The 54,041-nt window shown below is 42.4% G+C and overlaps 5 protein-coding genes across 10 annotated transcripts; 1 reads left to right on the top strand and 4 right to left on the bottom strand.

The window, feature by feature from the left end:
- Positions 1–2,252: 2,252 nt before the first annotated feature.
- Positions 2,253–15,548, bottom strand: ehd1a (EH-domain containing 1a). The gene is made up of 6 exons (XM_084549982.1): positions 14,759–15,548; positions 10,288–10,385; positions 6,014–6,255; positions 5,102–5,272; positions 3,607–3,771; positions 2,253–3,339 (listed from the first exon to the last, which is right to left on the bottom strand). Exons 1-6 carry the CDS (start codon positions 15,145–15,147, stop codon positions 2,806–2,808), a joined length of 1,599 nt encoding a protein of 532 aa, XP_084406108.1. The 5' UTR covers positions 15,148–15,548; the 3' UTR covers positions 2,253–2,805.
- Positions 15,549–20,027: 4,479 nt separating this feature from the next.
- On the top strand, positions 20,028–24,723 carry ubxn1 (UBX domain protein 1). 2 transcript variants are annotated; one of them, XM_084549499.1, is made up of 10 exons: positions 20,028–20,066; positions 20,584–20,648; positions 20,745–20,798; positions 21,708–21,835; positions 22,234–22,327; positions 22,437–22,628; positions 23,235–23,286; positions 23,387–23,509; positions 23,695–23,878; positions 24,151–24,723. In XM_084549499.1, exons 2-10 carry the CDS (start codon positions 20,590–20,592, stop codon positions 24,189–24,191), a joined length of 927 nt encoding a protein of 308 aa, XP_084405625.1. In that variant the 5' UTR covers positions 20,028–20,066; positions 20,584–20,589; the 3' UTR covers positions 24,192–24,723. The 2 variants fall into 2 exon arrangements, with proteins under 2 accessions (XP_084405625.1, XP_084405626.1); XM_084549500.1 differs by having other exon boundaries at positions 20,029–20,066; positions 22,234–22,321.
- Positions 24,724–26,471: 1,748 nt separating this feature from the next.
- Positions 26,472–35,011, bottom strand: LOC311491560 (pre-mRNA-processing factor 39). Its single transcript, XM_084549498.1, has 15 exons — positions 34,946–35,011; positions 33,021–33,271; positions 32,644–32,769; positions 32,434–32,552; positions 31,919–32,086; positions 31,525–31,705; positions 30,194–30,298; positions 29,169–29,376; positions 28,922–29,079; positions 28,709–28,835; positions 28,209–28,480; positions 27,920–28,104; positions 27,738–27,812; positions 27,064–27,232; positions 26,472–26,932 (listed from the first exon to the last, which is right to left on the bottom strand). Exons 1-15 carry the CDS (start codon positions 35,001–35,003, stop codon positions 26,861–26,863), a joined length of 2,274 nt encoding a protein of 757 aa, XP_084405624.1. The 5' UTR covers positions 35,004–35,011; the 3' UTR covers positions 26,472–26,860.
- Positions 35,012–35,131: 120 nt separating this feature from the next.
- On the bottom strand, positions 35,132–46,278 carry ganabb (glucosidase II alpha subunit b). Of its 5 annotated transcripts, none has more exons than XM_084550474.1 (25): positions 46,237–46,278; positions 45,328–45,429; positions 45,134–45,242; positions 44,718–44,845; positions 44,095–44,274; positions 43,864–43,929; positions 42,646–42,706; positions 42,461–42,542; positions 42,262–42,358; positions 41,967–42,147; positions 41,679–41,832; positions 41,270–41,505; positions 41,045–41,171; positions 40,842–40,921; positions 40,500–40,640; positions 40,076–40,172; positions 39,733–39,834; positions 38,605–38,848; positions 38,226–38,290; positions 37,748–37,824; positions 37,595–37,669; positions 37,360–37,473; positions 37,132–37,241; positions 36,811–36,911; positions 35,132–36,617 (listed from the first exon to the last, which is right to left on the bottom strand). In XM_084550474.1, the coding sequence occupies exons 1-25, from the start codon at positions 46,254–46,256 to the stop codon at positions 36,508–36,510; spliced, it is 2,859 nt and encodes a 952-aa protein (XP_084406600.1). In that variant the 5' UTR covers positions 46,257–46,278; the 3' UTR covers positions 35,132–36,507. The 5 variants fall into 5 exon arrangements, with proteins under 5 accessions (XP_084406600.1, XP_084406596.1, XP_084406597.1 ...); XM_084550470.1 differs by lacking the exon at positions 46,237–46,278 and adding an exon at positions 45,942–45,999; XM_084550471.1 differs by lacking the exon at positions 46,237–46,278 and adding an exon at positions 45,942–45,999 and having other exon boundaries at positions 41,679–41,799.
- A 1,093-nt stretch (positions 46,279–47,371) lies between these two features.
- Positions 47,372–52,732, bottom strand: ints5 (integrator complex subunit 5). Its single transcript, XM_084550041.1, has 4 exons — positions 52,497–52,732; positions 50,863–51,115; positions 48,747–50,723; positions 47,372–48,634 (listed from the first exon to the last, which is right to left on the bottom strand). Exons 1-4 carry the CDS (start codon positions 52,589–52,591, stop codon positions 47,927–47,929), a joined length of 3,033 nt encoding a protein of 1,010 aa, XP_084406167.1. The 5' UTR covers positions 52,592–52,732; the 3' UTR covers positions 47,372–47,926.
- Between the last annotated feature and the right edge of the window lie 1,309 nt (positions 52,733–54,041).

Below are 54,041 nucleotides of genomic sequence, written 5' to 3'. Positions count from 1 at the left end.
ACCTGCGTCTCAGAGGAGGCACTCCCTCCTCATGAATGTGTTATATAAGCCCCGACCCAGTCAACTCTCTGCAGGGGTCAGTGTGTCAGAGGGGCAGAGGAGGGAGTATTTTTAGACACGGACGGGACGAACGTGACCCAAAACCCCGAGAAGGGACGAGGTGAAGGAACAGGGGAGCCGGGGGAGTGGCAGGAATACAGACGTGAAAAACAAAGAAAGCCCCAAGCAAGGCAGCAGAGGCAGCTCTCCGTAAACACTGGAAGAAAGGGAAGGAAGAGGGGAAGAAGAGACGAGGGGGGAAGATGGTGACGTCCTAGCAGATGAAGACAGGAAAAAGGAAACAATGTAAAGGGGAGATATACAGTGGTGGAGGAGGCAGGCAGCTATCCAAACACACAGCGTACAGAAACAGGGATGAATTCACACCAGTGTGGGCATTCCAGCAGCTCTCTGTCAGCCCTGCAGCTACTGTCGGCCGTAAATTAAGTTTTCAGTCTTATTAAAAGATTTTAATAAATAAAAACATAAAGTTACTGTATACTGAATTACAGCATTGTAACATCAGTGCATTTGTTGGCGAATATTTATTGTTGTTTTGTCAGTTTAACTTTATCCGTCTAAGCATATCTGTTTTTCGGTGTCTTAATATTATATTATCTAACACCAGGTCTCAGCTAGAATTAGTGTAGAAGTCTTTCCAGACTAAAGTCTTTCTTGCCACCCTCCTCCAACACAGACTGTTCACACTACTGCCCTCAGGCTGGAGGTACAGGAGTATGAAATGCAGGACTTCCAGACTAAAGGACTCTTTCTTCAGGCACCTCGACAGCTGACAGGACTTTATACCCACGAACTACCTCATGTGACTGCACTTCACTGTGTACATTTGTATATTTGCATTGCTGACTGATGCACAAACATTTGACATCGAGTTAAGATTTCTGTTGTATTGTATTGTGTTGAAAGTTCTCTGCTTTTAACCCATGCATCACCCAGGAAAAAGTTAAAGGGGTTGGGTTACTTGCTCAAAGGCACTGCTGCCACGGATGCAGAAAGGGATAAATTAAAGATTTATCTTATCTTAAAGTCCCAAGGCTACTTCCCTAACCACTAATCTATAAGCTTCAACCTTATGTTGTGGCAACGCCTGTGTTTGTTTCTCTTCTGGTTTCTGGCAATTGGTATCAATAATGTTTTTCCAGAAAAGATTAACTGCTCAAAAATTCTAAATAAGTAACAATAAACAAAATGCAACAACCCCGTAATAACTTGCCCAGACACAAGAGAGCGCCTGGACCTGATCACAGATGGGAGTGTCAACATGATAATCTGGTGAGTGAGTGTGCACAATCTGAATGAATCTTTTGTGCAGAGGCCCGATGAGACTGAAGTGCATGACTGTGAGACATGAAAATGAAACATAGCGCTGCGTTCCGAGGAGGTGAACTTGATTCAGTGTGTACACAATCAGATAGTTTCCATGTCGAGGCAGATAGAAGGGGTAGAGTGTAAATATGTAAACAAACATGAGCCGACATGAAGTCAAAGATACTGTATATGTGGATCTGTTTTAGCAATTATTGGCCTTGCGTCGATCATGTGACTTCTTTTCCCATAACAAACATGGTTCACACGGGAAAACACCTGCTACATACACTATCAACCGCTGAGGATGATTTATATTTCAATTTCTTAAATCTGCATCCTAATTTGAATCATGCAAACTGTCTCCAGATTCAGACTTCTTCAGGTTAAATAAGAAGACAGGTTTATAAGGGGAACATAAAAAGTTATATACACTCAGACTCTCTTATTAGAGCGCTTCCTGTCGCTCTGTTTAAGATTTACGCTCGTCTTCCTGAGCCTGGACTGAATTTTTGTAAATTGTCTCCATGTGTCCTCAGGGAGCTCCAGGGAACGTCACAAGTGTCTGCCTTCACCACTGTTTTCAATTTGCCCTCAAAGATATGTAGTCATAAGCGACTCGTTTCATGGGTGGATTACCTTATAAGTCCTCTTGAGGATTCTGGTCTGACTCTTTGTAGCCTACAGGGGGCAGTAGATGACACGGAAACTAAATGAGTGCATTTCAAAGAAAATGCCTCTGCTGCCCTCTGGGTAACACAGTCCTTGAGATGACCCTCAATGACAAAATGAAAAGAAAATCATGAAAGTTATACGAGCACGTTTAGTGATGGTAACTTCACTGTTGTGATGCGTCACACATACAAATCCACACAACCACATTTTGGATGGTAGAGTATTCCTTTTTATTTATTCTCTGTTAAAATAATAAAAAGGGGAAGCATTTGGAAAGAGTCAAAGTTAACAGTCAGGAAATACAAAAATATAGATAAAGTAATTCAACAGCTGTTTCGATTTCCTTTTTCTCTGTCCAAATGAAAAAAAAAAAAAAACTATATTTCTTTGGATCAACATAAAATAATATGGACTGTTTAGTTATAAGACATCTTTTACACGGGTGCATAAATCTTAAGTTCGGCCCCATCATCACCCTCCAGCTACTCATCAGTTCGTGATCCAGTAATGTCCTTTCACGTACCCCCGCCCCAGTTTATTTCAAATAGATGCCTGAACATTACACCCTAATGCACAAAGATGGACCCTCCCTCCTTCCCTCCTCTCCTCCCCCAAAAACCCTCCAGTCTCTCTCTGGTGGAAAAGATCACAGCAATATGTCCCCCTGGTGTGTCGGGAAGTCTAGAGGCTCACAGCTTGATGGAGGATGAAGCAGAGCGATGACGGTACTCGTTGCCAGGCTGCTCCCTGTCTTTTCTGGATCGTCTAATCCTCCAGTGCTGTCCCACGCTTGGACGGGGGCACCAGGTGTTCGGGCAGCGTAGGCGGCAGCTCGTGGCCCTCCAGCTTCACCTTGATCAGGTGGTTGGCCAGGGCAAACTCCTCGTCGTCAAGGAGGCCGTCTTTATCCACGTCTGCCAATTTCCAGATCTTTCCCAGGACTGTGTTGGGCAGCTTGGACTTCAGCATCTCCTTCTTGGCTGCAGCGCCCGACACTTTGCCGTTGATGGGAGAGAGGGTGTAGAAGATCTCATCGTACGTAGGCTTGTCACGACCCACCACCCACTCCAGCTCGTCGATGCCTTCACTGGCGCCCTCGCCATAGCCGTGGCCAAAGGGACCCGTCATGGTACCCTCAAAGGCTCCGCCCTTGACGGTCTGGCTGGGCATGGCAGCCTCCTCCTGGCGCACCATGGCCATGAGACGGGCGATGTCGTTGGCGAGCATGTCCTCCACTGCCTCCAGCAGTTTGGGCTTCAGAGCGGCAAACTTTGTGAAGTCCTGGCCATTCAGCAGCTCCTGAAGGGATGGGGGTGAGAGAAAACAGGAATTGGAGATAGAAATAGATCAGTCTTCAATGACTACCAATGGGAGTAGCATACAAGAAGCAGGATTTCCTGACAAACCAGGAAAAATAAATCTCATCCACGTCCTGGCCCATCCTGGACGGTAAGAGCAGGAAAGAAAGGCAAAGACGTGAAGAGTAAAGGCTGGAACTTAGTAAGGTCATTGTACTCTGAACTATAAAAACTGAGTTGGTCATCAAATCTTTTTTTTAAGTCTCACCTGCATCTTGGCAAGATTAGGGAAATCTCCAGGTGAGATCTGGTGCTCCTTCTCTATCTTGAGGTAGATCTCTCCCAGGTTGGCAATCAGCTCCTTCTTCTTGGAGTCCTTTCCAAAGACACTCGGCATCTCCTTTTTCAGAGAGCTTATAATGTAGGCTTGCACCTGGAAGTCATAAAAGAAATAGGATCAGCTCCTTCAGTAATTATTAAACTTTGTGGTTACTATTTAAAAAACACATTTAAAAAAGTAAAATAGGCAAAACTGTGTTTTTCATTTAGAAAAAAGGCGAAGCAGCAATTTTAAATACTAGTTAATGAAATGAATCACATCAGGCACAAATGATCATTAAAACACACAATTTGTATGTCTTCAAACCAGCCTGGAGGGGATTTCTGAAGTTAGGAAATATAAATATAAAAAGCAGAAACAGCAAATCTTCCCTCTACAATTCTTGGCATTACGTTAATGAGACACATTAATGAAACAGAGACACCATCACATTACTGGTTTATGGTCAGGATCTAAAGGAGGACATATAATACTTACACACTGTGAGTGACTGTGTTATTTCAGAGCTGACTTGTTTTAGTTTATTAGAACTCAGTCAAAATCAAAATACGTTAATGATATTGGTTTCAAAACTGACATCATTTTCAGATATACTGTGGTGCTTACTTCACTAACAAAAGTTGCATAAACTAGGGTGTTTTTGTGTAACCCTGCTGTGTTGGGTGGAGGACAGAGGGCAGTGGTGAGAGGTTGGGTAAAAAGAAAAAAAAAAAGAATGAAAATGAGATAATGAGGCTAAAAATAAGGCGTTTTTTATAAACTCAAGCAGCGCGGCTTTAGGAGTGGTAGCATGGATCTGTCCACTACTTTGGTTTTGATGGAAACATTGCAGTCCTCATAGAGATAGTCATGGTTCACCGAGGATGAATCCAACAGACATTTATGATCTCTTAACTTCAAGATCAACCTCGAGGCGAATATTTGTGGCTCTGAATGACATATATCAAAACTTTGAAATGTGGTTCACATATCGGCGGCGGCTGTGGCTCAGTAGGTAGAGCGGGTTGTCCACGAACCAGAGGGTTTGCGGTTCGATCCCCGGAATGTGCCACATGCCGAAGTGTCCTTGAGCATGACACTGAAACCCCAGATGCGTGTGTGTGCTTGTGTGAGTGAATGGGTAGATGTGTCTGTGACTGTAAAGCGCTTTGAGTACCAACAGGTAGAAAAGCGTTATATAAAAGCAAGGCCATTTACATATTGATGTTTCCCTTACTTTGTTTTTGATAAAACACCACCTTCCAAACTAATGTCACTGGTATCAACCTCAGCTGGAATTTGTTTCTTATTAATTTAGCAAACATTAGCATGCTAACGAATCAAATAATACATTTATAATGTCATTGCTGTGATCACATTATGCATACTGATGCATTGAAGCGGCTGCCATGGCCGTGGCCTCTCAAGTCTTGTTAATACTGACCTTGGCGAGGCGCGCTCGTTTGATGAGGTCGTTGAGTTTGCGTAGAGCTGCGTTACGGGGCAGTGACTGGATGTCCACGAACAGGTCCTGCTCCTCTGCTTCAAACAACTTCCTGTTGTCTGGCACCAAGAGGGGCTGCGCCCAGAACGACCCAATGTACACGCGCACCACCTGGAATAAAGTTCTTACAAGTTAATCTCTATTAAAAACTTTATTGGCAACACCCACACAAGAGGAAACTCTTTCACAGGTCACATACATGACACTGCAATCCGATTGTTGTATAAACAAGAACATTTATACACTCAAAAGACAAAAGGGATGTTTGACAATGCTGTATGAGACTGTCAGAGACTGTCAGTGAAGCAGAAATAACCTTTTAAAATGCACCTTTTGTCCTGTTTAAAGGCTTCACAATACAATTCAGTGTCAAAGTCAATGAATAATTATCTAGATAATCCAAAGGTCTCTCTGGGATCAGTTTATGAATATGGCTCCAATCAAACATTAACTAGAAAGTCAGGGAAAAATCATGAGACAAACTGTGTCACGTGATACTGGGTAGGACATGGGATTTGAAATAGACAGAGATATAAATGTGTTTCACTTTCATTACAATCACACATTAAAGAGTTGTCTTCTTCCAACTTTTCATACAAGCTGGGAATATTGACCTATTTGGAAAGGTCATTTGATCTCTGCCCAGAACTTTCTAAGGCCTGAAGGCTCCAGGTTTGTCAAAGAGTTAAACGAAAAGCTAAAACGGCAAGTTCTTGTGTGTTCAGCGCGAATAAACGAAGACTTGAGTTTAGTTGGAGTGACAGTGTTTCAGATCTTCAACCTAATACGATTAGTTGAAACATCATCTGTTTAAACATATTGTATTATACACAAAAGCACCAACGTTCTTACCTCAGGGGTGTTGATGATTTTTCCCAAAGACCACATCAGCGCTCCGTAGACCCTCATCAGCTGCTGAGTGCTGATCTGGTCGGCCTTGTTCAGGACAACGCGCATTTTGTCCTCGTGGTTCTTGAGAGCGCGGATCACCTCGGAGAACTCGTCAGAGATGTCCAGCTTGTGGGCATCGAACAGGAGGATGATGCGGTCCACGCGTTCAGCAAACCACTCGAGCACAGCGGCAAAGTCGTACCCTGAAGGGAGAGAAACGGAGGCTGTTTAAACATCAGCAAAGACACTATTATCACATTACTGGTTTTGATTATTGTTTATGGTCAGGATCTCGTATTTATTTAAGGTGGAAACAAATGGTCTGAAAGCAGTTTTACTAAAGGGGGGACATATAATACTGTGAGTGACTGTGTTATTTCAGAGCTGACTTGTTTTAGTTTATTAGAACCCAGTCAATATCAAAATCAATAAGTTTTTATTGATTTTTTGAAATTCCTCATTGTTAGCACATGGGGGGCAACGAACTTGTGTTATGATCTGATGAAAATCACCAGTAATGCACAAATCTGGGACGAGGCAACCTACTGTTAGCATGAAAACATATATCCCACTTGACGCTAGTATCGTGCTTACAAACAGCACAATAGATCAACAATACTGGTGTAGAGAAATATGTCGTTTAACCTGACATAGAGCTCAATTATTCAATATAGAGTGTGTTCGATGACGTTTAAGTGTTAGTTCTACATTTATATTCCACGTCAAGTTGATCCAGTCATGTTTAGACAAGTGTTTTTCCAAGAGGCAGAGTTTTGCCCCTGGTTATTGATTAACTAGCTTTACTGAGACAGCAGAAAGAGGTGTATAAAGGTAAAGGCAGTTTCAACCCTCTGGACAATCGGATTTACTCAATCTGCGGCATGCATTGAATGAGAGACAGGTTACAGTAATGTTCCACACAAAAAGCAAACTTGCCAGTAATGAAAGACAAAAAAAGGAAGAAGGAAGGCTGACACACAAGGTATTAAAAATGGTGTGTACTGTCAGCAGGGACAATAATGTTAAAAGGTTGTCCAACCAGGCTGTAAACGCAGAACGATCACAGAAACTTGATGCACCGTTCACTTCCTTTCCAATAAAGAACTTACTCAAGTTACATAGACGAGGCCTTTGTCTGCATTTTTATTTGGCCAGAGGACTTGCGGAGGGAGACGAGGAGAGGGAGAGTTTTGAGTTTTGGTTTTGATTAGTGTCTCCGTGTCATCTGATCAGAAAAGAATGCAGCTGCTGCAAAAGCTCATCTCGGCTGCTGTACAATCAACGCCAGATCCGCTGCGCATGCATTCCAACATGGCTGGCTTTTGTCTGTGTCCGAACACACGCACACAAACGAAAGTCCAAGAGACACAGTTGATAGAAAGAATGGCACCGTGACATGGACAGATAAAGAGGGAGACAAGGGGGAAGGGAAGATAAAAAGACGACGGAGAGGGAGAAAAGACGGGGTGAGTAAAAGTGAAAGTGAGAGAAAAGCCTGCGTGTTAATAAGAGATGGACACTGGAGACGCAGGAAAACACCCTCAGCCAAAAGGAGTCTGTGCCTCTTTGCGCACGTGATGTAAAAGCAGAGGGGTAAAAAGGGGAAATATTTTAAGTCTAAGAGCCCAGTGGGAACCAGCAGAGGACATTTGTTCATTCTCTCTTGAGTCTGTTTTTAACACACGTGTCAGAGACTCAGACGAGAGACAGCTGCTCAAACCCAGACTTACTTATAGCACATAGCATCAACAACTGCTGTGTATGAACCATAGCACGAGAATGCAAGGACAGAGACACACACTCTTGATCAATCTGGCCAGGCATCATAATCATGTGGCAGTCACAGACGCAGAGAGGAGGAGGGAGAAGACCAGTAATGCAACTTTCATGCAGCTCTACTGAGATAATCAAAGGAATAGTTTGGCATTTCAGGAAACAAGCTTATTTACCATTCTTGCTAAGAGTGGCAGCACTGAGTTACAGTTAGATCAGATTAGCATAAAGCCTGGAGATAGGTGTAGCAGCTAGTAACAAAGTCTTATTTGTGTAATGTTCACACAAAAAGTACCAAATTAAGTTAGGTCTTATATTCTCAACCAAACGCCTGTTCTGGAAAAACGTCAAAATTTAACAATATTCATTTCACAATAATGCAATGAGAAGTAAGATATTCTGCCACAAGAGCGCTGTCAGTCTAATTATCTGTAAGGAAACACATTCTTAAAAAAAGAAGTGCCACAGCGTTACGTTTTCAGGCCTCAAGTTCAAACAGTTTCAGCTCTGACTCTGAGAACTCTCTTTCTTCAATCTGCTAAATTTGCTAAATGGAATTAACGTTCACTGTCAAGTCATCAGAAGCGACTTTAGAAAGACACCTACCAGTTCTGCAAAATTGTGCACAGTTCTGTGATACTTACTGTCACTTCATAGTTGACTAAGGAACAAGCCCTGAGCTGTACATGCTGACCTAATCAAAAATGAACACATGGTCTAAGTGTTATGCAACGAAAAAGCTTAATCTTCATGAATGGACTTCACAATCTCATTGTTCAAACTGAACGTTTCTAACAGCTTTTAAATCGCACCATGCTGCTCTAAATTAAATATATGGCGACGCTGGACTACATCTGACAAGTCACACGCCCTTTAGCTGATGAGCACTGAGAGGAAGTCTAAAATATTACTACAGCTTCCCGTGACCTGGTGTAAACCTAATATCTGCCAGTATTCAGAGTACAGACACACACATGCCCGTCACACTTGAGCTAAACAGTCGAATTGGGTTGTTTGTATATGACATAGTCTGTAGTACAGTACTGTGCTGTTTATACAGAAACAGAGCATAAGATTATATGTGCAACACAGTGTACATGTGTGCTTAAGAAAGGGAGGATGAATAAGTATGTATCTATAGAAACAAATCTGAGGCATCAGACTTAAGTCTGCTCCTCCTCTCTTTAGACAGGGTCACCTTATTCATACGTAGTTATTTTCAGATGGCACTAATCTGTATGTTTACAGTCGCTTCTTTGACCTTTTCACATTTTTTTCTGTCAGAAAATGCCATTCACAATTCTCTGACATCCAAAATAATGACAAAATAATCATTTTAAATAATTTGCCGTGTGTCCCAAACTCATATTCACTGTACAGTGAAATAAAACAGTCTAAAAAAACGCTCGTGTGAAAAAGCCACTGCACAACTGACTAATTTGTCTAATTGCTACCAAAAACGATTAATCAAATTAGCTGTATTTTAATCTTCTGCCTCGTAATATTTTCCTCTCTTCCTTTCTGCTGTGTCTCATGGGACTTGATAATAAAGAGCAGATTGTCTAGAAGCTTTCAGGGCAGCTCAGGCAATGGTGGTGGAGGCTGTGGGTGGGGGCAGTCTTGGGAAACTCTCCACTATGTTTGCCATTTTACTCCACTTCCTTTCCCTAGAGTACACAAAAAGTCATAAGAGAGCTTCCTCTTAAACGGGCTCACATCAGGTAGAAAAAGCAGAAGCTACGCTCAGCTGCACTGTTATCTTACGCCTGTGTTCTGTAAGATCATCAAAAGTGAAGAGAAATCTGCATATGTGGCAATTCTGAAATGACCCTCGAGGTCACAGTATTGTTGGAGTGTGTAGATAAACGTATGATTGATTTATTTCCACAGAGCAAAGGGAAATGACTCAGACATTTAATAGTGAAGGTGCACAAAATAAAAAAACATAGCAACGTACAGGGCATACTTTCTATTTCAGTCAGACTTTTTTCTAACCCAAAACCAAAAAAAAACCCACCGAAACAGTCGAATTGGGTTGTTTGAACATGACCACCGAAAACAAGAGGAACAGGGACAGGAAATGAATTTGTCAGTGAGGTGCCTGGTGAAGGTGTCCTCCAGATATACATGACCTATTTGCTCTGGTATCAACCTGAGGGTGTTAAACACAGGTTTGAAAGCACCGTGAGCAACACCGCTACAACTGACTTTATAGGACACTTGCCAAACAGAAGTACCAGAGAGAAAAGAACGAATGTATGTCAGTTGCAGAAGTATGTTTCCTTTACATATCTGAACATGTCACTTCCTGTGAGTGCATTTTGTCCGTGCGCAACGGTTTCTGATTACAGCACTGCACAGTTTAGAGTAGAGGGCGCAGCAGGGTGTTAAAAACTATTAGCACTGTTGTGTACTTGGAGGACAAGGCGGGTAAAGCATGGGTGTACGTGTGTGAAGCAGACCTCTGCTTATTCTCTGTTTCTCCCCCGACAGGATTCCAGGGGTGTCGATGATACTGATGCTCTCCAGGACGGGGTTCGGCATCTGGGCACACATGAACCTGACGGGAAGACACAGAGATGAGAGACGTCGAAGCACAGAGCAGAGAAAATGAAAGTAAAAAAAGGGAGCGTAACGAGATCGAGAGAGAAGACAGAGAGAACGAGTGGATAGGGGTAAAAAGAGGGAGGGAGACAAACCAGTTGGGTGAGAGTGTTTATACATAAGCTTGGCATAAACAGACATAACTCACCTCCAAGGTTTCAGGCACTAACATTAATGGAATAAGGCCGCAAGAGGAAATACGCAGCTATAAAACTGAGTAGCAGTGGGTGAAATGGAAAAAAATGGGTTCAGGGTGAATCCTGTCTTAAAATTAAATTCACACTTAATTAGTAAATGCAAAAATAATGTCAAATGGAGCTTTTCTACACTAAACATCAACACCAGAACTGTAACTAACAATTATTTCCATTATAGATTAATCTATCTAATGACTTACTGTTGCTTTTGGGATACTTAATTTACTATCATGTATTTACATGCGTTATGATTGAAACAATAAATGGAACTAGCCAATTTATTTCTGTCTGTTGACTGAGTGAGTAATTGTTTCCGCTCTTGTTGACACTTAAAATCTAATTTTGAAGTTATGATACAGTCACATTTTCCAAACATCACAGCTGTCTTACTTGTAGGAGGCGACCGCCGATGTTAGACCATCCAAGAAGGGAAGCACTGGAACAATACATTATAAACTGTGGGCCTGACTCGCACCCAGCAAAACTTAATTTACTAAACAATGGTCTCCTTGAGACAGAAACACTGGGTGTTTAAACTTTAAATGAAAGGGTCTCTCTCCAACAGAAACCAAGCCAGGACACATGCACGTGAGAGGAGACTACTGGTTTTGCATATACCACACTGTCCCACTCAGGACAAAGAAGGGGATTGTTAAGACATCCTCCAGCTCAGAGTACTACTTCTCACTCTGCTGCCCGCTCAGCCAAACTGAACCGATACTCTCAACATGAGCTCAGAGGCACCAGGTCATAAGACTGGGGAAAAACTGTGCTTTTACATTCCTGGTGCAACCGCACTCACACCACAAACCTCAACAGAGATCCTGTGTCACGCACACAGGGGGTAAGAGGAAAAATCCACAAAGACCGAGTCAAAGAAATAAGAGGAAGGGTGTCTTGCGTAGAGATCCTATGTGCATGGCCTTACGTTACAACAATAGACAGCCAAAGATAACAAACGCAGGTTTTTCCTGTCCCTCTCATATCTGATAGTGTGTGACACGCAGTTGGAGTTTCAGCTCAGGTTTTCCACTTAACTATCTATCCAAACATTTTTCCACACACAGCTTGTAGGAAAAAATGTTCTGATGAGATCGAGCTGGAATTCATAGAAACAGAAGATCGTAACAGACACGGGGGCCTAACTGAGGTCCTTCACTATTTGTTTGTTCAGAACGTGGGAAACACATCCTCTCGGCAACGACGGGTTAGATTGAAGGCGAGGGTTAATATTCCACGTCAGACCTGCCCTGTGATTGGAAATCTGGCTCTTACTCCTGACAGAAGGTCTTCTAATCCACCTCTTGACCTATAGCCTACCCGTGCATAGTGACCTCAACTTCCCACAGATAAGCGGAAAGGGGTGCGGCACGCACGGGAGATGTGAGGTTACAGCCGTGTCATTTTCCCACATTTACGTCCTGTAAAGTCTTGGCTTGTGCAGGTTATTAAATCATCTACTATGTGTATGTCTGTGTGTATAGTCGTTATGTAAGACTGTACATGTGTCATGACCTATCTCAGCAAAGTGCTGCATCAGCGCCCTGGAGTAACAGGCCTTCAACAGGACAGGACGGATCTGGGCAGTGTCGGGCCAGGGTGGGCCACTGCGGAACTTAAACTTTGCTGACTCCAGTTTTACTGACTAATGGCTTAAAGACAGCACAGAAACATACTGGAGCCTTCTGACTGAAATACCCTTCAACATAAAAAGGAACAAGCGCTAATAAGTATTAAGTTACTTATGCGGAAACATTCGGTACAAAATCACTTCAAAACTAACGAGAGGCAATCACAAACCAGTACGGTGAAAAAATTAAAAGCTGAAAAAGTTGGCACGCTAGGTGAGTACACCATCCAGCTTGAGAGCAAGCTGTAGGTGTGAGGATCACTTTACTGATTTCTGTTTAGTCTTTTTTATAAATAACTGGTTATACTGAGGGCATGTCCCACTGAGCCTGGTAGTTAAAGGCTAATCTGCATGCTGAATGACTATGGTTAAGAGCTGCACAGAAGAGCTGCCGTCCAAGTCTCCTCAAATCAGTCAATTAACAATCTGACCCTCTATACCAGCCGTCTACATTTACGAGTAAAAAAACACAATAAACCATGTAACAGTTGAAGGTCAGTCCAAACAGTTTTACCCTCCTGACAGGAAAATGGAAAATGGGTCTGGTCCAAACTTAAACGTCTCTCTGGGTCCGGTCCCAGACAGAAAGTTTCACCAACTGTAAACCTGTTCTTGGTTACGAACCCTCTGAGCTGTTCAAACAGGTCATGCACCTGCCGTTGTTATATTCACATATCCTGTTAGGCGTGATCATGTGACCTCTAAGTTAACATATGACCGCTAAAGCCCTGCATTCGCCTCCGTGACAGAGATGCAGAATGCAAGAGATCCGCGAAATCCCATGACACCACAGGTCTGTTTCCAGCGTCCAGCAGTTTGACAAATTAAGCTACAAAGTACAATAGCCTTTGTTTATGCGCAGTCTTATCTGGGGGGCCCCCCGACCTGGACTGTAATAAACCCGGAGTAGTGAATCTTGGCCTGTGAAGTCAAACACCCACCTAATCTTTTAAAGCATTACTTTACTTGTCTGAGTCTGACTGATGTTACTTGGCAGACGTTTCCACTCATTCCAGATAAGACAAACACTTCTTTATAATTGAAGGAAGGGATGTCAGTGGATAATGGGAAATAGGCTGATCTCGGGAAATGTTCACTTGGGACTGTTTGTATTACTACAGCATGTGGCAAAACAACCCACGTGATAATCTGAAGCTAATAAGAGATGTTGGATGTTTGTTTGTGTATTATTTGCTCATCTGTTTGGCGAGGCTATTCATGTGAAGGGTGACACGAGCTGACAGGAAGAGAAGGGGATATACCCACACCCTCTCTGCAAGAAGTGACGTCATCAACAATCTGATGTCGTCACCGTGCATCTTCCTACAGTACCCAGGATTCAGACCCTTTTAGCTTTCTCAAAACCTGCCAGCTCTGACTCATGGCACCGTACACACTGTGAGCTGGACTGGGAGGAGCTACTTTCATTTTATGAAAAACTGAGAGGCTTTCCACAAGTGTCCTTGGCATTCCCTTTCTTTAAACGCAAACCACATTCTTCGTCTTCTTTCTCTAATTTGTTTGTTTTACTTTCACTTCTGCTTTTAGTTTGCCGTTTTCTATAATAATTTCCACGTTGTGATTTCCATTGTTGTTGCGTTAACTTGTAAAAGCCCCACCTGTACCAACAGTAAAACTTCAGCTCTGGGAGTTTCTCGCTAATCCTCGCATCTCTGGATGATCAATCGCGTGGCTCAAACTCCAGTGAGCTAAAATGACTCAACCACCTTCGGCGACACATCTACTGACTCAACGACAACCACTGTAGTGCCACAAACATGTTACAATACCGCAATTAGACAGACATTTAAAAAACCTTTAACCCTTTGTGATAAGCCTTCATCGGGCCTACTCATAGGCAGAGAACAAGGGGGTTGACTCATACCTCGCACTGATGTGGTAACTCTTATATGGCCAAGATGATACGAAGCTCACGGCACGGGGAGGACTGAACAAGGTCAAGGTGTTGCCTGGCAACCGTTTCTATGAGACACTGGGAAAAAAATCTGTCAAGAGTGACTCTGCCAGCTGCTTTTAGGCGGCTTAACTAAAGGATCTGGTTTAAAGCGAAAGAGAAACCACTTTTTTGTTGATTTGTTTAAGATGTTGGAAAGTACCATCCTGCCCTTTGCTTTTCTGTACACAAGCTGGATCTTCCACCTGTCTATTGACACCAACACCCACATTCTCTCTAGATGATGGAGGAGGGAACACACACTTGGCTCTGCTGGAAAGATTGTGCAACAGCACACCGTGAAGGTACCATGAATAAGTTTGGTACAAGTAAGGACTTGTGGGAAGGCCATTTAAATCACAAGATATCATTGTTATGTCACGTTTCTTTGCACACAACTGCGTCAACTAATGACGGATTGTATGTACGAGGCGGACATGACATATTCATTTCATTCACAAATAATTAGAGAATAACTCCAGTGCTTTATGTCCTATACTTTTCACATTTCTCACTGTAAGCTTTTTTTTAACAAGGTCTGGCTTTACCTGTTGAGAAACGCGTTGCCAAAAGCGTTGAGTTTGCGGAAGGGCTTCTTGGGATCGACAACCAAGGCATTACCCGGTATCACACCGTCTTGTTCGCCGTGCATCACTGCGATGAAAGAGTCTGTGGTCGGCTCGGGGCCAATCCGCATACCGGGGAAGTCCTGCTCCATTAGGTGCCGGATGAAGGTGGTCTTTCCGGTGGAGTACTGACCCACCAGGAGGACCATGGGCTTGTTGTCGAAATCGGCATCTTCGAGGGCTGGGGAGTGGAAGTCGTGGAATCGATACGTGTCCTCCAGAGGGAACAGTTTGGTCCGGTAAAGCCGCCGCAGACCCTCCGACACATTCTGAAACAGCTCCGGGTCCTTCTTCAAGTTTTTCCTGAACATGGCTGCTCGTTCTTTATTTTTATTTTTTTTATTTTTTGCCCTTCGTTGACACAAGTGTGTCAGTATCCCCTTGAATAATTATCTAGTTTTACTGGCGTGGGTCTCTCACACCGCCGAGAGAGTAGCTGCCTGCTGGAATGAAGCAACGACTGGGCGAGGTCTTCGAAGTTTTTGTCCCCACCCTCCTTTACGTTAGCTAGCCAGTGGCCACGCAGTACGAGTCTGTCATTCAGGGAAGACTCCCTCTTGAACGTATGTTAGCTAATGTAACACGGCCAGTGCTACTCCACCATAAACAACGAGCTATATTCAGATATATATACCCTCTAATGTTACGCGAAAGTGACAGTAAAACAGTTACAACCTCGCAGCTATTGGCTACTCGCTTAGCAACCGGCTGTCAGTTGATCTGGGCTGACTCACAGATACCGGAAATGTCACACATTTTTTCACAATAAAAGCCTAATTGTTGCCAAAAAAAAAAAAAAAAAAAAAAGCAGTGTCTCATTTTGGGTAGTTGTGTGTGTTCCTAACTTTCAATTCATTAATGATTATATTTACCCAGGCCACAATACTAATACTAATTGCAATTTAAACTAATAATTGCCAAAATATTAGTGTAGTAGTGGAGATGAATGCATTATCATATAACACTATATCGTGGCTGTTATAATGTTCCGTTTATGCAGAAACAGAGTCAGAAGGGTAGTTATTCAAATGTATGATAATTCTGGAGAATGTAGTTTTGGGAGCTGTTAAACCCACTTACTAAAATGGGATTGTCAAAATAATAGAAACGTGTAGGTATAGGTAACACAATACAATTCAATAGTTCTACAAACCACAACCTCCGAACTGAAACCACAGTTGAATCAAGGGCTCTTTTTCAGTTATTTTAAAGGAAAGCTGAATACCGTAACCTTCACGAAGCTAAGATTTAGAGCAGGACTGTTTAAGTGTGCTGTGTGTACTCGAATGCATTAGTTTTCACCTGTGTATGAACTGATAAGTGGGTGTATGAATTAGTTTTTTAGTCTGAATTCAAATATCTTCTCAAATAATACACGTTTATGCTGTTATTATGCTATTATTAATGTCTGGTAGGGTTGATTCATGCATTCATTAATTCAGTCATGTGTCATACTGGGGGGAAAGTCCAGTGACATTTCATTCATGTGTGGTTTTACTTTTAATTTCAAATGGCCATATTGAATTTCACCCAGGAAAGGTCACAGTGACTCCTGCTTTTATTTTCAGTTTTGCTTTTGCTTTGCATGATAATAAAAGTGTCAGTATTTTCCTGTAAACATATGTGATTTGGGAACGTCTGGGGCTGTGAGTTTATTTATTTATTTATGTTAAGGGAAACTCACAGTCGCTTCTTCCAATTTACTAGAAAATTAGGCTTTTATATTCTCTCATAACTTTGGTTTCTAATATTTAAAAGCGGCATAAAACCATCCTATTTATCACACGCACAAAATGATAAGCAAGGTGTCCTTAAATGTAATCTTTGTGTTTTGAAGAAACAGACAGGCAAATAAACTGGATTCACAAGGTTAGTTTTATTTAGTTTTATTTTATTGCAATGAACAACCTTTAGAGAAATAAGCACAAAAATGAAACCAAATGGAAACATCTCAAATAGAAAGTGTACACAAGCTCAAGTCAATTCCCAGCAGTGTTTCGATGACAAGAGGTGTCCCTCCACAGATAACAGCAGCTCCACTGGAAGCCAGAGATTTTCCATATGGAGATGCTGTTACAGCTGGTGAGACCCGCAGCAACAACACAGCTGGTAGTGTCTAGCAAGACTGTGTGCATGTACAGAATAATGAGGCAAAAAATAAAGATAATTAGTATAAGTATATAATTAGTAAAGTATAATTTAGAGTTTAATTTGAAGAACTGGTCTCACAGTGTATCCATAAACTAGCAGCTAAACATTTTATAATATTACATTGCATCATGGCTGCAGTGTGGAGGAAGTTTCAATTATGTGAAATAATGCTGCCCTCTTTTGGTCAGCTGTTGGTGAGCTTGCTACATGAGTCCAGATCATTTTATTGCATTTTTATATGTCAGCACTCATGACACACTACCACCCACACCTAATAAAGGGTTAGTGAAGTATCATTCACTATCATGTCTCCTGATCTTGTTTTTTATTGCTGCAAAGATTACATATTACTCTTACAACACCAATAAAAATCAGGGTCATTCTCTCAGTGAACATGCACTAGGAGTCAAGAGTGAGTACTGTCTCAGCAAATGAATCTCTAGACTGTTAAAATTAATCTTTTACATTTTGATATTGCTTTGAACATGAGCATGCATCATTTCCTTGGGCACACCTCATCTGCACAGTTTCCCATAATCTCTTCCAACGTATCCTGATTGAACTTTGACCCTTAACCCTGTTGTTTTGTAAAAACAGAGCCATAAAGCAATATAAGGCTTGACTAAAGAGACCTTCACCCGTATCGTCTCCTACGACTTTGCTCGCACTGCTATTTTTTTTTTTTTTTTTTTTTTTACACCGTACATTTCCACTGTGAAGAGTTATTAGTGTTTTCTGATACTCACACACTGATATGAAGTCTGTATGCAGAGGATGATCTGGTCAGGAAGATTTTTGTGATGCTGCTTTGGCTCAATACTAGAATACATCTTCAATTTTACCCTTTTGACAGACGTTAAATTGACATAAGAGTCAGAACATACAGAAATGTACTGAATTTCTTAAGCTTTTTGAGGCAGATGTAATAAGACTCTGAAAAGCTGATTTTTTCGTCCCTTTAACAGAGGTGAAAATGAATCACAATCAACCAACAACCTGTTACAGATGAAATTATGTTTGTTGCTTAGCAACTAATAATTAATTCAGGAAACAGTTGACTCTTCATTCACTATCCATTCAGTTTCCAAAATTTTCCTCAATGACCATTTTTCTATTTATAACCATTCAGTTCACTCCTAATTAAATGGCAAAAAAAGGTGAACTTTGATTTACTTTTTATTAATTAATTAAAGAACACGAATGCACTTCCACTGACTAGTTGCTCAAGACTGAGTGCAGTGTTAATATTTAATCAATGCAATTTACTGAACACATTACAGGATGATCATGTGTAAATGCGAACAGGATCTGTCCTCTCGTCTATTAATGCAAAACTGATGAAATAAACATAATTACTAATCTGTTCGTTGGCCTTATTGAAATGTATATGAAAAGTTAATACTCACCGAGTAAATACTGCAAATAGAGTTCATTTCGGTCATTAATTCTACAAGAGAAAAGTCAGAAAATACCAAATGAAAGTGTGAGGAACTGAAAGACAAACAGATAAATGGTAAGAAGGGGAGAAAAGCTGCTCAACAGGAAAGCTTTTAAGAGAGAGGAGCCAGAAGTGAGCAGAAAGACACAGAGGTCTGTCCCTGAGTAATGGCAGACTTGTGACTGAGAGCTGCTTAAGACTGTGTGGGGGAGAGAAAAATTAATCATTACACTTACTGTAAATATGTAACAGACCCAACCTGCGCATAAAAGTCAGCATATTACAATGTGTTTGAACACCCACAGACACATGAGGATGGGATAAAACCATCCAATAAGAAACGCTATCTAGACTAAAAGCCCTTCAGATCAGCCTCCTCACACTTAGCTCTCTTCGCTCAGCATGTCAGTGCTTCCTCTGCTGTCACATTATGAATCAATTCAACTTGTGCTGGTATCAATAGCTAGATAATACCAGTTTTAGAATAAGAAAAGAATAAAAGAAAATACATAGAAAATAGAAGAATAGAAGTAAAAATAATTAACCAAGCATCTTGAACTTCTTTTACATTGCTTACAGTATGTTCAGTTTAGATTATGGGCTTAAATAACTTCAACATACTGGTTACCTTTATGGGGTTGTACAACACATATAGTATGGATACAGATTAAACTTAATATTTAGTCATACGTCTGGAGCCTAGTATGTACTTATGCAATTGTGCACGGTGTCTGTAGATCATGATTTCCTTTAAAAAACACTGATAAAGACCAAAGACAGCTACTGCCTGTTTTAGTGAGTCAGTAGAAACACAACAGTAGTTAGATATAAAGAAACCAAAAGTGTGTCCCAGTCTGTTCTGATAATTTACTGTTCTATTCCAGCGTTCACTCACTCAAACACACATTAAAGACATGACTGATTTACTGACTGCATATTTGATTTAAGTCAATATAGTAAATTGATTTCATTTAAAAGATTCATGTGTTGTCTCTATATGTTTTCCTTCCCATGAGCAGGGTTGTGACAGTTTGCTGAGTAGAAATAATACGTACGGAGGCCGTGAATGGAGCAAAGCAAAAACTACTGTAGTTTAATTTCATTATTTATTTTATTTTATTTTGTGCTGCTTTATATGTATTTTAATACTTCTACACTTTTTTCATTTCAGAGGCAACTTTTGTCATTTATACACTTCATCCTTTATATTACTGGACATTTTTACAGGCCTACAGACATACATAATTAAAATGGTGCTTACAAATTCCTGCTCAGAAGAAATAGTAAATCCAAGAAACCGGAGTTTATCCAGTTTAGAATAGCCCTATGTTGTACTGCACATGCATTATTTAATACTTTCCATTAGTGAGTTGGTGACCCAGCAGACTGTCTTAGGCTAGCATGGCACACTAATTCAGAATTAGGAGGTATATGAATGTGAAAGTGATGACACAGAGCCAGCAGTGACATTGGATTCTGTATTTGTAGTTGCTGAAAGGGTTTTGGGTATATTAAAATAGACACTGCAATACTGTTTTCGGTTTTTAAGTTTATTTTTTTTTTTTTTATAAATCGCTTTTTTCCTCAGTTCAGTTAGACCCATGTGGGCTTCCTTACTGTTGAAGCGGCGTTGACTGATGTGTGAGTAGCTAACTAGCGCTATTTCCATGATTATATCTGCTTATAGTACCTCTGTTAAATAAGAAATTCCACTTTTGGGTGTCTTTACATGTGACACTCAAACAATCATTAATAGTTACGGTAACAGGAAGTGTATCAGAGCGACAGTTTGTTTTAAATTGTGCTAGCCAGCGAGGCTTACCAGCTAGCTTTCGCAATTTGAACGTTAGCCATATTAATGCTAATTTTAGCTGCCAGCACAGTAATAGTTGTGTTATTAAATAACTAGCGGGCAGGAATAAATAAGTATTTTGTCAAGCCACTAGTAAAGGAAATAATAATGTTTAGTGTTATATTCTGACTACAATGTTAATGTAGCTGCTTTAGACATGATTAATCTGAATGCTATTCATTAAATGTTGTATTTAGTTTTAGAGGCTTTTATTGTGACTTCTATCGGCAGCAAACGGTTTTAATTTAACGGCATGTCTAAATGAAAGCTGGTGAGTGGTTTGGTAACGCAGCTGTATTGTTTCAGGTCAAAATGGCAGAGCTAACAACACTAGAGAGCCTTTTGGAGATGGGCTTCGACAGAAACAGAGCGTGAGTGACACCAAATCCACAAATTTATCCTGGTTAATATAGTTTACAGATTAGAGACTTTGTTTAACTTTGTGTCTTTTATGCCATGCTTTCCAGGGAGAGGGCAGTGGCCAACACAGGAAACCAGGGAATAGAGCAAGCAATGGATTGGTGAGTCTGACACAAACAAACTATTGTTGAACTGACTATGATAAAGAGATAGTTAAGGTGCTTATCAGTAGTCAGTTCATTACTTACAGAAGGTGGTGGTTGGTACGACCCCAGTTTGGAGAAACGGAGGAGCACCGAAGCCTGATTGTGGACGGGATTGGTGTAAAAACATATTTAAGCCACCTAAAACACAGCTAATATTAAAAAAAATATGTATTGTAAATATGTATATTATCTATCTATCTATCTTGAAGTCAGACCCACTTCTCTGATGGGAAATTGAAACTGTTCTTTGTGAATTCAGTAGTTGCTTGTCTACAGATTTGTGAATTGTGTTTAACCTCCAAAAGTCACTTAATTCATTCATTCATTCAATCTTTATTTATTCTCGGAGGTTCATTGAGGGTAGTCCTCATTTTCAGTGAAGCCGAGATTACACAGTAACAATGGGATAACAATAGATATAGTATAATAATTGTGGAAAATAAAACAAAATAAAACAAATAAGAAACTAACTGATGACAAAATAAAATGACGATAATATTCAGGTTCGTGTGAACACCTAAATCAGTACTGATTGTTTTAGCAGGCAATTCCTCATGAAGCTAAAATACAATTTTAGCTTCCACAACTTAATTTGTTGGCATCTGTGGCCATACTCCTGTTTGATTCTCCAAACTGGAGCAACCAACCACCATCTGCTGTTGGTAGATACAGACTGGATAAGTACACACAACCCCACTTCAAAGATAGTCCTCTCTTAACCCTGTACTCAGTGTCACAGTCCTGCTCCTTATTCCTTTTTCCCGCTCGTAAAAGCAGCTTGTTCTTCTCATTATCAGACATCTCTCTGATTTTGGTGATCAAGTAATCAGCCCTAATCTTCCCTCTGTGATGGGCTTTCTTCAGGTTAATGGAACACGAGAATGACCCAGACATTGACGAGCCCTATGTGCCGCCTGTGAGGGACGTCCTGGGAGGGGCGGATGAAAGCCAGTCCAGCGCAGAACAGCCGACACTTGAAGACACCGCTGAAGGTCAGGGCGTGTTGTTATTTGGGGACAGGAGGCGGCATAACAGTGTGATGGCAAGACACCACTGTAAAAGCCTAGCTAAGGATGTGCAATGTAGCCACCTACAATATGAGGAACTATGAATTTGTTTGAGGTTAACTATTTTTTTTTACAATGTTGCTACCATGGTAGCGTATTCATTTGACGTGTCTGAGGGTTTAGTTTTTATATTTTTGCTCTTTCTCTTCTCGGCAACGCCAGCATCTTTTTTTTGTTTGCTTGTCACATTTACTGTGTCCATACTGAGGTTTTATGGTTTGTTTTGTTGTGGTGTGATGGTGTGTATGTTAAATGAGCGTCTTGTGTCAGTATTGCTATTTCTTTGTTGTTCACTTTCTTATGTGTATTTGATTTGACTGCAGGCATAGCAGGCGGTGACAACTACATTGAGGATGAGCAGGGTGTAAGGCGGCCAATGACAGAAGAGGAGAAACTGGCGCAAGTGAAAAGGTCTGAGTGCGTACATGGTTTATACGGATGGTATAGAATATATGAGATGCCAGATATAGCATCATAGACTCTTTGTTAGAGACATTTATCTAAATCTTGTGTGTCTGTTTTCCAGGCTAGAGGAGCTGATGCGGGTGAAGCAAGCAGAGAGAAGAGAGCGAGAGCGGGCAGAAGAGGTGGAGAGGGAGAAGATGAGAAGGAGGCAGGGCCAAGAGCTGCAGCAGATCCGCCAGAAACTGCAGGATGATGACATGAAAAAACTTGCCGATCAGCGCAGGAAAGAAAAGATGGAGGACAAACTGGCAAGGTAAGGTCTTTATAATGCACATCTTAGAGCAATGAAAAGTAGGTTTGGGTCTTGATCACTGGCTATGTTTATTGGGATTCGAACCAATTGTTGAAATAGTCCAAAAATGCGTCTCCATCATCCACAAAGGCATTTCCTTGATCTAACTGATTAAATCCAAGGAGGAGGAGGATTGTTTATTACAGCAGCAACAGCAGTTCAGAAGTCTGGAATTGGGCTCAGGTTTCATCAAATGAACAACAAGCAAGTTGTGATTTGTAACATGAGATAATCTTCTCTGATGTCAATGTAGAGACTTTTATGAAAAGAAACACCAGACTTGCAAACCCTTGTATGATCCTGACAGATTATTGTAAAACATGCACTCTGTGTGTGAGTAGACCGGCCCAAGGATAGTGAATCACACACTTACACACCACGAGGAGTAGTTGACTTGATTTTTGTGTATCTTGCTGCACAGATTTGCACGTTAATAACATATTGTTTAACTTCTACTAACATTATTTATAACTAACTACCAGCGATGTGAGCATAATTTAGTTTTTTTGTGTTCACAGAGAGTCTGACATGATGCCTCATTGTGTTGCTTATTTTTATTCCTGTCAGGGAAAGGGTTAAAGAGAAGATAGCACGAGACAGAGAGGAGAGAGCACAAAAGGTACCCCAGTCAGTTTTCTCCTCTTCTAAGCATTTCTCTCCGTTACCACTTGTTTGAACCAGTAACCGTTTAAATGATTGTGGTCTTTTTTCCTGTTTAGTTTGGAGGTGGTGCACCCCCTAGTACAGCTGCATCGTCCCAGCCTACCCTGCCCAGCCCCTCGTCACCCACCGGTCAGGGCCCTCCACCCACTAAAAAGGAGTATGATGAGTCCAGGATACAGGTGCGGGCCTCAGCCCTTTGTGTCTTTTATTTTCTGTCTAACCTGTAGTCAGTGGATAGACCTGCAAGTGATGTTTGTATTTCTGTCCAATCAAGTTTATATTTTTCCCTGCTTCATCTTTACTCTCTCCCCTTGCCCACATTGTCTCTTTACCTGCTGCTCCCTGACTCTATCACTTTTCACAGGTCCGTCTGCTGGACGGCTCGACCATCACAGCAGTCTTCAAGGCCCAGGAGCCGCTGGCGGCAGTGCGCGTCTATGTGCAGGTGAACGGCAACACACCCGAGGGTCAGGACTTCACACTGCTGTCACCCTACCCCCGTCACGTCTACACTGAACTGGACATGGAGAAGCCCCTCAAAGAGCTGGGTGAGCAGGAAACGGGATTTGAGATTTAGAGCGCACGCGGCGGTTTTGGTTTAGAACTAGATCAGGATTCATCACACAACATTAAAATGGCAGAACATTGAATTAAAAATGATTTAAAAATCAGGTGAATACACACAGAATATGTTACAAACAGATGATGTTAACCAGACAGCAAATTAGATACAGATCATATATGAATACGATGTGTAAAAGGAGCTGATCTGGCAAATAGATAACACTGAATCCATCCTTTTTCCTCCCTGTCGTTTCAGGTTTGGTGCCTTCAGCTGTGCTGGTTGTTGCCAAAAAGTAAGAACAGGAAGATCTGCTCAGTGAGCCTACCTCACCACTTCCACTACACCAGAGACAGAGCTGCCATCTTTCAGTATCACTCTGTAAGCCAGCTAACTGAACCAAAGCAGAGCTGTAGCACGAGGCTGCATTCAGACAATATCTAGGAACTCTTAAAATGGAGATAGGAGGAAAATTATTCTTCGAGACTGACTGAATGCAGCCTGTCGCCATCTCTGAAGGCTGGTGGTTGCAGTGAGTTTGACCTTTACCGATCAAATGAAGAAAGCTGGCTTCTTACTGATACTGAGTTAAGGAGCACTGCTCATGAGTCGAACAACACATTAATAAGAAAAAAACAACAACATAATCATTCACTTTTAACCTGATACATAGCAAAGTACTACACAAGTGGTTCTGAAAGGGCCTTCAATTCCCACGATCTTCCTGATTTTGTGCAGTGCTACTTTGCCAGTTTTTTATAAGTTAAAATATTGTTATGTCTGCATAGTCACCAAAAATCTACTTACAATAAAGCTGACTTGGAGAAGAGATGAGATGGTGGGCTGAATTTTCTGTCACCCGTGACATTCACTTCAATGATGATACTCTATATTTTTTATTATTAAAAGGTTTCATTAAAAAAAAGACCAAAACCAACGACTAACTTATCCTGCACATGTTTCTCTGTTTAATTAAAGCTTGGTATGGCTCCAACACAGCCAGATTTGATCCAACATACACCATCAGCCAGAAATAAATTAAAGGTTGAAAATAGTTCCCAGTCACAATTTAGGCCTGTTTGATTAATGTTTACAACAAACTACAGTGCTCAACTTACACTCGCTCACTTGCCGATTCATTAGGTACACTAGTGAACGTGCATTCATTCAAATATAACAGTCCTGCACCAACTCTTCGCTCCATGACTGTTATGGTGAATTGTTAAAACCCTATAAAGGTGGCAATTCAACTTCATGATCATTTTCAAGGACATAGACTGTTACTAGTGTACCTGATGAACTGTCTAGTGAGTGTATTTGTGATGGCTTCTCATGTTTGTTTTGGTCTTTTCATGCAATCCGTTGTAATAAAACTGCAGAATTCGATCAGCGTTATCCTTTAAATTAACACGTTATCACACACAAATACAGAGAATTAAAATACACACTTTTCAAAGTTGTGATATTTTGCAGCATGGCAGCTCCTTGCGGTGCGATTGCCCCGCTGTAGGCAGGTCATTTCACTGCTTTCGTTATCTCAGTGTTGGGACAGGTGAAACTCAGAGAAGAAAAAAGCAAGATTAATAAAAACTTACAAAACTTTTATCATACTTGACTTCTCCCAATCTTATGCAACATGGTTATTTCCGGGCCTTTTATTGAAAGACCAACAAAGATGTACTGTACACTTACTTAAGATCAGTTTATACCTGGGAGTTATTGTTCATGTAATTAGCAACATTTTCCTTTCTATCACAATTCAAAATGTCTTCAGTAAAAGTAAACGTTAGCTCCTGAAACCTGCTGGCTGAATAAAGCATTGATTTCCTCATCAAACCAAAAAACAAAAATGAGCAAACTCTGTTTATTTTTATTGCTTTACGACTACAGTAAACCTCTTGAAAGTCCTTGTAAGGCGCTACCAGCCAGGAGCAAAAGTCCAATAAGTTTGCCCTAAGCAGCGCAAGCACTCCCAAGATTTCTTGGCACAGAGGGCTGAGGAAGACGGAAAACACCTTTATATGACTATGACTCTGTAGGTTTGACTGAATATTACGCTAGCTGACGATACTCACGGGCTGATGTTAAGCAGATATAATGAATACCATGTTCACCATCCTAGCAAAGCTTGTCCCAATTCTCTTAAACACAAAGTGAACCTGTAGAGAATGTCATTAGTTTTGCAGGTAATCAACCAAAGCACTAGACAGCTTTGAATTCAGACCTGATGACTGTGCAAGATGGAAAGAAACACAAAACCAAAGGGTGGTGCTAAAGTAACAGGCACTAGGTTACAGTAGGATACATTGTCAGGTGTGGTCTATCAGCCCTAGAGCCATGCTGCTAGCTTGGCTAAAAAGAGAAATTCAAGAAGAAGATGTGAGTGCTTGCCCTACTTCAACGCGCCACATATCTGATTCTTTTCTGTTCTTCCTGACATGTAAAAACAAACAGTACACAATCCTTTTTTCCCCCCGGAACAGCTTTAGTTTCACAGTGAGTGACTGTCACGGCTGATTTTTCAACCTCATTGTGAAGCACAAGCACACAGACACACGACACAAAAGAGCTCCGTGACACACTATAAAACACCTTTATATACACATTAGAAAAAACAACATAGCCTACTCAGTGGAATGGTATAAAATGTCAATTATACATCACCTGTAAAGCTGGACAAACTGGATGACATCAAAACATGAGCAAAAAGGGGATCGGCTTGCCAACAAATACAAAAATAGTTCTGATTAAAATGAGCGTCAATGTTTCATCGTCCTATCGTTGCCCCTCAGAATCAACACTGAAATGTCAGGACGTGTTAAATGAGCCCAACGTCTCATTTTCACAAATCCAGGACAGTGAGGTAACTCAAGAGGAAGGACGGAGAGGAAAGGAGGATGCTGGGATACATTTTAGCAGGTGGACCTGCGGGGGCAGTTTGTTGTCCAGCTGCTTCCAAATGTTCTCTTTAGCTGGGTGGATAGTAGCCCTGGTTGTAGTTCCAGGTGTTCTGGTAGCCGTAGGTGCCGTATTGTGGTTGCTGGGGAAAAAAAAACAACAAACAGAACATCTTTAAGTAAACCTTGCCACATTAAACCCTGCTCTAAAAGCATAAAAACAACCACCATCTACATTTAAAATGTCCCCATTCCAGTTCATATCTGATCCCACCTGGTACCAGCTGCTGTATCCTCCATAGCCGGCCTGCGAGGTCATGTCGGCGCCCATCATGGGGGGAGGCGGCGTAGTGATGGGGACGTGCGGCATGGTGGGAGGGACTGCAGACACGGCAACTGCTGAGCCGTCTTCACTTTTGCTCAGCTTCTCTGAATCCTCATCCCTTAAAAGTCAAAATATAATAAAAGGTCTCTCTAAAATTAAATAGGCAGAAATAAACAAAAAAGATACTTTATGCAGACTTCAAATCTAATTTGACTTTAAAAGCGTCATCAAGAACAGAAAAAGGGAAGTGTGTTAAAAATGGTAGTATTTTCAATTTGGATGTGAATGACCTTAAATTAATAAATTATCCATAATTATAATAATTATAAATTATAACATACATCCAGTATGTTTTAGTACATAGCTAAAATAACAGTCCAAACATATATGGACTTAATTGTTTGTAAATCACACATGTACAGTATGTATGTATCTGGGAATTGTTTATTTAAATAGAACAGCACGTAGCCGCAACATTTAAATGACTACCAACAGAACGTAGAGTAGTAGAATTTGGCTAAAATAATTATGTTTAATGAAGTGACTCATTCATGGCATCCAACCCAGAGTTCCCAGAGAAATGCGTCTTTGGATCCATTCAAGTTTAGTTATTCCTTCCTCACCCGTTCTCTGCTCCTCTCTTTGTTCCACCCAGCTCCTTCAGCAGCTTCTGGTGTCCCTCATAGACGGACACCACACTGCAGAGGACAGACAGTGAAGAATAACATTCACATTAAGATGACAGATGGGTTTATATACCTAAGTTGATTAATAAATAGTTGCCATTCGGCAGACTGGCGCTGACCTCTGGATAGAGTTGCTATAGTCCTCTGTGAACTGTAGGCCTCTCTGTGAGAGGAGGATCTTAGTGTGAGGGGCGAGCGGAGCTGCCAGAGCTCGTGTCACACACTCCTGCACCGCCTCAGCTGAGGCCCAGGGGTCTCCCGACACCTCCAGCTCCAAAAGGTTCAAATGCAGTTTATCATTATCCTGTGAGAGACACACACGTATGCAAACAATCAATGAAGATTGATCAAGAACGTGACAGTAAGACTGATTTCTTTGTCTGTGTTACTGTGGATTTATTAGCTCACCGGACTAATCTCCAGTGCCTCCTGTAAAACTATGCGGGCTCTGCTGGGGTTCCTGCTCAGTTTCAGCAGCAGGCGAGCTAACTTGATGGAGTAGAAAGCGTGTAACGGGGGTTTCTCTTTGGATTCGGCCACCGCCTCCCTCAGCAAGGCCTCTGACTGCTCCAGCTGGCCCGCTCGCCTCTCTAGAGCGGCCCTTCGGAGACGGACGACTGCCAGACCCGGCACAATCTTCTCCAGGGCCTCCAGAACTCGCCGAGCCTCCGTTAAGTCACCTGACAAAGACGGACACCTTGTTAGTATGGTGTCGAATATAAGGCTCTATACTGGTGTGAATAACACTTTCGCATACTACACAAAATCAGATAAACTATGTTGTGTCTTTACATTTCTGTTGTTTGCATCCCAAAGCTGTATACTGGACAACGTAAGACCATCAACATTTTAAAGAAATGATTAAAGGTGCTTTGTATGGTGTGTGTTTGTGTGTTGTTTCGTCGTACCGTGCCTTTCCTCGAACGTAGCCCACTGCATGTGGATGTTGGGTTTGTAAGCCAGGTGAATCTCGCAGGCTCTTTTGTAAACCGCCCGGGCCTCGTCCACGCTGTGCGGCTCCAGGTACTGAACGTACTGAACAACACAGACGCAAGAGCTCGTTAGACACAACATAAGATGAAGTTTCTTACGAATGCTTCCTCTAAAGGCTTTTTTCTTACCCTGGTCCAGAACTCCTCATACAGCGCACAGGCAATCAAGCAGCGCTCAAAGAGGATGCGTACTCTGTGGTCGTCACGGGCAACGGCAGCACCATGCTCTGACTCTACCTGAGGCTGGGATGTGACCTCTGACCCCTCTGTGGCTGCCTGGTTTGGTTCTATGGGAAAACGACAGCGTTAAAACTTCAAGTCTTTCATGGCAACACAGACAGTGTGTAACACGTGTGACAACTGATGGCATCTTCACCTTGCGTGTGTTCTCCTTGCGTGTGTTCTCCTTGCGTGTGTTCTCCTTGCGTGTGTTCTCCTTGCATGTGTTCTCCTTGCGTGTTTTCATCTTGGCCGGCGTCTGCGGTGTCGCTGTTGAGCTGAGCGATCTCCCAGTCCAGGTAAGAGTGCCAGGCGCGGAGCTGGATGCGGTCGAGGGGCTTGACGTGGAAGTACGGCCGCTTGATCTGAGGGGAGAGGAAGGTGGAGTTGCAGAGTGCAACTTGATTACAGACAACTATGAAATGAAAAAGGAGCTTGGGGAATCCTGCTGCTCAGTTCAAATTGGATTTTTAACACCTCTTAAAGGTCAAACTGACATTAAATATTTGCTTTTCTTAATGTTCTGATCACTTAGATCCCAGTTCAGATCCTGATTTTAGCCCCATTCACACTGGACTTCTAGTAATTTGTAATCACCGTGGAGGTTGGCCATGTCCATGAATGTAAATGGGGCTTTTTTTTTGACATTTTTTGACTAAGCTGAATTTTAAGTAACATTTAATAGTTTGGTTCTTTTGCAGCGAAAGTGCTGACACTCCTCAAATTAAGGTATCAGACAGCTTGTGCTTGGTTTAATGCATGATGTTCTGCAAACTGGTTTGTTTTTCCATCATCACTGTTACCAGATGGAGGGAACACAGGCACCAAGCAAAACACAAACAATGGCAGTGTGTGTTGTCTCTGTGTACACTGACATACACACAGCTTGTCTGATCAAACATTTCAGTTGGTCATAATAAACCCACCCTTAGCCCCAGGCGTAGGTGGATTTTGGTTTTAGACCAGCAAACCCTTTGTGCAACTTTCAAACTACTTCTCTTGACTAAGAGCCGGTTCCCTGGCTGTCAAAACGAGAAGAACTGGTTTAAGACTAGAACTATCCCTCATATTTCCATGGTTTGAAGAGGGGTAAGAAAGCAGTTTTTCCACCAGCGCCCAACACCCGCTTCACATCTAATTGCTGCATTGTCAAACAGAAAAAAGAAAACAGCAGAAACTTACGGCGTCTTCAAAGTTCCATCTCTTCCGCACTTCTCCCTCGTTGTCCTGGTAAACTTTGTCCCTGCGAGCCAACACTTGCTCCCTAATCTTCTGCATCAGCTCCTCCTAAACACACAGGAGGAGAATCTATTTACGCATGCCTTCAATGTACAGGTACAGCTGAAAATATTAGAATATCCTGAAAAAGTTCAATATTTTTTGTCAATGGCTTCAGAAAGGGGAAACTCATATATATTATCTAGATTCATTACACATGGAGTGAAATATTTCAAGCCTTAATTTCTTGTAATTTTGATGATTGTGGCTTACAGATAATGAAACCCAAAACTCAGTCTCAAAAAATTAGAATATTGTGAAAAAGTTCAATATTGGAAACTCATGGTGTCACACCCAAATCAGCGAATTAACTCCAAACTCCTGCAAAGGTTTCCAGAGCCTTTAAATGGTCTCTCAGTCTGGGTCAGTAGGCTACACAATCATGGGGAAGACTGCTGACTTGACAGATGTCCAGAAGACAGTCATTGACGCCCTCCATAAGGAGGGAAAGCCACAAAAGGTCATTGCTAAAGAAGCTGTTCTAAATTGCTAAAGTGCTGTATCCAAGCATATTAAAAAAAAAAAAGCTGCACCAGCAACAGCGATAACCGCAGCTTTGAGAGGATTGTCAAGCAAAATCCATTCGAGAAGGCTGGAGTCAGCGCATCAAGAGCATCTACGCGCAGACGAATCCTAGACACGGGCTACAAATGTCGCATTCCTCAAGTCAAGCCACTCCTGAACCAGAGACAATGTCAGAAGCGTCTCGACTGGGCTGAGGAGAAGAAGAAGTGGACTGTTGCTCAGTGGTCCAATGTCCTCTTTTCAGATGAAAGTAAATTTTGCATGTCATATGGGAGTCTGGAGGAAGAGTGGAGAGGCACAGAATCCACGCTGCTTGAGGTCCAGTGTGAAGTTTGTGCCATGTCATCTGCTGCTGTTGGTCCACTGTGTTTTCTGAAGTCCACAGTCAACGCAGCTTCTTTCTGCTGACAAGCTTTATGGAGATGCTGATTTCATTTTCCACTTTGCACCTGCTCACATTGCCAAAGGCACCAAAAGCTGGCGCAATGACCATGGTGTTACTGTGCTTGACTGGCCAGCAAACTCGCCTGACCTGAACCCCAGAGAGAATCTATGGGCTACTGTCAAGAGGAAGGTGAGAGACACCAGACCCTCACTTTCTGAAGTGATTGACAAAAAATATTCAACTTTTACCTCTTTTTTACCTCACAAGTAAATGCATACGTGTTTGAAAGCTTCTCATTCGTGTGAAGCAGGTGGATGTCACTCACCGAGTCTGTGCCCTCTGGTGTGGCGGGCTCTTCCTCGCCCGGCGGCCTCTCCTCGTCCTTCTCCTGGGCCTGTTCAGCGCGCTCTGCCTTCTGGCTCTGACGGCAGAACGTCCTCAGCTCCTCATACTCCTCCGCGGACAGCACCTCCTTAGGCTCATGGTTGTTCAGGTGTTCTCTGAGCCTGAGGCAGGGCAGGAGGACGGGAGGGGAAAGATGCAAAGTGAGATTAACAGTAAAAGAAATTGTGGATTGCACCGTGGTGCAAAAGCAAACTGCGCAGTGAAACACAAACGTTAGATTGTGATTTTCATGTCGACGAACAAACAAACAACTACACACATTAAGTCTGTGTTTTCCACAATTTCACAAAGTGAAGACTGGGTGGTGGTCTTACTTGTCGTAGTGGGTGTTGTATAGCTGGGTGGGGACTCGAAGGGCTCTGTCTAGGACGGCTGTTGCGTTCTTCATGTTCCCCTGCTCCTTCTCCCACTCAACATACAGATCCCATAGCCGGTCCGAGTGGAAGTCCAGACCTGCTGCCGTAATCGCATTCTCAAACACGCTGAGGGTGGAGGTTGGAAAGCGAATTAAAACAGAAAAGCTACTTCTTGTTGTTCAGTGTCAGATCTCATTGGAAGTGCTTTAGCTCAAGAAATATACAAGCAACAGCGAGACTACGTTCACTCAGTGACAGAGTCTTAATAAAAATAACATATAGGAGTTAACAGTTCTTATAACTAACTTATATCATCTTCATTGTGATTCGAGCGTTACAGTGAAGATTGCTAAACCAATTTACAGCACGAAACACTTTGAATGTAGGGGACTCAAATCTGTCTGACAGCAGTTTAAATCAATCTGTTCATTTAACACTTAGTCTTAAATGCGTATGTGAGTGTGTCTGTTCACCTGCGAATCTTCTGTGGCGACTCAGGCAGGTTCATGTTGAGTGTCCCGAGGAGCAGATTGATGTAGTGGATCCACAGATCTACACTCAAAGGGATTGCCTGGAGACCCTGGATACACACCTGACAGAACGCACCACCACCAAAAACGTTAACAGATTGAAAAGCGGTGAAAAACACTTAATAAATAATTGTAAACGTTCTTCTGTTTTACCTCCTCTGCTTTGTCGTTAAAACCCGCACGACGCTCCAGGTCTGCATATTTCTTCCAGTAGCCGTAGCAGAGCGGGTAGCGAATAAGGAAGGCCTCTAACGATCTGCGTGAAGCTGTGATGTGACTCTAGACAGATGAGAGAAACATTCTAACTATGGCTGCAGGTGATAATGTGTCCTTACTGTGGGACAATATGGTTTTTTTTTTTAATCCAAGCAACACTGGCTCTTCTCACCAGCACGCACACGCACACACACGCACACACACACGCACACACACACACACACACACACACACACACACACACACACACACACACACACACACACACACACACACACACACACAAACACACACACACACACACACACACACACCTCTTGTTCGCAGTATTGCAGCAGATCTGTCCAGCTGGTGAAGTCTTGGGGATTATCATGAGCAGCTTTCCACAGACGCTCAAAGTCCGCAGGTATCTCCCCCTCCTCGTCCTCTGCAGATGGGGGCATGGGGAAGGACGTAGGCTCGGGGTCTATTGGAGCCTCAGGGGGCGCGGCGGCACTGCCATTCTCTTCTGACACCTCAGCCATCTCGGTCGGAGGCGGCGCAGGGATCTCAGAAGCTTCCATGTCTAAAGAGAAGAAGGTCAATAGCAAATCCCCATTAATATAAGTGAAGGTCACCATTAGCTCCTTTCATGTTAAACATGCTTCGTTAACTTGTGACCTCTATGTACCTAAAGACAAGGTCAAAATGAGTCAGTGTGACAGTCTCTAGCAACCACGAGATCCTTGATACTTAAATGTATCATACGTTATCTGGATAAAATATTCAGCAGTGAATGATTTGTTTTCTTTTGACAAATGTGTTTATTCATTCAACAGGCGCAATGAAATACAATAAAGGTTCACATTCAGGACTCATCTTATACATGTTTTGAAGTCTGCACCCACACGCACTGATCCCAGGTGTGGAGAAAACACAAATACCCACACACATAGAATGAATGCAGAATTATAAAATAAAGGAGCTAGATAAACAGCACTGTACTGGCAGAGGCTGCATCATCTTTAAGCACCTATTTATCTATGTAGTCTATCATAGGGCCCCAAACAGATTCTCATTTTCCAAGTGATCACCTAGATTTAACAACATCATGAGGTCTTTAAGTCATGCTTTGAGTATAAAAGATGATTTTCACTCCAGCAGTATTATTCTATTATTTTATTAAGGACGTTTTGTTGTTGTTTTTTTAAGTTGACCAAATGAATACAGTGAGTAATTGTCCTCACTAGTTGCCAGTGTGACGTTTCCATTTGGTTCAATTTACCACAACACAGAAAAAATGTGTGATGTTTTTCTTGACATCATCATTCATTCTGAAACTCACTGATTTATCACTTCAACAGCTGATAGTGGTTGTCAACCAGTGAATCACAACACAGACAGGCTGAGTAGTTTCAGGTAATAGTTCAACTTTCAGTCATTTATTATTGTATTGAAAAGGCTGCTCTGTGAGAGAGCAGCCTTTCTTCAGACCCTCTCTCACAGAGCAGCCTTTTCAATACAATAATAAATGACTGAAAGTTGAACTATTACCTGAAACTACTCAGCCTGTCTGTGTTGTTGTCTTTGTATTTCTCAGCATGCTATAAAAACATCTTTGCACATCAGTTGCAACACTGGATATTCAGCGGCTGTTTGCTTTGAATGCTTTTTGCTTTTCTTATGAAGGAGACTTCAGACCCTTTTCTCATGTAATTCATCAACTTTCTAGTTCTGCTGCTTCTTGGACAGTGCCATGGCAACAGCAACCATGCAGAATACTTTTATAATTTATAATTGAGTATGGTCTTTAGCTGGTTAATAAACGCGACCAAAAGATCCAAAACACAAATAAAAACCAGTACATGTGCTTTAATTCTCACAAAAACCTTCCTGCTACAGGTATGTTTGATTCATTTACAAATAGCAGTGCAGAGTTTAGACGCCGTTTGAAGGACCACTGGGTTCAAGTGGACATAAATCAAATGAGTTTGTGACAGAAGCGAAGCAGCAGATGCCAGCCACCTCGAGTAAGCCTGGGAAGTAAATTAGATAAAGTTAGTTAGAAGGACACTGTCTCTTTTCGTGCTGTGTGGAGCTGGATTCAGGTTAGCTTAGCCTAGCTTGTCATGCTTGCCCTGACAATGCGTCCGACCGGAGGGTTTATTTAAAACGCCTGCAGATGAAACCAAAGCTCTGCAGCGGCCGTGAAACGACGCCGAACTGTGATTTATACATTCATTAAGGTCAATCAAACTACCTGGAGACTCTCCGAGTTCCCCGTTGCCGCTCATCTCCTCACAGCCCTCGGCCGCCATGATGGAAAAAAAAAAAAACACCTCTTGATGACGTCACTCATGCGCGACAGGAGTTATATTTAACTGAACTTTACATAAAACACTAATTTAATAGAATCCAATGAAAACAAGTCGGTTTTTTTTTTTTTTTTTTTTTTTACATTTGGTCAACTTTATTTTCACTTGGTCTCATCTTTTAGAGTACATCTGACAAATTTGATTGACAGCTTTAGTCCAGTTCTTCACTTCCATTTCCACCAGTCCAAGCCAACAAAAATGCAGCAACATGTACACTTATGATCATTAAAACAATCAAGGAGACAAACTCACAGAACAAAACCCCTTAAAAAAAAAAAAAGGTCAGATGATTTGACTAGACAGGACATGAACCAGTCTCCAGAATATCATTTGAGTCTTTAAGTGCTCAGCGTACATCAGCTTTAAACTACTGAAACTTTTCCGTTCATTAAGATCCAAACAACATAATGGAAATTCTGGACTGTCCCAATACCTAGGAACACATGATAATCTATACAACTTTTAACTCTTCCTCAAGTGCATTAAAAATAATCTAGTAAACAATGTTGGGGAAATAACTTGATAAAACAAAGAAAGCACATCAACAGGATGATCCACAAACCGTCAGTGGTTCAGCCCCCTGACATGTTTCTCATTGCTAAGTCTGTTCAAAACAACAGCTGAAAATCCCCCCCTTTGGCGCAGCAGGTGAACGACCCGATCACTTCCAATTTGATGACTGTGATTCATCTCCATGCACACAAATTCAAGGACAGGATAGACAAGAATGAATTGGTTGGGAGAAGAAGATTTGTGGCATTGCAGAAATCAAGAAACACTGGATGATTTCTGGCGAGTTCATCCCAGATGTGAAATGTGGCACGAGTAAAGGAGGTCGAGCTCTTAGCTGATTTAAGTGCTTGGCTTAAGAGATGGATGGAATGAATTTTTGAGGAGTCATAAACAGACAGAGGGGATCAACAGCTGGTGGATCATATGCTTTGAATGTGAACCTTCATTTTAAATGGCTAACAACTCCCCATTAATTGTGATCTTTCTTCTCGGGCAAACCGGATGGACCTCCGAGTGGACAATTAAAAAAGAAAAAAAAAAAGTCATAACAATTGTGAACAATGATTTAAACTGTTCAGTTGTTACCTATCTGAAAGACGTGACAAACATAATTTCTATCTAGCAGTAACCCTGAACTCTTTTTGTTAAGTATTACAGTGTGACTGAACAAAGGAGGGAAATGGCAGAGAAGTTAAATGGCTCAGGTCGACTAACAGGTATTCATGGGTTTGTGTATGTGTGTATGTGTGTGTTTGAAAACTGTGTAGTTAATGTGTTCTGTGTCTTTTATTCCCCACGGTGGCCTTCCTGTCATCATGCTTTAGTTACTCTCGGGTATTAGCACCTCGTGTCTGCTCCCTCCTCTCCCCCTGTTCGGCCCAGTTCAGTAATTTTCTCCCCCTGCTCCACTTCCCCCCCCCGTCCGTCTCCGTGGTTACTGAAGCATCACGTTCCAGTCTGCCCCTGCGTTCATGCCGGGCTTGCGCAGCGTCAAAACAGACATAGAGGCGTCAAAATCGAACTCTATCTGGCTCTCTTGTCCATCTGTAAAACAGAAATAGAACTTGATTTTGACATCTTCTTTTGAATACAACACTTTGATCAGAACTTCGTTCTCAAAAGCTGAATGTTATGGAGCGTTTTCATGACTTTATAAAGCAGATTAGATGAAGTCATCTGAAGCTCATAACTGTTATGAATTCCACTGCATTTCCTAAGAGAAATACCAAGCACTCACCAGCAGTCTTAAGGGTAACCTTGCTGGGTTTACTGGCTCCCAGCATGATGATGCGTTCAATCCAGGAGCTTGTCGTAAACTGGGCGTCGGGGGCAAGGTTCCTGTGGAGCAGGCAGAGACAACAATACAGACAGCATTAGTTTATAGCTCCTATAATTTAAATCATAAAAAGGTTCCTGCACAGATCAACATAACATCCGTTGCTGCTTTTGTTGACACGTTTAACATCTTCATTGTGTGTGTTTGAAATTAAATTGTCCTTTTGAAGGTGCGTTTGTACACAAAGTGATGTTGGCAACCGAGATAATATTTGGAACTTACACAGAAGAGAGCAAATTGTTGGCAAAGGACAGCCTCCTGTGGATGAACTCCTTCTTTTCATAGTTGAAGGTGTGGCCGTCGTCTATGTAGAGCTCACCCTCTGCAGTTCTCTGCAAAAGTCAAAAGTCCAAACTGTGACAATCCCACTTGGCATGCAACATAACACAAAAAGCAGTGGATCAGAGCTACGTCTTGCAGTTGTCAGAAGAAAATGTGCAGTTAAGTTACCTGGGGATTCAGAGCCACATAAAGAGTATAGGGGTCGTTCTCCATGCAGGAGGAGGACCTACGAACTCTGAGCTTCCTGGGAATGATGGAGCCACCACGCTGGAAAACAGGGATCTGACACAAAACACAAGGCCCCGTGTTAAAATAAAAAAAATGGTGACGAAAAATATGGAGGAGGTTCAAACAGCGTGTGTTTTAACATTTTAAGATGGCACCCTCATCATTTTTGTCTTACAGAGCTCATGGTGACAGGGATGTAAAGGTTCTGGGCCCCGTTGTGCTTCTGGAAGGTGTGGACATCAAACCAGACCTGAGGACAAAAACACAGGTTAAGACAACGCAAAGACGTCAGAGATGACTGTAACACGTGTTAAAGACTTCCTCTTACCTCATCTTTACCAGGCAGGTAGGCAGTGACGCCCCGAGCTCCCTCCTCAGTAACAGGGTGAACCAGCAGATCTCGCCCTGAAGCAAAGTTAAGTAAAGTCAAGTAAAACCAGTTTTAATTTTAGTTCGTCCTCTTATACATTAGGTGATGTCAAACAGTACAGGGCCACACCCAACATGCACAATCACTACTCACAATACAAACTGTTTAGACAACTGAGAATCATTTAATTTGATTCGTAAATATGAATTGGAATTGGTTTTCTAACCAGCAACAACTATGTTTGGCCACTTGGTGGCAGCAGAAACAACTACAGATATTATAATTATTGATTATAGTTCAACCACTGTAATGTTTTCTCATCTTTTTGATGCATTGCAATTTTTTATTATAGACTCTTTGAGGACTTTTAGTAACTACAAACTTCTGTTCACATCAGGTAGAGGAAATCATTAAACTTCAGATGTTTGTGACTCACCGATCAAGAACTCATCATCCACGGCAAAAGTAGCCGGATCCTGAGGATACTCCACCCACAGTGGTCTGCAAGAAAGGCACATTTCACAATACTTCTGTCAGCATCAGACCACATATTACTTAATGGAATCTGTAGCAAATTTTAACCAAAAACACAATCCTATATAATATTATATAATTATAATGCAGATTAATGTTTTAAATCTCCATTTCTCTGCATTATGAAACAAATACACACCTCTTTCTTGTAATATGATAAAAATGAATGTCTATTTATGGCATTAATACACTGACATTCTTGCTTTGGATTACTGTTGAACTATTTTTTTTCATATTATTTGTGCCAAAGACAAAAACACTGCCTCTTTCCTTGTCCTCACCTCATGATTGGCTGTCCAGTGCGGTGTGCGTCATAGAAGAGTTGGTACCAGTAAGGCAGGAGCGTGTAGCGCTGGCGCACAACCTCACGGATCAGTTCCGTGTTTTCTGGGCCGAACAGCCAAGGCTCACGGCGGGGTGTGTCCAGGTGGGCATGGGCCCTAAAGAATGGCTGGTAAGCCCCCGTCTGGTACCAACGCACCAGCAGTTCAGAGCTTGGAGTCTTGAAGAAGCCACCGACATCGGCTATGAGACAGAGGGTGTAAACATTAGTGAAGTCTGGGCTGCACATCTAGTGTAGCCTCACACTCAGCCAGACAAAACATTCCTTCTCAGATCTTCCATTTTAATTCCAGCTTAAATTAAATTAAAACTTTAGTCTTAAATTAATTCTAAATGATACTAAATCAGTGTTATTTAATCACAAACATGAATGTGCTCCCCTGAACAGTACGTGAGACAACATGACTGTTAAATATAGCTGCAGTTAGTTCACCCAGGGAACCTGAGCTGTCACCATGGTAACCCCTCATGCACATTTCCATCACAACATTAGCCTGACACTCCTGGGAGATCTGCAGCCTACTCAAATTATTCTCAGAATAGTGATTTTAACACACAGTCCTGACGCGTTATGTGTGACTCTGTAATTATAACTCAACATGTTAATGTATTATACTGTAACGGCACTCGCTTCCCAATTCATTAGGTGCACTAGTGAAAACGAATGCATCCTAATATAACAGTCCTGCACTAAATCTGATCTTCATAGATAGATAGATAATGTTTTGGCAAGTGAGTGTATGTCACTACATATAAAAGTCAAAAGGGAATCAAAACGTATTTATAAATTCTTAAACAACGTGTAATACTTTTGAACATTTCATTCATATAGGCCACATTTCTGAAAAGGAGAAATGTATAAAGTAACGGTTCAAATAATGGGTCCTTCAGTTTCAACCCATATGACCATGTGGTTCATCAGTTGTTATACTAAATTCAGAGCTGCATTAGGGTAAAAGTAAAATAGTATTGAAACTAAAAAATATAGACACTGACCAGTCACTAAATATTTTACGCAGTTCTCTGAGAGTAGCTTAAAACTGCCAATCTAAGATGGTCATACTCACCACCACAGAAGGAGATTCCAACCAGACCCAGACTCAGACACATGGGGATAGAGATCTTCAGATGGTCCCACTCAGCTGCGTTATCACCGGTCCACACCGCACCTAGAAAAACAGAAACACACTTTAATACCCAGGATACGGCACTTAAAACCTTCACCGACACATGTGTGGCTATAATGCACAAGATAAATTAACAATAATTTGTTTAAAATAGGCCAAGTCATTACGGGCAGTCTACGATGTGTTGAGTTAATAAACGAAAGCCAGTTGTTATGTATGTGATGCTAAGCTACAGCAGCAGAGCAGCATGTAGTCTGGGAAGAAAAGGCAGTAAGGAGCTCACCGTAGCGCTGTGACCCAGCAAAGAAGGCTCTAGTCAGGACAAATGGTCGCTCAACTCCTCCTGACCTCTGGACCTGACCCTCCGCTGTGGCCATTTGCTGAAGATGATAGAGATCGAGATTTTAAAGTAGACGATGAATGCGCTACGAATGCATGAATGTACTCTACACTGTAACATCTTCTGGTTGACAAGTTTCACATTCAGTTCTCTTTAAGGAAATAGTACTATTAATAAATGCTCATTGCTCATGCAAGCATATTACCAAGACCAATACATTTAATACTATGAAAAGTATCACACTCCTACCCACTAATTTAAAAAAGCAAAGTTGTGCTACATTTTATGAATCACTCTATTCTCCAGCTCAAACTGATCTTTTTATTTTTCTAATTTAAAAGAAAGGTTCACTTAAATGGTGTCTCACCACATAGAAGCCATAGAGGTTGTGTACGTCACGGTGCTCCCACTCTCCGTGCACTGCATCCTTGTGCATGGTGACCTCAGGCCCATTGAAGACAGACGGTTCATTCATGTCATTCCACGTATACAGGTTCTCCATGGAGCCCTAGAGAGTAGAAAGATCACATGAAAGCTTGAGAACAGACGCTAACCATATTATATCTATAAAAAGATTTGACAAACCCCAAATGAAAGATCCTTTCAGATGACAAGTTAAACATGATCTTATCTTGATTCTTCAATTATTTTCCCTTCTTACAAGCTTCAATATCTCACTTGCACATGTAGCTACAGATAGGAGGCTCACCTCATACTGATCATAGGCGAACATGCTGGCCCACCAGGCCCTCATGTCTGCACGGGTGAAGTCAGGATAGCCGGCACTGCCTGCGTTCATCAAGAAGCAAGAGAAACAACAGAAAAGAAAGTGAGAGAAATATTCATTTTGCATGCAGTTTCAGATTTGATATGCATGTTCTGGTGACTGATGTGGAGCCGTCAGTCGCTTACCAGGCCAGCACCAGCCCTCGTAATCTCCTCCATCTTTATTCTTGATATAGAAACCCCGAGAGCGGATTTCATTATGGATCTTGTAGTTGCTGTCAACTTTGATATGAGGGTCCACGATGGCCACCATCTGGAAAGCGGCAGAAGATGAATACAGACTGTCAAGAGAACTGAGGCTATTAATACCGTGTGCTGCGACTGTGATGGTGGATTATTGTTTAACTGTACCTTGCGTTTCTTGTCCAAAAGTCCCTGCAGCATTTCCTTTGGTGTTGCAAACTTATGCGGATCCCAGGTGAAGTAGCGCTTTCCATCCGTGTGCTCGATGTCGAGCCAGATGAAGTCATAGGGGATGTCATGCTCGTCAAAGCCGGCGTCCACCGTCTGGACATCTTCCTGGTCGTTGTAGTTCCAGCGGCACTGGTGGTACCCGATGGAAGCCAGTGGAGGGAAGGACTGGGTGCCTGATGGACAAAAGTTGATCGTTTATACAAGTATGAAAATTCAATATGAAAAAAAATGTTCACGCTAAGAACTGGCTAATACTCAATGACTTTGAGAATAAGAGACCCGCAGCACTGCTCTTTAATTCTTATAAAAATGTGGGAAAAGAGGGGTGAGTCGTCCACCTTCCTACCTGTGAGAGAGGCGTACTGAGAGAAGACGTCTTTGGGAGTCGGTCCAAGCATAATGAAGACGTCGATGATGCCGCTTTCAGAGATCCAACGCACATCTGTCTGTGGTGTCTCACTGGAGCCCTGAACATAATCCAGCATTTTACCAAACACAGTCTGGAGAGAGACAGAATAGAAAGTGTGATTTAGAGCAGCAGACGGCCATTTTTAAATAACTATTGGCCAGAAATCAAGAATTGGAATTAAATTTCTGCAGTCTTGCTGCTTTGGAGAAAAAACTCAAAACATACCTTTCCAGCTGTGTTGGAGCTAATGTCCACCCAGGTCTCTGCAGCATTGAGCCAAAAGATGCCTGTAGTCCGCTGAGCATTGTGGGCTAACATAACAGGGACAGCCCCATACAAGGCCATAGGGTTATACAGCTCATACTGGAACACATCCAGGTTATAGAGCCGATACGGATCTCCATTACTGGAACACACACACATAACTTTATTTAAACACACGTGGAAGAGTGGAAGAAAACTCAGCCTCCCTGTCAATTGATGTGATCTATTTAGTGTGTTAAATGTTGTTGGTACTCACTCTGTTGTTTTAAGTCTGAGGGTGTCCGCGTGCTCTGGGATACCATAGACATGCTCCACCCCTGGCAATGAAAAGTCTAAACTAACAGCAGATGGACCTGAAGGGGGGAAACATCCAAAAATCAATTAGAGGAGGCAGAGTAAGAGTATGTGATATAGATTGTTATTCAGCAAATTATTATCTCTGAAAACGTAAGTACCGTTGGGTTTGCCGTCAGCGTGTGATTTAAAAGTTTCTTCCCACATCCCATCTTCTGCTTTCTCTTCCTCTTCTTTTGTTGCCTAACAGGCAAACAGAAAGAGCAGTCACGTAATGTAAACCAAAAAAATCTCAGCTACGCTTAGAAATGATAGAGAGAGGAAGGAGTATTTCACTGTGTAGTACCTCGGCCTGGTTTGAGGGATCAGCCTCCTCTTTCTTCTCAGCCTCTGGATCTGCCTGACTGCTAGGGGTACGAAGAACGGAAGGAGGAGGAAAAAGAGACATGTCACTTTGGCAAAGTTGTTCCAACTTTTGATGAGTAAAATGGAATGATAATTCAACTATGATTAAAGGAAAAGGACATACAAACGGGGAGGTTTGCGATTGCCCCCCGACTCCACACTGACAACTAACCGATGGTATACTAGGACTGAATGACTCAACTTTAATGACAAAGGGGACTGAGCAACTCCCTGCCTTGTGGCTATTTCAAGCTAGGCATTACGGGACAGGAGCTCTAGAGGCTGCGGCATGTAACACCCACAAGGCTCCTTACAGAACCATCTTTTACCCAGTGGATCCAGCATATACCAAGGTGTAATCCAGGCCAAAAAACCCTTCACACAAGCCTTGAACTGCAACTGATTTCTTTTGCGTATGACCTGCAGCGGTGCACATGCAGGAAGCAATTACCACACTTTAAAAGCTTGTTAATGCTCAAAGGAAGCGCTGTAATCTGGTGTAAAATGTCTCGAAATTGAATCAATTCTTATACAGAGAAAAGTGCAAAACTAAAAACTGAAGTATAACCACAAAGAGAGATGTTGCTGTTCGGTTTGGGGACAGGGCATCGATGCCTGGAAACTACGCCGGTGAGACTACATGTGTCTAAAGACAGAAGTACATCGCTCACATTCCGCACCCTAAATCAGCTCAGACTCGGCACCAGCATTATTTGTCGACTACTTCTGTTAGCGCTCCCTATGATCAATTTCATTCAACAGAGCTGGTCATGCAGCAACAATGTTAGGTACGTTTATCAGACGAGCTGCTGGAGTGACAATACAGGTGCATGATTTGGTTAATCAGACTTCAGTGGAGAGTGAAAATCATTGCGAGGCTTTAGCAGCCTCTGCAGTGTAAACGTCCAGTGTTTTCTGATGATCAGGACCGTATTTCACTTTGTATGATAGAAATAAAAGCCGCTTCAATCAGGGAAGCTGGACTGAATCTTTAATATTGTATTGAATGCACACACTCATCCACACGCTCGCTCTCACACACATTTATTTGAGGGTAAATACAGTACTTGTTCGATGAGAGCCCCTACATTTTATGTCACTATTGGCAGCATTAGCACAAGGAACAGGATACACACTTACAAATCTTAAGTGTCTTTACCTAGAGAATACCCTCTTGATATTATCCCACACGCTAGCCACTGTGCTAGTTACTTTATAGGAGAAACTAGGATGATAGGAAGAAGAGGACAGAACAACGTGTCAGAGACAATACTCAAAAAACAAACCATATCATGGGAACAAAAATAGAAATCATCCACAGGCTGAGGGCGTGGATCATAAGAGAGGGCTGGGCATTTGTAAAAATGTGTGTGCATGTGCGGTTTCTCACGTGTCCTTGCGCATCCTCAGGTGCTCGAAGGCCAGCAGGCCACGCGAGTTCAGCGACATCAGCACGTCGCGTCCCTCCATGATGTCCAGGCGGAAGGGCCGGGCGCTAACGATGACCCTCTGAGACTCAGGCCCCAGGGACAGCACCACCCCGTTCTCGTCCTGAGACAAGAGAGACAGGCTGAGGCAGAGAGAGAAAAGAGAGACAGATAAGGGTAAAAGGGAAGATTATGACAAGAACGGAAGAACTTAATTAGAATCATATTTATTATCATCTTTTCACTATACATCAACTTATAAATGCTGTAGTTTTCCAAATTAAACCCAGACTTCAGGTTTGTAAATTTGGAATTAGGTTCTCTGTTGGTTCTCTCCAAAATCAATGGCCAAATAAAATACATAAGATGTGCATGTCCTAGTTTGAGATATTTGTTTCTTTTTTACAACTGCAGACACCTTGCCGTCATCAGCTGATGAAAACATTTATTTAAAGGGGTCTTCTTCTTTCCCAGGTGATTCTCAGACGTTCCTCTGAGTTCCCCCCCCCGTTGCCTTTTCAGTTTGACTCAATAATATCGAAACCTATCGACACCACGCAGTCAGGCGGTCTCACGGGACACTCACGGCTCAGTGGGTGGCTCCCTGACGAGGACGTCTGGGACCTCATAGCGAGGCTTCAGCGGTTTCAGCTCGTTAATCTTCACCCTTGTTATGTTCCCCTGGAGACGGTAGAGCTCGAGCAGCAGACGCACCTGAGAACCAAAAAACAAAAAGCGAAAGGACACAAGATGAGAAGAGCGTGGCAGTAAATTGGTTCGGCCATGGACCAGAATTACATCTAGTTCGCCATATTAGGGCTTTTTAATACAATTAGGAAGGGAGACGCGGTGCTCTGATGTCAGCATTAGTTTTTAATTAGCAGAGAGGCCATTTTGTGAATGGTTTATAATCATTTATGAACACATTTGCCATTTCAGTGGACAATTTAAACAAATAAGGCGGTGGAAACCCTTCAGGCTGATTCTTTATGGGGGACGTACCTTGTTGTTGTCATTGATGAGCTGCAGGGTGAGTTTGGTGTTGGTCAGCTCCATGGTCTCCAGCAGGGCTCGATAAGGAGACTCGCCGGGCAACAACGCTCGCTGACGCCTGTTGAAAATTCAAAACCAAGGTATAAATCTGTGTGCTTCTGTTTTAAAAACGCCAACTTTAAGTGGGTCCATTTTGCACTCACTTGCAGAAGGCACTCTGGTCACAGGTCTTGAAGTTGCCCCGGTCCACAGCCCACGTCCCGCTGAGGCACACAGCCAGCCAGAGCACCAAGACAGGCGCCATCCTACAATGACATAACCGAGGAGAAAAAGATTAACTTTAGGTTCAGGCTGAGACCAGTCAACTCATTCACAGTTGGTTGAGCAATGCACAAGTGAATACCTAAAAGGGCCCCAAACTACTGTGTATATATAGGAGCTAAGCACACCAGGACTTTGATCTTTCTGCGGTGGTAAAAGAAAGTCCTCAAATGAAAGGCAGCGCCTGGAAATGTGACAGGCAGCTAAAGCATTTCCTGGCGCAACTACACATCCGCATATTAATGTTTAAAATAATAACCAGAAAACTATTTTGGACGCAGGGCCCAGAGCCTGCATTTAAATGCTTATTTCAGTGTCTCATACTCCTGTCAAACCCGGTTGATGTGAAGTGATCGGACTAATGCCGTAACCGAGTTAGCTAACACCAGCTAGCTAGCGGGTACTAGCTTAAGTGTGCTCGGAATTATGGCAGATAATACAACAGAAAACGGGCGTCAATTATTAATTTGAAGTCAATAAAGCATCGGTCTCTTACAGGCCGACTAATAGCCGATGGTTTGACAGCAGTGTCATCATGCATAACCTATTTGGATTAAGACAGGATGCTAACATTGTTAGCCGCGGCACAAGCCGTTAATTCAATTCAGGGGTATCTCGACTTTTCCAGTATGATTTTTTCCCTTGCGGCCGTTAAACTACTGAAACAGCAAATTTGCCTTCACGTTTAATAGCTGTGCATCCAAAATTATATTCTCCGCTCTCTCCCGCAGAAACGACGGTTAAATCAAAGGATAAATTGGCGATGAAACAACGGAACAGCTTTGTCTTACCTTTCAGTGAAGGCGGCCATCTTGATTATGCTGCCGCTTGACTCCGCCCCTTTCACCCCGCAACAAAGATCGTTAAAAAGTAAGAATCTCAACAACTCACTTAAATATTCATGCTCGTTTTTTTGTTTTTTTTTAATTTTATTTTAAAAAAACATATTGCGTATTAGATTATGCAGATTACACCATTAATTCCATCCAGTTTAAATCTGTGTTATCGTATTACCTGATTGGTGATACAGGGAGGACGTGTGTGTGTGAATATTGATCCTCTCAGCCACCGACACGTCATCTCCAGGCTCCAGTCAGTGAAGTGCACACATTACTCCCGGATTTGTTGCGCTGGAGTCATTTCCAACCAATGCAAGGAACGAGCGGAGCACGCACACGTGTAAAGTCAATACAATCCAGTCCAACAATATACAGTACATTAAAAAAATATCAACACACACACTTTAACCCCAGCCTCTCAGACTCAAGGGTCAGTATTAGGTATTTATATACTGTGTGCAGTGATTTATACCACTGCTTTTCATTTTTATTGCCATGGCACACATTGTTGACTAACAATTTGTTTTGCATTATTAAAATGTTCGCACCACTACAAAAAACGCAATTTCACCCTAGCTGTGTTTTTATATGGACACGTTGACATCAAGTCTCTTGAGTCTTTTGATTAATTGAAGCAGGTTCATAAAATGATGCTATTTCTTTTCCTTTAATTGTTTCATCTCATTCTTTGTGCTTCTTCTGGTCTTGAAATCATTCAGTTCGAGAGTAAAAAAAAAATATATTAATTCTTAGCTGATTCGCCCCACCAAAGCCGTAAGTTGAGACCCTTATTTATTCAGCTCTTTTCATTTTCAAAGCTAGAGTTTGTGGCGTCAGTTTGTATTGACTAGCCTTCTCTAAGGGCTGCTTCACTGAAATATAACATGCAAATTAAATAGTTAATTTTTCTAAATCTTTGGGGGGTTTTTTCAACACGAAATATAGATAAGTTCTACCTGCTAAGGCCCCACAAAATGACAAAAACTAACAATTAACAATGAACACAAAGCAAATTCGAGGTTTCAATTAGTTTGCTTCTTACATTTCTTTAAAACTTCATACACTGTCTATTTTTTATCCTGTTCAAATGCTGCTGTCTTGGCCAGGTGTCCCTTCGCCTACATACAGTTAAATAAAATAACACTCCCCTGCAGTGTGCCGCTTTGTACTAGAGTGTCACAAACGCAAAACGTTAAAAACCACTGACTGAGACTCTCAGGAACTAGATGGATATTTATTGTGTGAAATGGTTGAAACAACAGTTTTCGTGTATTTAACGAGAGATGCACGGCATGCTTGTAGCCACAGTTTTAGAAGATGAACAATGTGAAACGTATACAAAACAGTCTATAAAAGCTTTAGCTGATTTAAATCGTATTTGTAACCAAAATGACACAGTAAGACTCTATTTTGTGGAGAGCAAGTTCTGTATTAACATTATATACACGTGTGGCCTTTCTCTTTCTCACAGAACCAAGTTAGAAACTTCTCACAAAAAACAACAGTACAAAAGGTACACACACTAGTATGAAACTGAATGACAGTGACAGCCACTTTGCAGTCCACTTATGGAGCAATGTAACACACCATTCCCTCCATTTTCAAGTCTATTTATTCCTTGTCACCTGCTCCCCGCTGCTTCTCAGAGCTGAAACCTCCAGCACAGGTGTCCCAATCTATCAATATTTTTATGGAGGACACTATGAATCGGGGCCACGTATCTTGCCACGTCACCGTCCCGTGAGAAGTCCCTGCAGAACATGCCCTTCTCCGAGCTGAAGAAAAACTTCTGGGGCATGGGTCCATTGCCCCTCACGTACTCCCACACAGCCAGGAGCAGCAGCCTCACCTCAAAGGGGGTCAGGTGGGGGAAGGCTTCGTGGACGTTCGCCAGCACAGGGGGCAGGAGTTGGCCTTCTCCCATGCAGGACACCAAAAGGCAGGAGGCCTGGAGATGCCACGGGGAGTCAGTGGATGACCCTTCACGAGAAGCCTCCCAGTGTGCCAACAGAGTGGCCAGGAGGCCTCTGAGCACAGCTGAGCAGTAGCAGAGAGCCGGGCGTCCAGCCGCCACTACCTGAAGCAGAGGGAAGAGCACTGGGTGGGCCTCAAAGCAACGTCGAATGTGGATGTCTCGCTCCACTGTGGTACGGGCGTGCTCTTCTGGGGGCCAGGACAACTCCCCGTTGGCCACATCTGGACAGACGTTTTCCACGAGCGTGACTGCAACAACCTTGGCTGCCTCTGCGTTGATGGGCGGAGGCTCATCTGGGTCAGATGGTAATTGTGAGCCGTTGAGACCAGAGGAGCTGCAACACTGGACAATAACAGCCAGCAGCGTCTGGACATTCTACAGAGAGAAGCAAACGTTTTCAGTCTTTTTTTGTTGCAGCACATCAAACACATGCAATACCCTTTACACAATTTCTAATCTTTGTTCATTTTCAAGTTTTATAACTCACCTGGATGACCCCAGATGGGTCAGGTACCTTTGTGGCAGTCCGAACCTTCAATCCCTTTCCAATCACTCCAGCATGAAACACAGACCACACACTACCTGAAAAATTAACAGTGGTGCCAAACCGGCAGTTGATATCTATCAAAGAGGCTCCCAGATCAGGGGACACAGATGGGGAAGGCAGAGGGGCACCAGACATGTCTGCTATCTGCCCTCCAAACAGGTCAGCATTGCCTTTATGTAGAGATCCCTCAACCAGCTGCTGAAGCACCGCCTTTAGAGTCAGAGGAGAGTACGCTGCGAAACGAGACAGAAGCAGAACTGAGCAGTTAACAGCCTCGCCTGCCTGCCCTCCATCTCTACCCACGTTCCCCGCCTCTCCTCTCCTCCGCAGTGTCAAAAAGAAATGTGTGACAGCAGCACGGGAGAGCAGGAGCAGGTGTGCTGGGGAGGAGGTACGAGGGAGCGGGCTGCAGGACAGGAGGCGCACCGCAGCGTGAGATACAGCCGGGTCACCATGGAGAAGGAGCGGGCCAAAATCATGCAGGTGTCCTGAGACGGCTGATCCCAACTGAATGGCCATGGAGGACTGAGCCCCAGCTCCCCCTCTTCTCTCTTCATCCTGACTCTGGATGGCAGCAGCAAGGTTGAGCAGCAGCTGCCTGAGCTGCCGGGGCCCCAGCGTGTGTGTATGGATCTGGGCCACGCAGCGAGCTACAGAGGCGGGAATAAGTCCTGCCATGCAGGATGAGAGCGTGGTGTGGAGCTGCCAGGCCAGCGCCAGTTCCTCCGGGTTTCGGGCCTGGGTGAGTAGCTGGCAGAGGGTCTCTGTGGCCACACTGGGACCCCCATACACTGACAGAAGACACAGCAGCTGGTGCAGCCAGAGGTGCCGCTTCCTCTCCAGCCGCAGTGTCTCAGCACACAGCTGACCTACGTGAGACTGCAGCTCCTCTAAGAAGGGGATGACTCTCTGGGACTGAGAGGAAGATGAGTGATGGGGGTTGACTTCAACTCCATCTGAGCGATTGAAGACGAGCTTGTGGAGATGCAGGAGGAGCATCTGGAGGAGACGGTCGCAACCTTCTCTGACTCCCTCATGGGGTGAGGGTGTTGGGCCAGAGATGATGACTGAAGCTGGGGTCGCTGTGTCTGCCAGAAATCTGAGGACCCGGGCCCCTCCTGATGGGCTCTGGCTAATTAGGTGAACAGCCAGCCCTAGCATGTTATCCAGTTCCTCTCTGGGCAGGCCCTGCAGCACAGCCTGCAGCTGAAGCAGGACAGGAGGACGAAACAGCTCCACCAGCTCTGCAGACACGGCACCAAAGAGGTTTGGGGACATTGCAGCCAGCTGCAGTAGAAATGGTACAGCAGCACGACGAAGCTGAGGGGAACTTTCCCAAGATGTTGAAGATGAAGTTGGAGACAGAGGGCTTGATGGACTCAGACTCTCCTGAAACATCCTGAGCAGTTCTTTCCGGATGCTGTCTGAGTGATGTGCCGCAAGGTGTCCAAGGATTCCCACCACTGAGCCAATCTTGGGGACTCTGTTGCCCGTATCTACTCCCATTACCAGTAGTCCTTGGTCCTTAGCACCATGAGAGCAAAAGTCCTTCAGTCCGCATGCCAAGACTCGGCTGATGATGGTACCTGGGAAGGCAGACCCAATGTGAGCCACAACCCAGTCAAAATGCGGGGAATGCTGAACTGAGGTGTCCAACAAAGCATCCACACAGGCATCAGGACACCAGGCCAGCATTGCAGCCAAACACTGGGAGTAGGCCTCCATGAGGGACCGGGTGGCAGCACAAGACATCCAGAGCTGGAGCAGCTCGTTAAGGCTGGAGGAGTGGGGGGCCACCCTGCGGCCGGCATGCTTGCTGCTCAGTTGACCCAGTAAGTCCACAGCCCAGGTGGACACTAGAGGGGCCCAGGCTCTGGGGTTGAGACGGATGAACTCTGAGAGCACGCCATGAACCTCCTGTAGACAAGAGAAAAATAAACTACATTTCATAACACCTTTCCATAAAATGAATTGATTGAACATATGGTCTGTAATGGTCTTTATTAAGCGTTCAATTATTTTCAACATAGTATATTGGACTGATATGAATTCATACCTGTATGATGTCCTCAAGGTTGCAGTTCACCCCGGAGCTAGCATTCCCCTCTGTCTCCAGGTTGTGCAGAAAGGTGGACACGTGCTCATCGTACACACCCCTCAGATGCTCCAGCACCGCCCCTCGACAGGCCGGGACCGAACGCAGCAGCCTCACAGCACAGCGGGCATGTTCCCGTACACTGAGCTTCCGGCCCTGAACAGCATCAACACCAGTGATGAAGGACTTAATCTCCTGGGACAGCTCCTGAGCGCTAGAGAAAGAGAGAGGACAGGATGAAAGAGGGAAGATTAGCATTCCCAGTCTGACAGTAATGAGGAAAATGGCAACAATATGAGCTCTGTGCATTTATGTTTGTGAGGGCACAAGAGTCTGTCAGACTACCTGTGAAGATCACATCAGTACCACCATTAACAGGCTAAAATAAATGGCTAAAATACAAAAATATATTCAAATAAATTATTTCCCATCATGTAGTTGCTGCACCTCTGATAAACTTGTCAACTTGCATAAAGTTAACATATTAGTGCGAAAGCAATTAATTGATTTAAATATATATATATATATATGTAAAGAATCTTCAAACTGGTAACTGATTATTTATTTAAGTCATTTAGTGAGCAAAAATGAAAAATCATGTGCTGTTTCCAGTTTGACAAAGATAAAATTTGCTGCATTTCTGTTTTTTATTTTTTAAATAAGTAAACTTCCTACAACTGAAAGGTGTCACTTGTAGAAACTGTGTAGAAAGTTATTACACCTACGTTTAATTATTTATTAATTTGCCTTTTTTTAAATTTCATTTTTTATGTAATCACTATGTCCAAACATAAGACAGAAAAGGGTGAAAATGCCAATAACAATTTTCCAAGACAATCTCTGCAAGAAGTTTAAATGATGTTACTGCAACTGGATTTCAGATACAACTGAAGTGTAAGTAATAAAGAAATTGCAAGTTATTGTCTGAATTGTTTGATTAAATGAATGTAAGTTAAAGAAAACAAACGTATTTGTTATGTCTTTCGCTGTTTATTAACACAGCGGTTTAACCACATAGCGCACGGCTAACATGACACATCTAACATTCTATCAACCACATATATACAAGTGACAATGGTTACCCAGCATGCATTGGGGATCCCACCACGGGTTGCACAGCAACCCAAAATACACAACAGTACTGTTTATTACTTATTATTATTTAATTATCAAAAAAGCTTCAGATTAATTCTATTATCCCAAACAAAGGAGCTCTTTTGTTTGGGATAGAGCTCCCTAAATAAAAAGTAAAATAACCAACTTTTTCTCCCTTCTTCTTTACAGATATTTGCCTTGCCCCAGCTGATATAATTTAATGTGTTTTGGGATGTTACTGCCCCCCCAAAAAAATGTTAAATAACATTTTACGAGCTATCTATCTGTTATATATCTTAATAATATGTAAACCTAGTCTATGGTTAAAGGACCAACCTCCAAAAGAAGAGTTGTATGTATAGCCTACAACATAAAAACTTCTGAGTGTCTATTTTTTGAATAGTCAACTTAAATACATAGAGAAATAATCTAATAACTGACTTTCTATTCTAAGTGTAGTTGTTCTCAGCCCAGTCGCTTCCTCCCCGTCCACCACTCACCTCAGGGCAGTATGCGGTGTGAGAGAGTGTGAGCTCTGCATCGCTTTCAGCGGACTCCCGTCAAAAACCACAGACATCGCTTGGTCGTTTAACATTAACCCGTCACATCAAATCCTCCTCTCGACTAAGGAGCTTCGACGTGAGCGATTACGGAGGCTTTTTAATGATGTTCTGTGTTAAATTGCAGGACAAAATACAACGAAAGGGCGCTCCGAAGGCGGAAGTTAGGATTTCTTCGCCGTTACAAAAAGGAAACACGTCGCATGCTGTTGACGTCACTAGCGTCGCCTAGTGGCCCATGCTAGGCCCATGGCGACATAAATTTAAAATTTATTTGACATGTGTCTATTATATTTTTACAGATTTAGTGGAGCCAGGTGATTAAAGACAATAATCTTGATCTTAAAAACGATTGAATCAATCAACAAATTAAGTCTGTGAAGGTTCTCAGTCATCCAGGTCGTGATATATCCAACAAAAAGAGTCTAAAAAAGGCGACTGGACTTGTAGAGTTTTTTTGAGAAGACGTTTCACCACTCATCCGACTATCCGAGTGGTGAAACGTCTTCTCAAAAAAACTCTACAAATCCAGTTGCCTTTTTAAAATCTTTTTTAGATATCAACAAATTAAGTCTGATTATGATATTTATCCTTTAAATGATGCTTTAATGGCTTAACTCAAATATAACAAGCAAAAGTTATTAAAATATTATATAATGTCACAATCATTCTGATATATTTTATTTGTAATACTGACTTAATCTTTTCCTCTGGCTGTACTTTCCCCACTTTTCATTTCACAATCACATTTCACACTGTGTAACAAATGATGAAGCAACGGGAGCTCTGACTAGCCCCATGGTTGAAGTCATGTGTGGGGCAGTTTGCACACACTGTTTAATTTATAGTTTGTAGTTTACACACTCCTAATGGATGGCCAAAAAACATTTGTTCCCAATTAAAAGCACTTTAATGGGGAGCAAATTATTTTTATGAAATTTATTTGCCTGATTTGCTAGTATGCATGAACAGCTGAATGACATGCAGGGAATAAAGATCATGCTGCAGGCTCTAGTGTGACTGCTGATGTATTTCATCACATTGCAATTCAGTGCGATTTAAAACAATAAAAGAAGAAGAAAAGATCACTACTTCGCTGTTATCGTAAGACACTGAACATGTGCCAATGCGTAATGTGCTAATGCATTGATTTTGTAACATGACAACATGCAGTCTTGTCCAGTTCTATTTGAGTACAAAATCTTTACATATCTGCTATACTGAATCTTGAATCCATAAAAGTCTCTAGCTTTTTCCCCAAATAACCTGCATGTATGTTTTACATATATCCTAAGGACACAGTTACGATATGAAGTTCCTTTGTGTTATCCCATCTTGGTTGTGTGTAGGTTTATGTAGCTCCGTGGTTCTGGGAGAATGTGGTTTCATTTTACTTTGTACTGCATCTGCTATGGTTGAAATATGGCTGAAGGTCAAATGTCATATATGGTTGAAATGACGGTGACCATGATCTTGACCTCCTAT

This window comes from Chelon labrosus (genome assembly GCF_963514085.1).
Source record: "Chelon labrosus genome assembly, chromosome: 8".
Taxonomy (NCBI): domain Eukaryota; kingdom Metazoa; phylum Chordata; class Actinopteri; order Mugiliformes; family Mugilidae; genus Chelon; species Chelon labrosus.
The sequence above is the reverse complement of the archived record's forward strand: the minus strand, read 5'-3'. Positions and strand labels throughout refer to the sequence as shown.

Coding starts and splice junctions, on each gene's coding strand:
- LOC311491560 (XM_084549498.1), bottom strand. CDS start 35,003: ATGGCGGCCGAGGGCTGTGAGGAGATGAGCGGCAACGGGGAACTCGGA. Junction 31,706..31,918: donor TACAACACCCACTACGACAA/GTAAGACCACCA, acceptor GCCCTGCCTCAG/GCTCAGAGAACACCTGAACA. Junction 28,481..28,708: donor TACGTTCGAGGAAAGGCACG/GTACGACGAAAC, acceptor CGTCTTTGTCAG/GTGACTTAACGGAGGCTCGG.
- ints5 (XM_084550041.1), bottom strand. CDS start 52,591: ATGTTAAACGACCAAGCGATGTCTGTGGTTTTTGACGGGAGTCCGCTG. Junction 51,116..52,496: donor ACACCGCATACTGCCCTGAG/GTGAGTGGTGGA, acceptor CTCTTTCTCTAG/CGCTCAGGAGCTGTCCCAGG. Junction 48,635..48,746: donor ACCCATCTGGGGTCATCCAG/GTGAGTTATAAA, acceptor TTCTCTCTGTAG/AATGTCCAGACGCTGCTGGC.
- ganabb (XM_084550470.1), bottom strand. CDS start 45,982: ATGATGACACTGCTGTCAAACCATCGGCTATTAGTCGGCCT. Junction 45,243..45,327: donor GACCAGAGTGCCTTCTGCAA/GTGAGTGCAAAA, acceptor AATTTTCAACAG/GCGTCAGCGAGCGTTGTTGC. Junction 37,474..37,594: donor TCCCTGTCACCATGAGCTCT/GTAAGACAAAAA, acceptor GTTTTGTGTCAG/ATCCCTGTTTTCCAGCGTGG.
- ubxn1 (XM_084549499.1), top strand. CDS start 20,590: ATGGCAGAGCTAACAACACTAGAGAGCCTTTTGGAGATGGGCTTCGAC. Junction 20,799..21,707: donor ATAGAGCAAGCAATGGATTG/GTGAGTCTGACA, acceptor GGCTTTCTTCAG/GTTAATGGAACACGAGAATG. Junction 22,328..22,436: donor GCGCAAGTGAAAAGGTCTGA/GTGCGTACATGG, acceptor TCTGTTTTCCAG/GCTAGAGGAGCTGATGCGGG.
- ehd1a (XM_084549982.1), bottom strand. CDS start 15,147: ATGTTCAGGAAAAACTTGAAGAAGGACCCGGAGCTGTTTCAGAATGTG. Junction 6,256..10,287: donor GAAACAGAGAATAAGCAGAG/GTCTGCTTCACA, acceptor CTCTCCCTTCAG/GGTACGACTTTGCCGCTGTG. Junction 3,772..5,101: donor AACGAGCGCGCCTCGCCAAG/GTCAGTATTAAC, acceptor TATGACTTCCAG/GTGCAAGCCTACATTATAAG.